This window comes from Oncorhynchus masou, chromosome 23, assembly GCF_036934945.1.
Source record: "Oncorhynchus masou masou isolate Uvic2021 chromosome 23, UVic_Omas_1.1, whole genome shotgun sequence".
In the NCBI taxonomy this organism is placed as follows: Eukaryota; Metazoa; Chordata; class Actinopteri; order Salmoniformes; family Salmonidae; genus Oncorhynchus; species Oncorhynchus masou.
In genome coordinates, this window is record NC_088234.1 from 56,885,853 (window position 1) to 56,957,355 (window position 71,503).

The 71,503-nt window shown below is 41.4% G+C and overlaps 4 protein-coding genes, 1 long non-coding RNA gene and 1 pseudogene across 7 annotated transcripts; 3 read left to right on the forward strand and 3 right to left on the reverse strand.

Moving 5' to 3' along the window:
* Positions 1-268: 268 nt before the first annotated feature.
* LOC135511099 (2-aminoethanethiol dioxygenase-like) lies at positions 269-1,769 on the forward strand. Its single transcript, XM_064932633.1, has one exon. The coding sequence runs from the start codon at positions 579-581 to the stop codon at positions 1,326-1,328; it is 750 nt and encodes a 249-aa protein (XP_064788705.1). The 5' UTR covers positions 269-578; the 3' UTR covers positions 1,329-1,769.
* A 624-nt stretch (positions 1,770-2,393) lies between these two features.
* On the reverse strand, positions 2,394-4,874 carry LOC135511098 (early growth response protein 2b-like). Its single transcript, XM_064932632.1, has 2 exons — positions 4,558-4,874; positions 2,394-4,167 (listed from the first exon to the last, which is right to left on the reverse strand). Exons 1-2 carry the CDS (start codon positions 4,733-4,735, stop codon positions 3,182-3,184), a joined length of 1,164 nt encoding a protein of 387 aa, XP_064788704.1. The 5' UTR covers positions 4,736-4,874; the 3' UTR covers positions 2,394-3,181.
* Positions 4,875-11,446: 6,572 nt separating this feature from the next.
* Positions 11,447-19,601, forward strand: LOC135511100 (kinesin-like protein KIF11-B). Of its 2 annotated transcripts, none has more exons than XM_064932635.1 (23): positions 11,447-11,579; positions 11,793-11,901; positions 12,073-12,205; positions 12,314-12,411; positions 12,549-12,627; positions 12,715-12,900; positions 13,640-13,764; positions 13,872-13,962; positions 14,108-14,350; positions 14,449-14,544; positions 14,663-14,751; positions 14,859-14,946; positions 15,062-15,250; positions 15,376-15,583; positions 15,675-15,847; positions 15,961-16,086; positions 16,184-16,342; positions 16,887-17,026; positions 17,174-17,453; positions 17,677-17,899; positions 18,000-18,157; positions 18,374-18,478; positions 18,572-19,601. In XM_064932635.1, exons 2-23 carry the CDS (start codon positions 11,825-11,827, stop codon positions 18,680-18,682), a joined length of 3,177 nt encoding a protein of 1,058 aa, XP_064788707.1. In that variant the 5' UTR covers positions 11,447-11,579; positions 11,793-11,824; the 3' UTR covers positions 18,683-19,601. The 2 variants fall into 2 exon arrangements, with proteins under 2 accessions (XP_064788707.1, XP_064788706.1); XM_064932634.1 differs by having other exon boundaries at positions 11,447-11,561.
* Positions 19,602-23,226: 3,625 nt separating this feature from the next.
* On the forward strand, positions 23,227-28,110 carry LOC135510039 (uncharacterized). Of its 2 annotated transcripts, XR_010451053.1 has the most exons (8): positions 23,227-23,356; positions 23,537-23,647; positions 23,918-24,083; positions 24,440-24,676; positions 24,880-25,020; positions 25,407-25,462; positions 25,660-25,732; positions 26,528-28,110. It is a non-coding gene; the product is annotated as an uncharacterized LOC135510039 (long non-coding RNA). The 2 variants fall into 2 exon arrangements; XR_010451052.1 differs by having other exon boundaries at positions 24,880-25,462.
* A 12,492-nt stretch (positions 28,111-40,602) lies between these two features.
* LOC135510041 (cytochrome P450 26A1-like) lies at positions 40,603-47,155 on the reverse strand (annotated as a pseudogene).
* Positions 47,156-49,425: 2,270 nt separating this feature from the next.
* LOC135511101 (cytochrome P450 26B1-like) lies at positions 49,426-55,303 on the reverse strand. The gene is made up of 7 exons (XM_064932636.1): positions 55,078-55,303; positions 54,227-54,481; positions 53,567-53,791; positions 53,025-53,300; positions 52,479-52,634; positions 51,831-52,274; positions 49,426-50,962 (listed from the first exon to the last, which is right to left on the reverse strand). The coding sequence occupies exons 2-7, from the start codon at positions 54,428-54,430 to the stop codon at positions 50,627-50,629; spliced, it is 1,641 nt and encodes a 546-aa protein (XP_064788708.1). The 5' UTR covers positions 54,431-54,481; positions 55,078-55,303; the 3' UTR covers positions 49,426-50,626.
* Positions 55,304-71,503: the final 16,200 nt, after the last annotated feature.

Here is a 71,503-nt window from a genome sequence, read left to right on the forward strand (position 1 = left end):
TAGAAAGGTCAACAACCTCACAGCTGTTCCCCTTTAATGAGGCGAGGAATTGTATTTTGGTTATTGTAGTACATAATTAAGTAATAGTATTATCTCTCACAATTGTGTATTATTTAAGACGTGTAATTGAAAACAGTATCATAAAAAATAGCATACACATTTCATATGCATTATTTTTTTATCTAATAATTATGTGTTTTGGGGGAAGATAAATACTAATACAGTCCATTATTAAATAACATTTCCCATGATGCCCCGCGTTACGTACGAAGCGTTTTCTTTGCGGACGTGTGTGAAAGATATCCATGAATGGTGTGATGGGAGATACATTTGCGGTTGTGCCAGGCAGTGTACCCCTCACTTAAAATTGTATTAGACCTTCTGCTTTATTTATGTTTTATTTGAATGTGAAGTTGGAATATATATTTCACTGGGTTTAATCAGTCATTATCAAGGAGAGAGAGAGGCAGGCAGAATCATCGGCAGCTGTGCTTGGAGCCCTAGCCTGCTGCTAAAGCTAGCAAGCGCGAGACTTGTGTAGAATTACAGGACAGCGCTTCACGGGCTAGTTAGCGATCATGCTTCGAGACAACATGACCTCCATCGTACAGAAAATTGCTAGACAGGCGCTTGTAACTTTTAGAAACCCATCTTCATTTGGTGATAAAGCGTTTTTGGGTAATCAATGTAAACTCCAAAGCCTCATGACCGAAATCAGAGCTGCGGATCTGAAGATCGCTCCAAGGAAAGTTGACAGCGCTTCTACGCCTTTGCCACACAACCCCCCGGTCACATACATGCACATATGCGAGACAGACGAATTCAGCATGGGGGTGTTTCTGCTAAAAAGCGGTGCTTCCATCCCCTTGCACGACCATCCGGGAATGTACGGAATGTTGAAAGTTATGTATGGCAAGGTCAGGATCACCTGTTTTGACAGGTTGGACAAATCAACTAGCGTGGCCAGTGACACGCAATTCAGCCCTCCACTGCTCCCTTTTCAGAGAGGTGCGCTGAGGAGGTCGATTCTCGGGTCGGTCGGGGAGTTTACAGAAGAAAGCGGGCCGTGTATCTTGACCCCTGACCGAAACAACCTTCACCAAATCGATGCAGTCGATGGGCCCACCGCTTTCCTCGATATTTTGGCACCACCATATGATCCAGACGACGGGAGAGACTGTCATTATTATAAAGTTCTGCAGTCTGCCCCGGATTCTGAGGACAAAAAGGCTGACGGTCTAAAAGAAGTTTGGCTGATGGAAGTATCCCAACCTTCTGAATTCTGGTGTGGTGGTGAACCATACCCCGGCCCTGAAGTGAAGATCTGAAGCGCACTAGCTATGAACGCTGAATTGATTTGTGAACAATTGATTCTCAGGACCATGTCAAAACAATATGTAAATGTATGACGATCATGATTCCTACAATTATGGAATGGGATGTGTCACAGTGCTGTGTAATGGGAAAACATGTCTTGTGAACTAAAAGCACTTATCCTAAGTTGGACTATGCATTCTGCCTGTATTTTATTTTTTATTTTACCTTTATTTAACTAGGCAAGTCAGTTAAGAACAAATTCTTATTTTCAATGACGGCCTAGGAACAGTGGGTTATCTGCCTGCAATGAAAGTACTTAAGCAGTTGATAAATTGTGATCTTTGCACATCAGCTCTAATGTATTTGAATTTTTGATAAGCATTTCATGCCTTGAAATGAACTGAAACCATACACATTACTCAAAATAAAAACATAAAGGTGTATTAAAACTATATGGCTAATTGGTGGTGTTCAAGCACTTTAAAATGTCAAAATCCATGATTTGCTCAGCATGTTTTGATTTGGTCAAACTACATTATTTGAGTTAATCCCATGGGACATGGATTACTGAATGACCATTTTATAAATTGCTTCATTAATTGAGCTTCCCTAATTAAACTTAAATCCCATAATAACCTTGCTTGCTTCATCATTTTGGGAGCTTGGCTCAATGTGCTGTGCTTTTAGGAGAGCACTATTGAATTCATTGCTTGTGACCTAGGGGCCTCTTGTGGACATACTGGGTATTACCTCATAAGGACAATGTGACTAGTAGCTCACTGTACAGTTGGAGTTTTTCAGCATAAACCTTGACCTATACAGTAGCCTATAGTCTACTTTCAAATTACCAAAATAAGACCGAAAAAAATAAACATTCTACAACAAAAAGTGGATTTCATTGTTGTTTAAATAAAAACCATGTCCTTTGCCCAGTTATTTAATTTGGATTAGGTTCACATTTACATTTAAGTCATTTGGCAGATGCTCTTATCCAGAGTGACTTACAAATTAGTGAAACAATGAACAAACACACAAACAAGCAGTTATCTATGTCACCAACGACAACATATTCTACATTTATTGCAAGAAGCATCAAGTCAGTTAAAGAACAATGCTCAGTGTGTAAAAACATGTCAAATGACGCATGTCAAATTAACGTATTTCTCCTAGTTACTTTCTGTAATGATCTTACACAGATTTTACTTTCATCTTCATCCAACAAGTAACAGGAGATTTAAAAAAAAAAAAAAAAAACTTGAGCAATTCAGTTCTTATTTGTCTCTCTTGACAGTACAGGGCTTCCAGTTTTTACACACATGGGACTCTAACCCCCCCACTCTCAAAACGGGATGTGAGGATAATATACAGGAACTACATGCCCCTGGCCAGACCACTCAGCTCTGTGATATTGGTCATGGCACTTCTTTCCCAGGTATAATGCAGGAATACCCATCATGGTCTCATCTATTGTGGGAAGTCTCTCAACACTGGCAAAAGTGAGGCTACTTGCTGGCTGATACCACTCAGTGTTGGAGCTGAGTCTTGCTCCTTGCTTGCTATTCAGCATCTCTGACTATTTCCCCACCTACTCTATTGAAACACTTTCTATACTGAGCACTTGTGTTTGTGCACTTTTACAGTTAAGTTATGAAAAAATGTATTCTATACCTAATATACATCTGATAGCTCTGTCCGTTTATGTTGTTATTCATTCAGCACCATATATCCAAATGCATTAGTCAACCTTAATTAACCCTAGTCTGCTAAATTCAGTGTGAATGTTTGATTTGGATATTATTTAATGAATTGGTGCTGCAGGGAAACATCATCTATCTGAATGTTTAAAACCATTCTGCCTGGGTCATTATGATGACTTTTTCTCTTTCTGTCTTAAGTGGATTTTCGTGTGTCTCCTTCTTTCATCACTCCTGGCAAACTTTCTTCCACAGTGGTCGCAGGAGAAGGGTTTTTCTCCAGTGTGTGTCCGGATGTGCGTAGTGAGGTGGTCGCTGCGACTGAAACTGCGCATGCAGATCCGACACTGGAAGGGTTTGTGCCCTGTGTGGATCCTAACGTGTCTGCTCAGCTCGTCCGACCGCGAGAACCTCCTATCGCAGCTCTCTGCTGGGCAAGGGTATGGTCGCTCATGGACAGGCGTTTTGCTTGGGAGGTTTGGATACTTTCTCGGTCTCAATATTGGCCTCAGGGGTAAGTTCGAAGTGTTGTAGGGATTTGGTGGACAAGAGCCCTCTATCGCAGGTCCCCCAAGCGTAAAATTCCTTATTGTGTTCAGAGGTGTCAGAGGTGGTGGAACCCTCAGAGAGTCCAGTGAATATGGTAACGCTTTCCTGTCAGGAAATGCGTGGATGTCTCGTTGGCAGTTTGGCTGGAAGAACCCGCTGTAGTCAGGCATGATGTTTAAGAGTGCGCTGTCCACTGTCGACTTTGGTGATGTATAGGATGAGTACGACGGCTGTGGATAAGACATGGGGCAGGTCGACGTTGCCAGGTAGGTTGATTGATCCTGGTACATTTCCCCGGTACAAGAGTAAGACGGCGTAGCATACATGTGGTTTATATCGTGTTGACTCTGCGCCATGGTGCAGCTCACAGTTCCTGCGTAAAGGTTTGGTGGTTCAGGCGAGGGCGAGGTAGACACCGGGGACGAAGCTGCCACCCTTATGTCAGCACTAGCTACGTTAATGGCACCCCCGGGATTCCAGTATTCTACACCTCTAGAATTGATCGAGACCTTCCCGGTGTATGCCACAGCCTGACTGCGCGGTGGCTGCGTAAAGTTGCCGTGGTAAATAAACTCGAGGGTGCCCCTTTCTTCACTAAAACAATCACCTGTGAAGCAAAGAAAAAATAAATGTTAGTTATGTCTCCAAAAAACGTTGATTATTGCTTTCACGCAAGGGTTTTTTACTTTAACGCTTTTTGTTTTTCGCGCGGTTGCGCAGCACTTTGTGGTTTTGTAATGGGTATGTAGGAGGTTTCAAGTCACAGAACGATTAAGAACAAATACATTAACTTACCATAGCAGACCATCTACTTGATTAATATTGACCAATAATATGGATTATCCTCAATTTAGGATGATCTCAAATATGACTAATAATGCATTTTAATCCTCAAATTTTTTGTAAAGTTGATGAGGACATATGACTTCTTTTCTATTGGCCATAACAGCAAAATAGAAATGAATATTTAACAAAAATATATTAAATGAATTCTTACCCCCCTTGGTTTCACCCAATTGGCCGTGCTGTTTCCAATATGACTCAACTTTTAACCCAGTTCCCGTCTCTGGCAATGATGCGGATATTTCCTCTTCCATTGAATAGATTACCTCTTGAATGTCTTGTATAAAACTACTGGTGGGTACCCAAACCTTGTCAATAGTTTTAGCTGTCATTTTTTTGACAAGACAGTGCGCTTCAAGCCTTTACGCGCCTTTACGCACACAATGTATAACCTTCAGATGTCATGGTAAAAACTCTCCAATGCTGTATTCTCTGCCATATCATATAGTGTTCCCTACGCATGGGAAATATCCTCTCATCTCGTTATATTATGGGGATGCAATATTGTAATATGCATTTAAAGGGAGTCTCTGAATGTCCCGGAACGTCACTGACCATACAAGGACTTGGTGGTTAAAAAAGGAAAAGGTTGGGCTAGGGTTGGGTCTCAGGCTTGATGACGACATCAATGAACACTTGTCAATGAATTTAAAAAATATATAACCAAAATTACTTTTATTTTTGCATCGTTGTTGTTAGCCTGTTTAAGTTGAGTAAATATTAACACATGTATGGCCTATTTTATTATCAATATAATAATCGGCATGCTGCCAAAAGCCTGCAGGAATTCCGGTAACACTTCAACAAAAATGGATTTATCCGGTTTAATAGACGACACCCTCTTTTTACATATATGGAATACATCCGCTAAATTGGTGTTCATTAAATATCGGGTCGTGCCAAGGAAGAAGCCCACACAGAAGCATACGAGAAGAACGACTTCCCGCACTGTGCTTTAGAGTGGAGCGTTCCTTAGGAAAGTTGGATCAGTTGGTTAAATTAAGTGTGTTTTTGTCGTTCTATATCCTTTTATAGTCTGGGCTAACATTTTGCAAAAATGGAAACTTGAATTGATCGAAGTGCTATATCTACGTACATATGTTTTTGTTGTTGAAAAATCTGTATAGGTAAACAACACATTTATGAAGCCTTCATAAACCCTACATTAGGCATGTGCTTCAGGATGCTTTAGAAGGAATATTCCTTAGCCTATAGCACCCTTTATGTAGTATGACTGTTTAGAAATGATTTGTGCACTATATATGTAGTGCCATGAGTTGTCCATTTAGTTGTCCATTTAAAGTTGGCCTGTTTGTAGCCTGGGTAAAGGAAGTTCATTAGATAAGCTATTAATCATTTGTGAATCGTGAGTTATGGGTTGCCCACATGTATAGACTGAAAATATGTATGACATATCTCTCCACCTACTCAAGACCCCACTGTATTGAAGGGATCATCTTGGGACAGCAACCCCTTCCGCTCTTCTCAGCAAGCTGCCCTCTGTTGGTGTAAATGACACCTGACTGATGTCTGTAGGCTTACATGTGACAGGGTTGTTGATCCAAGGGCTGTGGTAGATAGTGATAAAGCAAGGGGAAGCCCTTTAAACACTGTCTCAAGCCCTGCATGTCCACTATGACACTCAGGTAATGAGACTGCTCCTCACGCAAGTAGAGCTAATTGCTATTCTGTCACAGGGGACACTGTCTCCTGATAATGGAGATGAACTTTGGTCTAAATATGCAAAATGTGTCTGACATGTTCCTAATGACATCATACTCCCTAGGAGTTGTTGGCATATTTGTTTCCGAAGGTAGGAATCCTTAAAAGACTGGAAACTTTCCACATATGCCACTGTAGGCTAATGTATGTCATTTTCTATACCCAATATGACAATGTAGGAAACACAAAAAATGTCCATAGTCCTTTTTATATTGTCTATAACACCAGCAACAACTTTAACACTTGTCCAAATGAACATGATAGACCTACTTAAATAAGACGAGAAGAGAGAAGAGAGAGGAGAGAAGAGAGAGAAAAGAGAGGAGAGAGAGGAGAGAGAGAGGGGGGGGGGATGGGAGAGCAGAGGAGAGAAGAGAGGAGAGACAGAGAAGAGAGAAAGAGAGAAGAAAGAGAGGAGATAAAGAGAGAGGAGAGAAAAGAGAGAAGAGACAGACAAGAGAGAGGAGATAAAGAGAAGAGAGAGAGAGAAGAAAGAGTAGAGATAGTGGTGAGAAAGAGAGGAGAGGCAGAGAAGAGAAAGAGAAGAGAGAGGAATGAGATGGAAGAGAGAGAGGAGATAGAAGACAGAGAGAAGAGAGAGAAAGAAGAGAGAGAAGATAGAAGATAGATAGAGGAGAGATAATAGGAGAGAGAGAAGAGAGAGAGGAGAGATAATAGGAGAGAGAGAAGAGAGAGAGAGGAGAGACAGAAGAAAGAGAGAACAGAGAGAGGAGAGAAGAGAGAGCGAGGAGAGTGAAAGGAGAGACAGAATAGAGAGAACAGAGAGAGGAGAGAAGAGAAGAGAGAGAAGAAATAGAGAAGAGAGAGAAAGAGAAGAAAGGAGAGAGAGAGCATATATAGAGGAGAGAAGAGAGAGAGGAGATAGAAGATAGAGAGAAGAAAGAGAGAAGAGAGAGAGAGAGGAATGACTAGTGAGAAGTTTAGGAATGGTGTTCCCTCCCAATCCCCTCTCCCCTTGTTGGGGGGAAAAGGGATCCCTTTTTAAGTACTCTTTTTAACGCCCACAGTTCCAAAAATGTTAGTGTATTGTGTGAACGCCGCCTTCCTCAGGCAGATGGGTTTTTTCCAGGTCCAGTGTCCGGCCGATAGGCTGCACAGCGTGCCTCCGTGGGGAATGGTGCCCTCCTTGCACCCCTCGCCCACGCTCCGCCACATTGAGCGGGATTTAGAGGAGGGGGCATTTTGTGTTGCCTATGTCTCAGTGTCACCTAGGGGTCTGGAGAGCCCCGCATGACGATTAATCAAGTGTCATGTGTGGTTTTTGTTAATATGGATCTTTGTTTTCTATCACTAGGCTGATATAGGAGAATTTGCTTTGTTATTGTGTTGTGTTTTTTTTTGTCAAATAGTTAATACATTCCAAATATATCATGTTTGAGGTTTGCATTAAGCTATCTTATACATTAAAAACTGACCAGAGAATATCCATTCATAAATGCACGTATTGCAAATGGAATGAATGTATGTCTCGATGTGTTTAAATCACCCCTGACTTGAATCTTAGACATCTTTGAAATCACAAAAAAAACAGTTTTAAGAATGACTTTACACTACAGCATCAATAATTAATAGTACACTATTGTACATCACTTCCTTTTGTGCTTACTTTCAAAACCCTCTATTGTGAAAATGAGGCCTGCTTGCTTGTCTAGTATTTTGAGCAGCAATAAGATACAATGTCCAAATTATAGCCTAGTAGCAGCCTACCAATACACAGTGGCACTCGTTAGAAGTAGTGTGTGTGTATACAGTGACATACTGTACTTCATCAAGAGTGAGTTGTATTTGTAATGGATCCTACTCTTCTATTTCCAAAAATACATTGATTACACTACCTTCATTTCATACCTAACAGTTAACATATTGGGTATATATTGTAAAGGTTTAAATCATTTCATACCTAACAGTTAACATATTGGGTATATATTGTAAAGGTTTAAATCATTTCATACCTAACAGTTAACATATTGGGTATATATTGTAAAGGTTTAAATCATTTCTTACCTAACAGTTAACATATTGGGTATATATTGTAAAGGTTTAAATCATTTCATACCTAACAGTTAACATATTGGGTATATATTGTAAAGGTTTAAATCATTTCTTACCTAACAGTTAACATATTGGGTATATATTGTAAAGGTTTAAATAATTTCTTACCTAACAGTTAACATATTGGGTATATATTGTAAAGGTTTAAATCATTTCTTACCTAACAGTTAACATATTGGGTACATATTGTAAAGGTTTAGATCATTTCATACCTAACAGTTAACATATTGGGTATATATCGTTAACATGTGTATTTAGAAAGTAATCTATTCTACATATTTTTTACAAGCTTAAAACAACAACACTGTAACTTTGGTCCGTTTTCCTGGACACAGAATGAGCCTAGTCTTAGACTTAAAGGTATGCTGTGTTTGGGGAAACGGGCCCTAAGATTTCTGCATGTTCAAGAAAACTGCAGGGGACAAAGAAAACACACACACACACACACACACATGAAACAGCCCCTGGATTGCTTACCTGTAATATAACAAAGATACTGGTATGTCTCCTCGTTCAGGCCCCGAGGCAGTGATAGCAGGGCCTCAGATAGAGACAAATGCTTCTGCGGTGGCAGTCCCCTAACATCTGAGCAACCACAGTTACCCGCTAGATTCTTACTCCTCCAATGGAGTGGGTCATATAATGTTTCTTTTTCTGAGCGACTGATGGAAAAAGAAACAATAGGATTGTTCCCACTTCACTTTGCTTCCACCCTCACAGTTAAAATTGTTATGATAATGAAGTAGATTTGTGAGACCCAGCAGATTGGAATAGAAAAGCTCTCTTTGATCGGAGGAATCTGAGGTGTTTGGGTCACTCAAACCCCATGCCTGGGGCGTGGCCTGGGTGACAGCTGCTCTCATGACGATGGAACTCCAGGAGAGGGTCATCTCAGAGACCCAACAACCATCTATGAAGAATTAATATCCAAAGAACATGTAGTTTTAGATTCCTCCAAATATGGATGAGCTACATTGTAGCCTATGAGTTAACCCTCATTTGCTTCATATCCTCCATCAGATGTCTCATGTGATTTTGGAAATGGAAAACACAGAAGATGCATGCAATGTGCAGTTATTTGTTTAGACTTTTTGATTACCTCGATAAGTTGTTTATTCTTGTTCTAAAAGTGAGGGAATCGATGGACTGCGTGTGTCCATTGAGAACCACCGTTCAAAAACACAGGTTCAGATTATTTTTTTAAGTGCTTTATAATTGCTGAATAATCACACTTGGGTAGGGAAATTGTGTGTGTCTGTGTGTGTGCGTTTGTGTGTGTGTGTGTGTGTTTGTTTGTGTGTATGTGTGTGTGAGACAGAGAGAGAGAGAGAGAGAGAGAGAGAGAGAGAGAGAGAGAGAGAGAGAGGCACACAAGGGAATAACCCCCTCCCCACTAGGATGAGTGGGTAGATGCCCACGAGGAGATGGATGACTGTGCTCTGGAAGGTTGATGGGTGGTGTCATGTCTTAAAATATGAGACAAAGAGAAAAGGTCTTACTTGGCAAATAACTCACTGCTAGTTGTTTTACTTTATCTTGGGAAAACGTGATGAAATACTGGAACAATTGATTATCAGAAACAATTATATCAACATGCCATATATATATAATGTCCCCTGTTCTTTAATTTGGGTGTTACAATCTCCGTTATTTATTATTCAGAATCATATTATATTTCAATAGTCATACATGACCAACTTAAGAAAAACTCAGTTGAAAGTAAATTATTGTGCAAGCACAGAAGGATGTGTTATGTTCTTGCTGCTGTTTGATGTATTAATTAATCACAGAGAGTAGGCTATTGTATTCACCAGTGGGTTTACCAGTCCAGTGCAATCTCAAACACAAATGCAAATCTCAAACACAAACCGTTGTTCATCTACAACAATCTGATATCTGAATGTTGGCGCTGGATGGAAAAGTGTGCTCCTCAAATGGCTCATACTGTGTATCTATGAGGGCCCACAATATTGGCATAATGAGCTGCGTGTCAAAATGACATGGGCATTTCACCCACCTGTCAATCAAGTAGTGGTCAGAAGCCACGCAGTTAAACATAAATGGATTCTGTGCTGTTTGTTCAGCTTCAAGTATGTAGGGTGATTGATTAACTGATGAATAGATAATGTAGACTACATTATTAGCCGACACAAGATACATTTGTTAAATTTGACTTTTAGGCTAGATTGGGAAATAGTATAAAGCATGCATGCTACTCCCATAGGCTATTAGGCCCAGGAAGTTATGTATTTAAAGGCCCAGTGCAGTCAAAAATTTGGATTTTTTGTGTTTTATATATATTGCCAAACTATGAGGTTGGAATAATACTGTGAACTTGTGAAAATTAGGATAATGCCCTTTAAGTGTAAGAGCTGTTTGAAAAGACTGCCTGAAATTTCAGCCTGTTTTGGTGGGATGGAGTTTTCACCAGGTCGTGAATTAGTTAAGAAAGAGAGTTCCTAACCTCTCTGCCAATTACAGCTAGTTTTCAGTTCCCCCCTCCCCACTCGGACCACCCTCAGACAGTCCTAGCAACATGTTTGCTTTAGAAATTGTTCTTTGCTTGGAATATATATACTTCCCCCCCCCTCCAATAAGGGTCCTGTGTGGCTCAGTCGGAAGCATGGCGCTTGCAACGCCAATTGGGTTCAGCTGGGGCCACCCATATGTAAAAGTAGTGGCCCCAGCCGACTTGTAAGTCGCTTTGGACAAAAGCGTCTGCTAAATGGGATATATTATTAATGGAAAACAATTACAGTAAGGTACTTAATTGTTACCCAGAAATTATTTGATATTGAGACAAAAATGGTTGCATTGGACCTTTAATAGATGTTGGCATTTTCCACATGATTAATTCCACAAAATGAACAGCCATATAACTGACTATAAAGAACTGACGATGGTGTTTTTATTTTATTAATATGACTATTCCTGTATTCCGGATTATGTGAATGCAAAATGAACAACATGTGGGGAGACAATTAAAATGACAGGATCCAATAACTTTCCATTTGGTGTTTGTCATGTAAATGTATTTACCTTGAATCACACATGAAGCTAAAACGGGATTATTTTTTGGGGCATACCAAAAAGAGCACATTAGCGCCATCAAGTGGATATGTGTTCCAATATAAAACTCAGTTCCCGTGATGCATCACACCTCCATTTTTCATGTGACCCCAGACTGCCAATAAAATCGCGTTTAAGAAATTTCGCTTAAGCCATTGGCTGTACATCTCGGATGAAGAACATTTAAATTTGTGTTTGAAAAAATTCCGCACGATAGAGCGCCAGCGGTGACGGAAGTCATATTTGTTTAAAATTACTTACCTACAAGATAATTGTTCAAAATAAACAATAGAGGTAAGACTTCATCACTTGGTAAGGACAATTTTGGGTCTCGTTTCCAGGAGTTTGCGTTTTTTTTGTATATCACAATATTTGCTAACGGTAGCTAACTTTTTAAAGTAGGCAGTTATCTTGGTTAACGCTAGCTGGCTCACGTTAATGTTAGTTGACTAGTCAGAGTAGGGGCTATGTTAGCTAGCTAATACATTTGTTTTTTTAATGGGGAAAACTCTTTGTGTGTTACAGTTGACGTTTACAGTATTGAGAGTTCTGCAAACATGTCTACGCACAACTCGTTCAGTGTCGCAAAAAAGGATGAGAAGGGGAGAAATATTCAAGTCGTTGTGAGATGCAGGTAAACTAAACTTGACTTGTATGAAACCAGTGGGAGTTGGGACTAAAAGCAACTTGATCAAAGCTAATTAACTTGCTAGCTAAATGGACAAGAACATCAGTCTTTATCACAGCAACATTATCTAGTTAGCCTAATGTTTTCTTGCTAAATTCTCTGTCCATGCCTCTTCAGACCCTTCAACAACGCGGAACGCAAGTCTGCCGCCCATGGAGTCATTGACACAGTAGAAAATCGAAAAGAGATCAATGTGCGAACGGGGGGGATTGGCGACAAGGCAGCTAGGAAGACGTACACTTTTGATATGGTAACTAATGTAATGTTCTTTGTCTAAACTGGACAAACCACTATACTTGGGTTGCAGGGTCATTTGTTCCTAATGTGCAAATTACATGTTATCAAACCCTCGCCTCAGGTGTTTGGTCCATCTGCCAAGCAAATTGATGTCTACAAGAGTGTTGTCTGCCCTATTTTGGATGAAGTGATAGGTGGATACAATTGTACAGTTTTTGCGTAAGTACTACCTAAGCAGGGATTAAGTGGCATGTCCACAAGGTTACATTTAGCCATTTGAAGCTGACACCTGCCACTGAAGGTATTTGTCAATTTTGTACATGTTTTTGACTAAATATTTTCTTTCTGTCATTTAGATATGGCCAAACGGGAACAGGAAAGACTTTTACAATGGAAGGAGAAAGATCTCCAAATGAAGAATTTACATGGGAAGAGGTATAACATAACTTGTATCAGATCTGTCAATTAACTTGTTTAAAAAAAATAGTTTTCAGTATTTGTGATTTGAATGGACTCTTTCAGGATCCTCTTGCTGGTATCATTCCCCGGACACTTCATCAGATATTTGAGAAGCTGTCTGAAAGTGGGACAGAGTTTTCTGTCAAGGTTTCCTTGCTGGAGATCTACAATGAAGAGTTGTTTGACCTGCTGAGCCCTTTTCCTGACGTCACTGAACGTCTTCAGTTGTTTGATGATCCACGTAACAAGGTACTAACAGTCTCTTATGTACGTACCTAATGGGTTGAGTAACGTGTCTGTCAACATGTCACTGCTGCCCCCCCCCCAGGGTGATTTTCTTAATCTAATGGTCATATTAAAACCTGCATTTGAAGATTAAATACCATTTCTGGGCCTCCCGGGTGGTGCAGTGGTTAAGGGCACTGTGCTGCAGCGCTGGCTGTGCCACCAGAGACTCTGGATTCGCGCCCAGGCTCTGTCGTAACCGGCCGCTACCGGGAGGTCCGTGGGGCGACGCACAATTGGCCTAGCGTCGTCCCGGTTAGGGAGGGTTTAGCCGGTAGGGAAATCCTTGTCTCATCGTGCACCAGCGACTCCTGTGGCGGGCCGGGCACAATGCGCGCTAACCAAGGTTGCCAGGTGCATGGTGTTTCCTCCGACACATTGGTGCGGCTGGCTTCCGGGTTGGATTTCGCTGTGTTAAGCAGTGCGGTTTGGTTGGGTTGTGTATCGGAGGACACATGGCTTTCAACCTTCGTCTCTCCTGCTAATTGTAGCGATGAGACAAGATAGTAGCTACTAAACAATTGGATACCACGAAATTGGGGAGGAAAAGGGGTAAAAAATAAATATATGTATTTTTTTTAAATTTTTTAAAATTTTACCCCTTTTCCTTCCTAATTTTGTGTTATCCAATTGTTTAGTAGCTATTATCTTGTCTCATCGCTACAACTCCCGGATATCTATATAATTAATTTCTGTCCTTCAGAGAGGTGTTATCATCAAGGGCCTGGAAGAAATCACAGTACACAACAAAAATGAGGTTTACCAGATTTTGGAGCGTGGATCTGCCAAGAGGAAAACTGCCTCCACTCTCATGAATGCCTATTCCAGGTAAACCTGCATGTCTGACCAAGTAAACTTGTCTCATACTAAACCACAAGGTGTAAATGTTTAGTTGAGTGTTTGTTTGTATTTATCTGCCCCTTTGTGTTTTTCAGCCGCTCTCACTCAGTGTTCTCCGTCACGATTCATATGAAGGAGATAACTGTTGATGGAGAGGAACTGGTCAAGATTGGAAAACTGAACTTGGTATTGTTACCTGGTATTACCTACAAATGCATTGTCATGCACGCTTTACCAGTGACATACAAAGATGGATAGCACATTTGACCTGTATGTTCACCTGCTTGTGTTGCCATCAGAAATTCTAGCTAACCTGACCCTCACCTTGTAGGTTGACCTTGCTGGCAGTGAGAACATTGGTCGGTCCGGGGCTGTGGACAAGCGGGCGCGTGAGGCTGGCAACATCAACCAGTCTCTGCTGACACTGGGCAGGGTGATCACTGCACTGGTGGAGAAGAGGCCCCATGTGCCCTACAGGGAGTCCAAACTCACCCGCATCCTCCAGGACTCATTGGGAGGCCGCACTAAGACTTCCATCATTGCCACAGTTTCACCAGCCTCCATCAACTTGGAGGTGTGTTTGTCTGGCTTTGTTATGTTCTCTTGGCTTCAATGTCTAGATTGATATCTAATTTGATTAATGCTCAACTTGTCGTTTCATGAAATCCCCAGGAAACTCTGAGCACACTGGATTATGCCAACAGGGCCAAGAACATCATGAACAAGCCTGAGGTGAACCAGAAGTTGACAAAGAGAACTCTCATCAAGGTATATAAGCACTGAACAAAACCTCTCAATTTGAGTATGCATGCTCTGTTTACTTTAAGCATGTGTATTTTATTTGTGGTAAAACATCTGGACTGAAAATATTGAATTTCATCATCAGGAATACACAGAGGAAATTGAGCGTCTAAAACGGGATTTGGCTGCCACTCGTGACAAGAATGGAGTGTATCTGTCATCTGAGAACTATGAGTAAATGCCCATTATACAACACACAAATGTTGTGTATGAATCAAATGTTTATTTCTAAAGTCTGAATCGCTTCAAAAGGAGAAAGTATATTTCATTAATCCCCTTAGGAGCATGGCAGCTACGATATCTTCCCAAGAGGATCACATAACTGAATACACAGAGAAGATTGCTGCAGTGGAGGAGGAACTGAAGAGCGTAAGCTTATTTAGAAAGTACTCTCATATTTTACTTCCTTTTTTTGGATGAGCAGCACCATGGTTACCGGCTCCACTTGACTCATCAAACATGTGTAACCATCCCTCCTCCCCAGGTTACAGAGCTGTTTGAGGATCGCAAGGAGAAGCTGGACAAGTGCACCAATGACCTAGAGGAGAAGAACCAGAAGCTGCAGGAGACTCACAGGGACCTGCAGAAGACCAAGCAGAAGCTCACTGAGGAGGAGTTTATAGTGTCTGAGCTGTCCACCACCGAGGAGAAATTGTACACCACTGCAGACAAGGTTAGGGTGACATCATTACGACCAGTTAGGACAATGTATAAGGGCTTCTACTAAATGACTAAAATTACACTTTTGAGATATTCAAAACTGTTTTAGTCTAACGTTATGAGTTAATGTTATCCCAGTTGCTGACAACTGTTGACGAAAGCACCAAAGACGTGTCTGGCCTGCATGCGAAGCTGGAGAGGAAGAAAAAGGTTGAGGAGCACAACTCTGAGATCCAGATGAGTTTCGCAGACTGCATGGATGCTATGTTCAGCCAGATGCAGAAATCTGTAGAAGACCAGCACAGCAAGCACCAGGGCATGCTGGACTCCTACAAAACCTCAGTTGGTGAGAAGCTTGAAATGGTTCAGTACTTTGAGTGATATGAGCGCATCATAGAATTTGATATCCAATTTAGTCTTTTACTCTCCCCCCTCAGAGGGTCTTCTCCCAGTCAACAACAAAGCTTTCAAAGGAGCCATGGCTACTGTAGCCACGTCCTTCTGCAGCATCAAAGACCTGGTTGCTGATGGCATGACCAAGTGTCAGGCTAAGATGATGGAGCAGGAGACGCTGTGTGTGGAGGCTAAAAACAGTCTGCACCAGGTTTTGGTAAGAAATGAGGCTCTCTATTGTCTGATCTTTTCTATTTTTTTTGTTGCATGAATCTGTATGAATAGAGAGGTGGGAGAGGTTTCATGATAAATGCAATCCTGGGTTAACAGGAGGAGCATAAGCTGGAGCTTGAGGAGGTCCTGGTGGCCCAGGTGTTGCCTGGTCTGAGTGCTGTCATGGCCATGAATGACAGCCTGAGGAAGACACTGGAGACCCACCGTGCCCTGGCTGCTAAGGTAAGGGAAGCTGGCTGAAATAATGCACAATACTGTTCTCAAAATACTTTTGAGTATACATGATGGACAACTTTGTGAATGTATTCCTTTTCTCCAGATGGAGTCCATGAAGGTGGAGACGGCGTCGTTCTTCAGTGGCCATGCCCAGGACCTGGCTACCCTGAGGGAGACTGCAACAGAAGGTCTCGGCTCCCTAAAGACTGAGCACGACAACCTGAAGGAACAGATCAGCAGAGCAGACAAGGAGCACCAGACGGTACGGCCTGGAATCTGCTTGGTTGTGTAGTCTAAAGCAGGGGTGTCAAACCTATGGCTTGTAGGCCATGGGAAAATATCGATATACTTTAAAATGACTAAAATGTAATCGAAACTGTCAAAATAATGGACCAACGTTCAGTTTCTTCACTGTATCCAGTTCGCTAATCATCACAAATGAAACCTAGACTGAAAGAGCATGAAATTACAAAAACGATGGACTATTGTTTTGGGCAAATGTTGAGTGTTTCAATGTGGCCCCCGGGACTAAATTTGTATGACACCCCTAGTTTAAAGTGTTCTCTTATCACCCTCTTACTTGTTTTCTTTTTCAGATCATTGCAAAGTAATACTACACCTTGAGATTCACAATGGTGTTGCTCTTGCAGTGGTGTCTACTTTGCTTTGATGCCATTGATCAAGTCCCTGTTCAACATCTAAATGTTGATGAAAACCCCTGTCATTCTCACCATCAAGGCTGTATGGTCAACAAGTGTGCTTTTCTATCTGACCTTGTGACAACCCTTCTGTTTCTGATCGTACAGGGCATGACCCAGGTGATCCAGTGTCTGCAGAACCAGCTAAACCTCCTGGCCATGGAGACCCAGAATAACTATGCCGGCCTGATGAATGCCTCTGACGCCCTGCAGGTCCCTGTTCAGTCCCTTCAGCAGACCCTTCAAACGTAAGTGCAACTGGGCTGTCTTAACTGGGCCATTGACCTGTCTAATGATTTCTGTCCATAGTGTGGGCTTTGTTCATTTGAATCTGCATATTTTTCACCTGATATGTTTGCCAGGGCAAAGCCACTAACTTTGCTGCCCTTCTCCAGGAGATGCAGTGTGTCTGAGAACCAGACCGCCACCCAAAAGGAACGTCTAGAGTCTACCACTGCCAGCTTGATCTCTGAGGTCCAACAGACTGCCCAGGAGGCCATGCGCACAGTGGACGAGTCTTCTGGCTACTGCAGCCACCTGCACAGCTCTCTGACCCAGCTAGGTGAGAAGAGTCTGCAGTGGTGTGTCTCTACCGAAGATGGCATTGACTCCCAGGCCCAGGCTCAGCTCACCCTGATCAGAGACCAAACCGCCTCTGCTCAGACCCTGCTAACGGTAAACTATACACTCAGATTGTTAGGCAGTTTTACCTCAAACGGATACTTGTTGGTGTATGAAATGGAGTACTAAGTATTTTTTTAGCCCTCGACAGTTTTTCTTGCACTGCAATTTTTGTTTTGCAAAATTGGTTAGCTTTGAAATCCCTGCGCAGCTTCTTACATGTCTGTAATCATTATGACTGAAATCTCAACCTTTGTTTCTCTGTGGTGTGATTCAGAGAGTGGAGCAGAGCTGTGAGGAGAGAGTCCAGGAAGGGAGTGGGCAGCTGAAGCAGCAGCAGGAGATGGTGAAGGAGGGTCTGGGGTCCATGAAGGAGCAGATGTCACTGGACCAGAACACCCTGGAACACCACCAGACTGAACTCAAGGCCCACTTGGAGGATGGCCTGGCCCGTGTCCACAGCTTCCTCAGCGATGAACTCCTACAGGATGTCCCAACTGGTGAGCCTAACATGGATGTAATGTTAATCTGGGTTTTTTCTTTTCTACGTATTTGTCTGAGTCACTGACCTGTCATGTTTACTTCAATTTGTTCTGGTAGGTGCAACTCCTCGGAGAAGGGACTTTGTGTACCCTCGTCTCTTGGCCAAGTCGAAGAGCAGAGCAGAACTGCTGGAGAACCTCTGCCACAAGCAGGAGGAGCTGCAGACGGCCCTTTTCCAGTGTGACGCATTGGAGGAGGAGAAGCAGGTTGATCAGGTACACTTCAGAAAATTAGAGCCCAGTATTTCCTGGTTGGGTCATGTGGGTTTGGGGGCTGTATGGCAGATTACATTGACATGATTACATGACGTCAACTGTACAGACTATGAACTTTAACTGATCTTGACTGTTCAGCATGTATGACATGTAATGACAATGAAAAGGGTGAATTTCAGAGAGTACAGAGTAGCTTTAACCTGACTGTTGCCATAGGACTCTCTGGAGGATGAGGTGAGCGGCTATGGCTACGTCACTGAGCTGCCTTACATAGACGAAAACCTCATGTGCTACGAGAGCGGGAGAGTGCCGTTCTTCAAGGTAAGATTACTTTGGTGTTTCTGTTTGGTTAAGTACTGTCATCTCCCAGCTATAGATGGCATTGTTTGATTGTAATGTTCTCTTTCCTTTCAGCAAAAGAAGGCCGGCAAGAAAGAAAAATCTGTTAATCGCTCCAAGATGGTAGATAATGATACTCAGGCAACGCCGGTCAGGTCAAAGTTACCACTCAGGTGTCAGAACTAGTAGAACTAGTTCTAGATTTTCAACATTTCTAGCCCCTCTGAGTTTCACGGTTGATGTTATGCTCCATCCGCTCCGTTATCCACCACAAATCAGTCAATGTCCAAAAAGGTAGAACCAGCTAACCTGCTTTTACGCCATGATTTAACCATTATATGTTCAGTGTTTTAGAGATTTTTTTTTTTTAGGCTGCAATATGGACCTGACTCAAGTCCAATAGAAATGTTATAGATCTGTCATTCAAAATGAAAGCAAGTCAAAAGTGCTTGATCTGTTCTATGCTACCTGTTTTTTGGGGGGGTGTTTTGATTTTGTACACCAGCTTCAAACTGAAAATATAATGTTTTTGGTTATTGAAATATATTTTAGTGGTTTAGATGGTACAATGATTCTGTACACTATACATTGCTTGTTTTGTCAAACTGAAATGAGGGAAACTATGAATTTTAGCAACCAGGAAATGGCAGATTTCTGCATACTTCACCTTTTTTAAAGGAGTAGTTTCACCATATTAAAACAAGTGATTCATGTAAAAGGGTTGACCTTCAAATCAGGGACTTTTTTTTTAATACCTTAATGTAAAAGTAATTACATATTCAGAAATGACTTTCAAAGCAACAATAAATAAGGCTTTCTAAAGGTGGTAAACAGATGTTGGTTAAAATGTCCTTTGTTTACTCTGACTTCTAGTGAGATGCTAAAGTGCCAATCAGCATTATTGATATTTATTCATATAAAATCGTTTGTGTTCTATATTAAAGGCACTTCATTCTAATATAACATGCTTTTAAAATGAGGATTTGTGCACAATTTCTACTTAAAACAAAGGGGTGCAAAGTTATTTGTGGAACTGCCCTTTTCTGTCATTTTAATATTCATTGGTTCAAACCTTCGATTTTATTAAAGTTTTGACAAATGTAAACGTGTCATTTTCTCACTCACGGGGTTGGCGTAAAAACATGTTCAATTACTTAAACATATTGGCTCGACTCTAGGTTGTGCCTTTAGATTTCGAGAAAATCCGCAAATAAGGAAGAATGTTTCACTTCTCTTTGACTATTCTAAACCCAAACATCGGCCAGGTCTGCTTCGTAAGCGTCCCCGGAAGTATCAAGATGTTGCGCCTTTGGGTTTAGAAACTGGTGTAACCACCCAGATAGTAAGGCGGACATTTCTGAGTTTACTAGTTCCGACTAAAATAGCTACGTTTTTCAGACAAATGTGCTTTGATTTGGCGCGTTTGTTTAGCATCGCCTGTATAGGCGGAATTAGCTTATTTTAGACAATGACGCTCCAACCTTGTTCCTGGAGTTACCCTCCTGTAGGTTTTCGCTCCAACCCCAGTTGTAACTAACCTGATTTTGTTTATCAACCAGCTAATTATTAGAAGAATGTGTTAGATTAGGATTGGAATGAATATACAGAACGGTAGCTCTCCAGGAACAAGGTTGGAGAAACCTGTTTTAGACCAATTTTGTCCTGAAGTTAAATCTCCAGCCAACCCGTATGCGCTGTTTTTTTTCCTGTTTTGGTTCCCCGGTCTCCTTGAACAATAAGCTTTCCTAGATAAATTCGATAGCAATCCACGTCTGCGAAAAGTTTGCCTAGTTCGCGCCTCCGTTTGATCGTATCATTAGCCGATGGTGTTGATTCTTGTGTTGCTACAGGTTTGTTTTATGAACGTCCCTTGCTTTGGAGGACACGTTGCTTTGGATAAAAGCATCTGCTAAATGGCATTATTACTAGTTATGTATTATAACATAATGCCACCCTAACCCTATATATGACGCTGCGCCATCATATAGAAAAAGCCACTCCAGCTAGGTAATTTATTACCAACACCTTGCTTTATAACTAGCTAGCTATATGAGCTAGCTATCTTTAGTTTCTTTGAACAATTTACATATACTAAGTAGGGAAAGCCAGATAGTAGTATATTCGTCGCTGCTAATGTTATTCTGCCAGAGATACTTCAAAGCTTCTGGGATTTCATTATCTTGTTGAATCTAAGCTAACTAGTTATCTCTCCAGTCATTTGCATAAGCATTAAAGCTACAGCACAGTCTGCACGATTTCCCGCAAAACCTGGACCTGTACAAATCAGCTGCGCTTGACAATCTGGACCCACTATTTCTGAAACTATTACCAGCCTGTTCAACCTGTCTTTCATATCGTCTGAGATCCCCAAGGACTGGAAATGCGCCACTACAGACCCTGGTTCGATCCTGGTCTGTATCACAACCAGCCGTGATTGGGAGTCCCATAGGGCAGCGCACAATTGGCCAAGTGTCGTCTGTTTTAGGGTTTTGCTGGGGTAGGCCGTCATTGTAAATAAGAATTTGTTCTTAACTGACTTGCCTAGTTAAATAAAGGTCAAATAAATAAAAATGTTTATGTAATTGCTAAAATATACTCAAGCACTATTTAATTGTTAATTTAAAAACATCTATTTACAGATAGCCAGGGGTACACTTCAAAACTCATACATAATTATCAAAGAAGTCATGTGTTTAGTGAGTCCACCAGATCAGAGGCAGTAGAGATGACCAAGGAATTTATCTTGATAAGCATTCAAAATGTAAGTATTTTTGGGTGTCAGGGAAATTGTATGTAGTGAGAAGTACATTATTTTCTTTCTGAATGTATTGAAGTAAAAGTAGTCAAAATATAAATACTAAAGTACAGAAAACGAATTGAGTAGTACTTTAAAGTATTAAAGTACTTTTATTTACTAAGTACTTTACACCCTTTACATCCTTTCTAACTCAGTTGCTGGAGAGGAAGAAACTGCTCAGGGATTTCACCATGAGGCCAATGGTGATTTTAAAACAGTTAAAGAGTTTAATGGTTGTGATATGAGAGAACTGAGGATGGATCAACAACATTATAGTTACTTCACAATACTAACCTACAAAGAAAGAAGCTTGTACAGAGTTTTTAATCCTGTTTGCAAAGGCACTTTGTTAATACTGCAAAAAAAAAAGGACATTAACTTTTTGTCCTGAATCCAAAAAAAACACATCCCTGAGTACCACTCTTCATATTTTGGTTGTGGCTGCATCATGTTATGGGTATTCTTGTCATCGGCAAGGTCTAGGGAGTTTTAAAAAAATTAAAAAATACACGGAATACAGCTATACGCACATGCGCAATCCTAGAGGAAAACCTGGTACAGTCTGCTTTCCAACAGACACAGGCAGATGAATTCACCTTTCAACAGGACAATAACCTAAAACCCATGCCAAATCTACACTGGAGTTGCTTACCAATATGACACTGAATGTTCCCGAGTGGTCAAGTTACAGTTGACTTAAATTGGCTTAAATCTATGACAAGGCTTCAAAATGGCAGTCTTCCAATGATCAAAAATTAACTTGACAGTGCTTGAAGAATTTTTTTGTATAATAATGGGCAAATATTATACAATCCAAGTGTGCAAGGCTCTAAGACTTACCCCCAAAAGACTCACAGCTGTAATCGCCGCCAAAGGTGCTTCTACAAAGTATTGATTCGGGTGTGAATAGTTTTGTAAATTAGACTTCTATATTTAATTTTACAATAAATTTGTACAAACTTCTAAAAACAACAAAATGTGTAATAAGTCAAGGGGTAGGAATACTTTCTAAAGCATTGTATGTTATTTTCAGGTATACTGGCTCTGGCAGCCAAAACAGCGAAGGACTCCATCTAAACGAATCAACTCTCAATTGCAACAGATTCATAAAGCCCTTTACTTTCATATCCCATCAAAATAATTTCACAAATGCAAAATACACACTTACAGTCCACTGTTTCAACCGGCTTCATCACAGTTACAGCCGACAGTTTTCAGTGACAACACGTTTCTGGCGGCTTTATTCCGTTACACGCAGGTGTTCGGCGCATTCTATATGGCTAATTAGCACAAGTGGTTCCTCTGTCTTCAGTCTGTCTTCTGTAAGCATGCACTGTAACATGGAGATATGGCCGCGAGGGAACACTAACCCTATAAAGGTGTGTATCAGTTGAACCGTATGTATTAAAAAAAGATTTCTCGCTGATATGAAAGACAAGGTCTTTATGTTTCCAAAACCGTGCTGCAAGTGATGCATGTCAATGTTCAGGCCGAGCCTATGGGGCTCTTAACAAAACTCCCCCGTACAGAAGACGCCTTTGTCCAATGACTCTTATGTGTGATGTAATGGAATTGCGAGTCATGACTCATGATCAAGGGCTGATCCTATCATAACCCAAACTCTAAGATTGTAGTTTGTTTTTGTTGTCAATCTAAGTGTTTGTAAACCAACAATGTGTGCTGAGGATCTAAAATGTTTTTAAAACCACCATGCCAAATTCATAGACTGTCAGTCTGTTCAGAGGATTTGAGCCCATCTCTTAGTTAACCCCACAAAGTGGCAGCTCAAGCGGTTGAATTGCTGAATATGTGAAAGGTAAATGCAAGCACCAGATAACTAAATACCAGTGATGGATAGATCACTTGGCTAGCTAGGCCTGTATTACTTGCTTGACACTCAGCTTGGTTTTGTTTTCCAGGTGTGTATGGCATGCCAGTGCATGCTCATTGCTTGTGATGGAGCTGTACCAGAATACCACGTTGAACAAGGTGACTACACCAACCATGAGGAGCTCATCAAACACGTTACATTTACAGAGGACGTCAACTCTATCGCGACGGAGGTGAGAAAGGCCACTGTTCATGATTCAATGGGTACTGTGCTGTGCTTGAGAATGTAGTGTCATTCACACTTGTATGGAATTGAACATATTTCCAAATACTCTAGATGCTGGAAAATATATGAATGACATCTTCCAGTCTCTGTCCTTCCTTTCTCTTCGTGGTTCCTTATAAACCAACAGGCTTACAAGGTCAGTTTGGCAGGCTCTTTGTTCTTCGCTGGGGTCTTGGTTGGTAATGTTTGTTTGGACCCCCCTCTGACAAGATTGAAAGGAAACCAGTCTTCCTAACAGGTGAGGAGAATGAAGATCACAACTTTACATATTATGATCATAATCCATATCCTATGAAGTAGTTGACAGGCTAATATGATGTAGTCTGCTTTTCAGCCCAGCTAATAGTAAAAATCTCAGAGATATGGTTAGGCCTCATCATTCATCATAAAAAACAACAACAATTGGCCGTAGACTGCTAGTGCATTGATAATATGCTCTTCTACTGACTTTCTGTTTGTTTGACCCACTGTTTCTCTCTCTGCTTCTCTCTCGGCCTCTCTCTCCCAGCTCTGTTCTTCGATGTTTTGTTTTGGTTATGCCACAGCCTTTGCTCCCAGCTATGAGGCGTTTGCATTGTCCTGCCTGCTAATGGGTCGAATGAATGGGGGAATGTCCCTCGTCTGTTTCGTGCTTACTCAGGAGTATGTGGGCAAGGCCTACTGGGCCATGACAGGTACAAATAATCATCATGACACTGACAGATGTTTGTCAGACACAGCTACAGTAACCGAGGAGGGTGGGACTAGGATTCGACAAAGGGTAAATTGTAGTCAGTGGGAACAAAGTGAAATAAGATGGGGGTCTGGCACTATTGGAGAGTGTTTTGTCCCAACTATTTCAATTTAGTTTTTGGTGTTTGTGTTTTTCAGGGACCTTGCTAATATGACCTTTGCATTAAAGGCTTGACTGACACCTTTCCCAATACATTTGACCCCATATGTGAGACTACAGTTTGCTGATAGAACAAATGGCAAGATGCCCTTTTTGTCACCTGTCTTTGTCTTATTCCTGTTTTTCGGGCTGAGGCAGGACTCTCCCGGAGTCTCCATGCTGGCTGTATTCCGGTGATTACACGGAGCAGGCGGAGGAGGTTCTGCAGTACATGGCCATGCGGAATGGGAACGGCAACGCCACAGCCAAAGTGAAGCTCCGCAGGTGTCCTGGCTTCGTCAAGATGTAACTAGGACAATGATGGCCCTGGTCTCCTCGGTCTCGTCACCCACCTAGTGCTCCGCTGGAGGACCGTGGTGGTGTCATGTATGTCTGGTGAGCATACAGACCATAACCTGAACCACTGGGAAACCACAAAGGGACTCGCTTTTTACCATGTCATTAACATGCACATGGACAGTGTCAACAGCTCACAATGATGCTTTTCAGTTCAGTATACATCGTTTTAAAGACCTTTCACACTGAAGACGGCAAACATGAATGATCATAAATTGACGCTGTCTCTGGATGTGCTCTAGGTATTCCTGCTGCCTGGTGTACAATGGGCTCATCATGAATGCCAGTGAGGACGATGGGAACCGCTACTTCAGTGTTGCCATGTATGGATTGGTGGAGCTCCCGGCCTACCCTCTCTGTATCTATTTCATAAACAAGCAGTGGTAAGATTCTCACCACCTGTCATGATATCCTATGAATTGAAGTGTGCCAGTGGTGCACTGAATAAATGTCTTGTTTTGTGGTTAAAAATAAAAAGTTTAATTGTAATAGTTTCACAATACTGTTATTCTCATCACACCTGTGCTAGACAGTTAGAATGTATGCTTGTTTTTAGGTCTGGGAGAAGGAAAACATGGCTAGCTTTCTGGGGTTATATCTATGCACTATGTTAATCCCAGAAAACACTGGCAAGGGCATCCCATCTACAGTCTGACAGAATATATTAGATACATTTTTATTCATAATGTGTTTTTTTAAAGCTTTGTTACCCTGTCTTTATTATTTAGGGACTGTGTTCAATGCTACCTCTTTAGATTGTTTTTTTTAGGAAAGCTGTTGGTCAGTGTGCGTCTATACGACTGAACTGTAACCCACTATTATAAGGTGAGTGCAGTGCAGACAGCCCACTAACAGATCCCACAAAATTACTTTTATATAGTACAGTAGAGGGCGCTGTTTTTTAAATTATGGCTTCAATGAACTTCTGCATTTCAATTGAAGTTCTCGAAATGCAAAATGTTTTTGTACAGTATGTTGAAGAGGTACTTAAGAAAACGTTCTGTGCTTTTTCTTGATGTCAGGAACGCTGGTCTTGGGGTCTGCTCAATGTCCTGCTGAGTCGGAGGGATCCTGGAACCTTTTTTGCCCTCTACGGTACGGCAGAATAGAATTAATATGATGATGGACAAAGAAATCATCAGGATTGTAGTTTATCAAGTACAAAGTCCACTTTGGGCTTTCTGTAAGTGTTGAAATTGTGTTATATAGAAGTTTTGTTTTGCCTTCTGTCAGATTGTATGGTATTCACTTGAGCCCCTGAAGTTCGTGCTGCACTTGGTTTGCGGGCAGTAGATAGCCTAGCGGTTAAGAGCGTAGGGAGAGTAACCGAAAGGTCTCCGGTTCGAATCCCCGAACCATATTGGGTTAGTTACGCCCTATCCTCGGATGCCAGGCTTCTCACGTAGTTTGAAGACCTGGGGAAGTTCCCGTCAGGAAGAAGATAAAAAGGAGTGGACTATGGCAGGGTTTGCCACACAAAACCAATCACATATTTTGTATCGGTGGAGTGCCGAACAGGGTTTGTGTTTCTGAAATGTTTTCTGATTTTCAACAGGCTAGCAGGCATAAGATACAAAACTAATGTCTACAAAAACGTTGGCTGATACGGTAGGAAAAGAGACACCGGCAAAATCAAGAGAAAAACAAAGATGGAAAAAAAGGAAATGCCTCTCCTGAGGGGGAATGTAATTTCTACTCAGAGCCAATCAAATATAAGCGCTGAAAACAATACTGAAGTTCTCCAGAATTCCAATAGTCGAGACGGGACGAGAAGGATGGTCATGCATGACTAGTTACGCCCTGTCCAAATGTACATTTACAATGCTCTTAAAAAGGACAATGCTTAACATTCTGTATCTTGGGGGGGTTGGTTTGTGTTCCCTTTTACAGACACTTTGTTTGAAGAGGACCAATTGAAAACGAGCCACAAACTAAATCAGTGACTATGAACGAGAAAACAATCTGACGAGAGGGACTATCGAAGCCTGTTCACACACGAGTGCTTTCTCACATCAAATCAGATGTCCTCTTGTTTCCATGGTGAAGCAAGGACAGGGCTAGCTACATGCCCGTGATGGATGGTGGACCATTTTACAGGGAACAGCACACATGTTTTGAATCTTTTCATGTTATTTTGTTTCTGTGTGGGGGTTGTGTGATACGTTTTGTACTGTACAATGAAATGTGAAGTGCCTTCTAAAATCGCTGTTTAGCAATGTAGATAATGTCAAATGGGATTATAAAGTAACAATTAATCATGTGATATCAAATGGAAGAGAATTACAATTACTGTCAAAGGTTCTCTGTTTCTAACAATTTGAAGCATGTAGTTTAAATGGGTGGTTTCATGATGTTGGGTGATTAGGCCTGGCTCGCAGTCAGAGTTTCAATTCATCCCAAAGGTGTTCGATGGGGTTGAGGTCAGGGCTCTGTGCAGGTCAGTCAAGTTCTTCCACACCGATCTGTGTATATATATTTTCACACAGGCAGCCCAATTCTGGTCTTTTGAACAATCACATCAGATCTTTTTGATCTGATTGGTCAAAACGACAATTAGTGGGAAAAAAATATTGGAATTGGGCTGCCTGTCTAAACACAGCGAAAATGTGAATGGTTTGTGCAGTATTCTAATTTGTACAGTATTCTAGTACCCCCCCCCCCCCCAAGTCATTGGTTTACGTTGTGCTCCAAGGTGATGCCAGAGCTATAATTGTGATTGTTAACATGACAGCAAGTAGTACAGTGGTGTGTAATACAGGTAACTGACAAAATATAAGGAACACCAACATAAAATGTCTTCATGGGACATGGGCCACCAAGAGCCAGAACATCTTCAAAACACCAGTACAAGTGTCTGGAACTCAATTAGAGGGATGCGACATCGTTCTTCCATGAGAAATTCTATCATTTAGTGTTTTGTTAATGATGGTGGAAAACACTGTCTCAGGTGCTGCTCTAGAATCTCCCATTGGGATGGCATATGGTTTACATCGTTTTCATGCTCATCTGACCACTCGCGCCCTGTGGATGGGGTTATTGCTATCCTATTGGAGCCTAGCCATGGTAGCCAAAATAATGGCCTGCCCAGTGTTTATATACAGTACATGACCGTAAGCATGATGGGATGATAATTGGTTAATTAACTCAGGAACCACACCTGTGTGGAAGCACCTGCTTTCTATATACTTTGTATCCTTCATGTACTCATGTTTCCATTCATTTGGAAGTTACCTATATATTTATGAGAATGACTTGAACATGATCATAAATTACACAAACCTGCACAGTGTTTATGCCCTTCAAAATTACGCGCTGAAATTTCTCTTCTATTAAAGCAAAATGTGTTAGACTGTAACAGGGTGTATTGTAATGTTAATGGTCACTAATGTATTCTTTTTTTATTTTGAGGGGGGGCATTGTAATGTTTTATATCTATATAAATGATGTTGAATAAAAGTGATATATTGATACCAGAGGGCGCTCTAGTAACAGTCACTGCTATTGTCAGGGGTTTGTGTCACCATTGACGCAGACAGGAGAGGCCCAGTTCAACCATATCGCCCAGAAGCTGTCTCATCAAAGACTGAGAAGAAACCGCATAATGCGTTTCCCCATCATTTATAATTATGCCTTATGGCAGAGTTGGCCCATACCACCGGTTCAACAAGTAGTTGGAGCGAGTTGAAGAGTTTAAACTGTAATCATTGTTTTCATTATATACCTCTGACACTGTGCTTGCCAGCACAGAAATCCCCTTTTGAAGTAAATAAACAGTCTTCAACAAAAGTTTGTTGAAAATGTCTTGAATATACTGTATATAGAATGATTATAAATGACGTGAGGTCAGCTTAATATCAAGCTCACAACCACAAAGGTTGGATTCACTTCAATTTTAAGAGTGTACATCCTAATGCAAGCTCAAGTGCTTATTCTACTTACATAAAGTAACTTGTGGTCTGCTACCATCATTATTTTATGACTGAGCTTGAGGTTACTGCCCACCACTGATTTGAGGTCATGGAATTGCTGCACCTCACACTGAACAGCATATTGTGTGACAAATCGATTTGTCACACAATTGCTCTTGCTACAGCATATTTTTGTGGATGGGTGAAAGAACGCAAAGCAGAGAGGTAGATAGCACACACGATGTGGCTGGGTGAGGTTACTTCCAATCCCTGTCTAATTAGAAGCCAATTTAAAGGCATGTCAGATGATTCAGCTGAATGGTTGTATAAACTAAATAACAAACAGGAAAGTCTGCAGCCGCAAGGTGATTTCATTATTCAAACTGGCACTGGAGACTCGGTAAACACACAAAATATTGTTCACACACTTGCCCACATACACACTCAAATAAAAAGTTAAGGAACTGGTCAGATAACTAACCCAAACCCCAATTTGTCACTTAACACTCAAAAATAAGCATTTTCCAACAGTACAAATACTGTATCTTGATATTTATAGTTACAGTGCATTCGGAAAGTATTCAGACCCCTTAACTTTTTCCATACATTACAGCCTTATTCTAAAATGGATTAAAATGGGTTTTTTCCCCTCATCAATCAACACACAATAGCCCATAACAACAAAGCTATAACAGGTTTTTAAAAAGTTTTGAAAATGTATTAACAATACAAAACTGAAATATCACATGTACATAACTATTCAGACCAATTACTCAGTACTTTGTTGAAGCACCTTTGGCAGCGATTACAGCCTTGAGTCTTCTTGGGTATGACGCTACAAGCTTGGAACACCTGTATTTGTGGAGTTTCTCCCATTCTTCTTAGCAGATCCTCTCCTCTCAAGCGTCGCTACACAGCTATTTTCAGGTCTCTTCAGAGATGTTAGATCGGGGTCAAGTTCGGGCTCTGGCTGGGCCACTCAAGGACATTCAGAGACTTGCCCCGAAGCCCTTCCTGCATTGTCTTGGCTGTATGCTTAGGGTCGTTGTCCTTTTGGAAGGTGAAGCTTGGCCCCAGTCTGAGGTTCTAAACTGGTTATCAGTGCTCTGGTGCAGGTTTTCATCAAGGATCTCTGTGTGCTTTGCTCCGTTCATCTTTGCCTCGATCCTGACCAGTCTCACAGTCCCTGGCGCTGAAAAACATCCCCACAGCATGATGCTGCCACCACCATGCTTCACCGTATGGATGGCACCAAGTTTCCTTTGGATGTGAAGCTTGGCATTCAGGCCAAAGAGTTCAATCTTGGTTTCAACAGACCAGAGAATATTGTTTCTCATGGTCTGAGAGTCTTTTAAGTGCCTTTTGGCAAACTCCAAGTGGGCTGTCATGTGTCTTTTACTGAGGAGTGGGTTCTGTCTGGCCACTCTATCATAAAGGCCTGATTGGTGGAGTGCTGCAGAGATGGTTGTCATTCTGGAATGTTCTCCCATCTCCACAGAGGAACTCTGAAGTTCTGTCAGAGTCGGCATCGGGTTTTGGTGACTTCCCTGACCTAGACCCTTCAATTTTGATTCTCATAGTAAAGGGTCTGAATACTTATGTAAATAAGGTATTTACGTTTCTTATTTTTTGATACATTTGCAAACATTTCTAAAAACCTGTTTTCTCTTTGTCATTATGGAGTATTAGAATAAGGCTGTAACGTAACAGTCAAGGGTTCGGAATACTGCCTCCAGTCATCTCCATTAAGTTGATGAGGCATAAGGAGGGTAATGGAAGTGTGGTTATGGGTTTGAGTGGGTGTGGGTGTGGGAGCACTGAGCTTGTGGCCAGGTGAGTAACGTCGACACTGACCCACTGCTGAACTTTCCAGGAACAACGCTGTCAGATCTCTAGAGAGAGTGTGTGTGGGGGTGGGACTGCAGGGGTTGGAGTGTGTGGTGTTCTTGAGAGCATGCAGGAGAGTGTGTATTTGTTCTTGTGGTAGCCTATTGTGTGGGTTGCTAACAGTAAATGTGCTTTCACTAGTCCATATTTATGTGTTTATTTAAGCAATAAGGCACGCAGGGGTGTGGTATATGGCCAATATACCACGGCTAAGGGCTGTTCTTATCCACGACGCAACACAGAGTGCTTGGATACAGCCCTTAGCAATGGTATAGTGGCCATATACCACAAACCCCCAAGGTGCCTTATTGCTATTATAAGCTGGTTATCAACGTAATTAGAGCAGTTCAAATAAATGTTTTGTCATACCAGTCGTATACGGTCTGATATACCACGGCTGTCAGCCAATCAGCATTCAGGGCTCGAACCACCCAGTGTATAATTAAGATTTTATCAGTGTTACATTTTTTATTAATGTTAATAGTCTTTTACCCACAAAATTATCCAAGTAAAATGCTAATAGTAGCTCACTGATTTTTTTTTGTGTGCTTTATGGTCAACTCAAGAACAATCTAACAGCCAGTATAAGCCAGTATAGTATTTTCTGCTGGTTCCTTGCTATCTTTTTTTCAGACAATAAGTTAAAGGGCAAATAAATGATTCTGAAGTTCTTCAGAGAGGAGTCAAATCATTACTAGTATATTCCTTTTCTTTTGTCTAACATGGGTATAACAGCTCTGACTCTGAATTGTTGTGATTGTCAGTGAGCTTGTGTCAGAAGTGGACATTTTGAAAGATTTGTGGTGGCGAAAAAAAAACAGTTCCTCTACACAGTGAGAGGATGGGCCATATTCCCAGCAGTCTAACAGGGAAAAATGCAGAGTCACTGCTCTCCACAGTGAGAGGATGGGCCATATACCCAGCAGTCTAACAGGGAACAATGCAGGGTCACTGCACTCCACAGTGAGAGGATGGGCCATATACCCAGCAGTCTAACAGGGAACAATGCAGGGTCACTGCTCTCCACAGTGAGAGGATGGGCCATAAACCCAGCATTCTAACAGGGAACAATGCAGGGTCACTGCTCTCCACAGTGAGAGGATGGGCCATATACCCAGCAGTCTAACAGGCAACAATGCAGGGTCACTGCTCTCCACAGTGAGAGGATGGGTCATAAACCCAGCAGTCTAACAGGGAACAATGCAGGGTCACTGCTCTCCACAGTGAGAGGATGGGTCATAAACCCAGCAGTCTAACAGGGAACAATGCAGGGTCACTGCTCTCCACAGCCATCGCTCCTGCCAACCATTTTCAACCTAGGGGGACAGACGACAAGTGGGGTTGAGCACTACCAGAGGGGACAAGGTTAATCCTCCTGTTGTGTTTGTTTCATGTTAATTAGTTCTGTGTTCCTGGTCCAAAATGACTGGCCCATTATAGCTGATAGGAAATCCATAATAATACATACTGTATATTATTACCTAATGTTGTGTTAGATCTTTTTATCAACTCAAGTTCTTGTGAACATTACAAGTTTTGAACTTCTATTTGCTATTTATGGCCTGTAGGCCTCATTGACCTGATCTCATACAACTTGTTTTTGAGTTTTAAAAAAGTATTATGTATGGATTATTTTGACTATAACAACTATTCAGGTGAAACATATTGTGCTATATATCACAGACTACTTTGAGTCAAAGTTTATCAAGGACTCTCTTCTTCCTCATCAGTGTAACGATCAAAGATATGATCAAGAGCCTCACTTACAGTATATCGTTTGGTCATTGTACTGCCACAGAATGAATTGTGAGGAAGGCCTCAAAAAAGCTTTATATACCAGAGCTGCGAGAAAAGTTCTATATATTATTGAAACCATGTGTATGTGACAAATAACATTTGATTTGATTTGATTTGAAACAATGTTGAGATTGTTTGTGAGAATGCCAACAGGTGTGGTTCCTGTGGGGGAAAGATTATATTGGGGAAAGGTTCCCATGGGGGTTGCCATGGAAGCCAAGAAGAGAGTGAGGTGTGTGTGTGTGTCCTCAAACACACATGAATGTGGGGGTCTGGGAGAGGAAGTGTGTCCATCTGATGAATGGGAATGTGCCTGACCTCAATTTTATACACCAATTGTAGTCTCACCAATTCATTTCTAATGACCGGTCATTTTTGACCGGGAACACCACAGGTGTACAAAAGTTAAATAAAACACCCAAAATGTTATGAAAATCATCTAAATGTATTTTGTGTGTTCAGATGCCCTATGTGGACAAAGTCATGGAACCTTATGACAATCAGAATAAATGAACTACATTTTTCAGAGAGAAAACTTGTAAATCGGTCCAATTTGACCGGAACACAGCAGGAGGTTTAAGTTATATTTTTAATTTGTCAGAGTTCTGCATACAGATACACACCTGCTACACTCTAGACGTGTGTATATGTGATTGTATATTGTACGTGCGCGTCCGGGGTGTATTATTTTCTTAGAATCAACATAAATCCCTATCCCCAAATCCCTGAATATTTCCTCTGTCTTTATTACATTGTAATCTGCAACTGTAACCGTTCTAACCCTACTCCTGGCTGCTGCAGCACAGTGGGTGTGAGCAGTGAACGGGCATGTAGCATAGGGCTGGGCCAGGCTGAAGCAGTTCAAACATTGAGTCATAACTCAGCTGCTGCCACTCCACTGTGCTCCCCTCCACTGGGCTCTGTGTGAACTCCTGCACGCTGGATGACCTGATGTTATCTGCTGCTTTCACACTCGCTGCGGCTTCTGGTTGTAATTACACTGTGTATAAAGCCTCCTGCCGGTGAGTCTCTCAGAGACTGAGGCCTTTCCACTCTTTGAGAAAGAGCTGGAGGAATGGAGGGAGGGAGATGTGCAGGTGGGGGTTAGAGATGGAGGAAGGGGTTGGGGAACTTTCCACAGATGGAGATAACAAGGATGAGAGTAGGCCAAGGTGATGAGAGTAGGCCAAGGTAATGAGAGTAGGCCAAGGTGATGAGAGTAGGCCAAGGTGATGAGAGTAGGCCAAGGTGATGAGAGTAGGCCAAGGTGATGAGAGTAGGCCAAGGTGATGAGAGTAGGCCAAGGTGATGAGAGTAGGCCAAGGTGATGAGAGTAGGCCAAGGTGATGAGAGTAGGCCAAGGTGATGAGAGTAGGCCAAGGTGATGAGAGTAGGCCAAGGTGATGAGAGTAGGCCAAGGTAATGAGAGTAGGCCAAGGTGATGAGAGTAGGCCAAGTCTGACCTATGAGGAAATGGGACACATGCATCATTCATATTCTTAAATACCATATTTCTCTGTTTCAGTTTTATTATGTGTGGGGAACATATTGCCTCTCGCATAGACTCCAAGAAACTTCTTGGACTTGACTCTGTTTTTAGTGATCAATCAACTTACCCCGTTTCAGCTCACACCACCCTGCTTGCAAACATACTGTACCATCCTGAAATTGCTGATAAAATGTTTAATTAAAGGTATAATTGTCTATCTGATTTAGTAAAGATAAGAAACTCCAGTAGTACACTGACTGTTGATTCATGCCAACATGAGATCTGTACTGACAAGGCCAAAGCCAAGTGCCTTACTTGCTGTAACATGACCTGTTTAACTGAGTGCATTCTCCTGATTTTTGGCAAGAGCCTCAAAAGGGTCTGGAACGTGGTACTACTCCGCCTGACAGTTGAAGATGGAAGGTAGCGCAATATTCAAATAAAATAAAATCAACGTTTATTGGTCGCGTACACAGTTGAGCCGATGTTATAGCCTAGTTAAATAAAGGTTAAACTTTTATTTTTATTTGTATAATTAGCGGGTGCAGTGAAATGCTTATGTTACTAGCACCCAACAATACAGTCAAATGTCAAACAAGTACAAAAATAATACTTGAAAAAAAAATATTGAAATGTTAGAACGAATTCAATTAACCCAAATAGCAAGTATTCACTATTCACTGAGCTGCTGATTTCTCTTTATCTCACAGATGTAGAGGAGGCTAGACATGTTGTCTGGGGGTGACAAAAAGATGGATGACTTGCTGCTCAGCCTTGGGAAAAGTGAAATCAGATGATGAATGTGTGGCCAGAATCTGGAGGAGACGGCTGTTCCCTCTAATGACTTGTGATGATACGTATTAACCTGGAATTAGGTGCAATGAGACGAACTTGAGAAGCTGGAAAACACAGTGCAGTGGATTTACCCAAACCTGTGGAGTGACTGCTTTTAAAGTCTCCAGCCTTTTGGAACGTCAATGTATGAGTAAAAAAAGAAACTGAAAGTAGTGACTTATAAATCCTATAAATATAAATAACCCACAACAAACCCTACAAAACGTATGTGTACATGGCTGCTCATGTTTGTCCCCTGTGCATTAAAGTGTGTAGTATGTGCATCAGAGATTGTCTGTCTGTATTTATGTGAATGAAGTGTCGCTGCAGTGTCCCGGGCGTATCCCCACGCCCGCTGTGTGACCTGGTCACCCTCCCTCCTTGTGCAGAGCTGCCACAGTTCAATTCCCACCATGGGAGCAGACTGAGGGAAGCAGACTGTTTAAAATACTCCTCTTGATGTTATATCAGGCTGCCTGCGACTGCTATGAAAAGTAAATGTACCTATTCACAGAGTGGAATTTGGGGAAGCACTCTTCCTACACACAGATTCACATACCACAACGGCTAAAAATAACTGTGTCCGTTGTATTGTGCCCTGATGGATGGGGAAGGGTTCTTAAAGAGCCTACCTGCCAGTCAAGCGCACCGCCTTTTCTTAAAAGCTCTGAGGGGAGATCTCCCCAGAAGGCAACGCAGCTTTCAAGGCACTTGTTCCTTATAGAGGGATATTTATCCTAACAGCAAACACGCAGGGGCACTTTCAGGTCAATGCTAAAGGATTTCAAAGGCAAGCAGTCTGGGCTTTCTTTCCAAATACATTAAACAACTTCTTGACTAAGGCTTCTGGTAAATAGCAGACCAAAGCCTGAACAAGTAAGAATAGTCAACTTCATTTATGTGACTCCTCCTCTCTCTCTAAAGCTTATTGGAAAGGCAATAAACCATGAGCCCTCTTAAAAACAATAATCATTTTAAGCAAATGAAAAGGCCTATTATATGACAGAGTCAGCAATGAACAACATGGTATGTGAGGAACAGTAGGCTACACTGATCAAGTTAAACACTCTGTATTCTTTGATAAGTCGGTGAAAACATGAGGAAATTACCTGCAACCAGAGCTAAGGTTTTGTTTTCATTCCAGAACCAGTTATGCCTGCTGCTGGTTTGCACTGCTAGGCTGTGTTTTGGATGAGGAGGTGACACAAAACGTATCTTTAAACAAATACACGCAGGTCATAACCCTCTGTATTTATTCCCTGGTCCATCCCAGACAGACACACACCACACAGACGTACATATGAACACAAAGCCTAGGAGAGGATGCCTCTCACCACAGTGATGTCCTAGACCCTCTTCATTTGAGCACTGGGCAGGGCAGCCCAAAGCACACACAACTGAAAGGACTGATCAATCAGCCATGCTTGTATAAAATAAAATTGTCAAGTCTAGGACCAAAAGGCTCAACAGCTTCAACCCCCAAGCCATAAGATTGCTGAACAATTAATAACATTTTCCACCGGACAATTTACATTGACCCCCTGCCCCCTCCCTTTTGTACACTGCTGCTACTCACTGTTTATTATCTATGCACAGTCACTTCACCCCTACATGTACAAATGACCTCAACTAACCTGTACCCCCGCACACTGACTCGGTACCGGTGCCCCCTGTATATAGTCTCGTTATTCTTATTGCGTTACTTTTTAGTATTACTTTTTATTTTAGTCTACTTGGTAAATATTTTCTTAACTCTTCTTGAACTGCACTGATGGTTAAGGGCTTGTAAATAAACATTTCACAGTAAAGTCAACACTTGTTGTATTCGGCGCATGTGACAAATAAAGTTTGATTTGATTTGAGTTTCATTCACAGCAACTGTATTTGTGCGCCTAAAAGGGGGCGTGGGGGTCGTCAGGGGGTCATAAAGTGAATCCAGCAGGGGGGAAGTACAGATCAGGAAGGAGGAAGGAAGGGGGGCAGGAGTTGTGACACCTCTCACCTGTCATTGCCCTTGAAGGTAGTGTGCAGCACTTTCCGGGTTGTTTTATGCTGCTCTGAGCCTCTCTCTCTCTTTATTTGACGCATGGGTGGAACTTCCTGCTGTGCCCTGACAGAGTTCATGGATCAGATGAACTTTTGAACTTCTGCTGACATGTGGCACACGGTAGTACAGTGTATATCAACCCCACACAGGATTTTATAGCATAAACAACTCTGTCCCGAGACTCAAGGGCTCTTGCAGTTCATCCTCCCCCTCTGCTTCTGCTCTGTCAAAGAGGGTTCACAGCTCTTATTTTGTCCGCCATGTGCAAAACTTTAGGAAACTAAAACAGTTAACCTCAGATACTTTATTTAGCTTGGATTGCTTTAACTTTTCTACGAACTCTGCCTGACCTTGAGGCACAGGTTGCCACGAAACAAGCTTTTGCAGTTATTTGGCGATGAAACACATGCTTCCTATCTCATTTTATCATGCTTCAGGGCTGGGAGTTCACTCGAACTGTATGCAACAAACCCAAACGTTTACAAGGTGAGCCTTCAATAGGTAAACGTGAAAAATGTGAAAACTGTAGCTTTATAAGTTTAGCAATTTCACAAGTAAACAACATATACTCCTTCCAAATACGTACAAGAGCATAAGACTACTTACGCTAACAAACACACACCCACACACACCCCTACAGATGTAGAATTTTAACTTGATCACCCTGTTAAAGGAACATTTTCTTTCAAAGCAGGACATGTTTAACTTGTAATGTGTTTGAGGTTCAAAAATGCTTCTGAAATTACTATTTTCCCCTAACAAAAAATGTATCAACCCCTACACAAATGTCCATTAATTACCCTCTGCATAATAATTCACATTTCCTGTTGCTGCAGGATTATTTTCCTGCTGTAGAAAACTGGCTCAAATTAAGATCCTACATCTGTATACAAACCCCTATATGAACCCCCTACACACCTGTCTGATACACCATCACACACAAATAAAAATGTGTGTCGTATCATCTCTTAATCTCTTCTCTCACCACTATCATGCTAGATGCACTTTATTGTGATGGAAATGGAGGAGGGTGAACTCCAAAGGGAACAGCCAGAGGGCTTTGTCAGTCATGAACTCTGGAGGAGGTTTCAGCTTGTCCTCAGAGAAGCTGACTGCTGGAATGTCACAATAACAGATGTTGTCTGACAAAGCCAATAATTAGCGCTCACCTTGGCAGATCCCAGTTTAATTTGCGCCGTATTCCTCCTGTGTGAACAGTTTGTGTCCTTTTCTGGATAAGGTCACAGCAGAAGGATGCTGTTTCTCTCTCTCTCTCTTACTGTCTCTCTGTTTCTCTCTCTCTTACTGTCTCTGTTTCTCTCTCTCTCTGTTCCTCTCATTCTCTTACTGTCTCCCTGTTTCTCTCTCTTACTTTCTCTCTTTCCCTCTTCAATTCAATCTCTGTTTCTGTCTCTCTCTTACTTTCTCTCTCTGTGTCTCTTTCTCTTACTGCCCCTCTGTTTCCCTGTCTCTCTTACTCTCTCTCTTTCTCTCTCTCTTACTGTCTCTCTGTTTCTCTCTCTGTTTCTCTCCCTTTTACTGAGTCACATGATTAGAGCATTGTTTGTGGCTTCGATCATGTACTGCGTTTGTGTGTATGCGTGCGGGTGCGCCTGTGTGTTAGTGAGTAAGACAATGGTTTTGCCATTAAATAGGTATTAGACTAGGTCATATCCACTTTTGTCTTCACCAGGTTATGACTGATGGACACTGATGGACACTGTGATAATAAACAGTGCTGGTTTCTGCAGTGGGCAGTGTAGTGCAGTGGGGTTGCTACAGGGACCATAGAAAAGGGGATGTCAAATCTGTTTTTCATTGAGACATAATGTACTATCGGTACATGGATATCACCTCATCATTTGAGACGGGTAGTTTTTATGGATATGAAACAACATGGTCTTTATAACATTTTGAAATCTAAATGGATATTTCCTTATGTTCTTAAGATGTTTGTCTTCTGAAGGTATTTCCTGGCAGCTTCTTGTAAATTTCAGTAAACGTTGTTACAGTAATGTTTCTCTTTCCTTGTTGGTACTTTTTAATTTGATTTGCCTTTGTCTCTGGAATGCTGTAAAAGAAAGTCTCAAACAAAGTCTATTGCCTAGCCCTGACTTCACCGAAAGAGTCAACATGGTTTCTGGATTTTGTTTTCTTTCTATGAAGTCTAATGTGTCTGGGCTGGTATAGTTTTCTCTAAAGACCGCTCCTTTACCTCTTTATTGTAATGAACTGTTCTCTCAATGACCTGGAAAAGCTATTTAAAGAAATCATTATTGATGTATATCTTTTGTACCATACTAGAATACAAGTCACATGATTCCAGAAGGAAGTTAGGGGGTCAGTTATCATTTACATTTCATTTGGCACTAAAGGTGGCATTACCTAAATTTGGGCTTGATGTTTTAGGAGCCCAATCGTACCCTCCATCTGCCCTGGTTACCTCTCATTTCACAAATTGTTGTCCCTTATCGCTTTTAATGTGACTTTGAACCAAAGCTCACACAAGTGGAGAGCAAGAGTTCTAAGAGTGCATGAACGAACATACTTGTTCAAATGTGAAATGCACTTTGATTATGAAATATCCCTATTAAACTTCTTGCCGACAATTTTTTTCATTTTCTTTACTCATTAGCGAACTATTTGAACAGGCAGATGAAAAGCCACCACCAACCACAACACTGTAATTTCAGGGTCCTTTTAATTATCACTGAACTCTTCTTGAACCCCAGGGTGCCCTCTGAAAAGCCTCTCCTCTCGATTATAAATAATACCAATGGGTTCCTAATAGGTAACCCGATTGAGAGTTAGGGGGATTGATATGGTTCAACTAGAGGGCAAGAGTGCACCAGACATGCAAATGACATTAGAAGTTCTTTCATCCACCCTGCTGCGAAGTGAAAAGTCCCATTTTCACTCACATGAGGAGGAGCAAGGTGGGAAAGGATCTGTTTAAGTGATCATTATCTTGCCCTTGTCATGTCCTCTGTTTTGCCACACTTGCCCTCTATAAAGCCTGGTTCAGCCTACTGGCTGTCGTGTGTGTGTGTGTGTGTGTGTGTGTGTGTGTGTGTGTGTGTGTGTGTGTGTGTGTGTGTGTGTGTGTGTGTGTGTGTGTGTGTGTGTGTGTGTGTGTGTGTGTGTGTGTGTGTGTGTGTGTGTGTGTGTGCGTGTGTAAATAAATGAAGTCTGTGCAATGTAACTTAAAGAACATTTTGAGAGCACAAAAATACTTTAAATAAACATTGAGGGGATAAGGTTTTACCATTATTTTAAGCGTTGGCTTCCCATGAAGTCACATGCCACCCCTCTCCCCACTGATCTTGGGGGTCTTTGGGTCCAAATTCATCACGGTTGACATTGTCTAATGCAATTTGGGGTCTTATGATGCCTTACGTGTAATAGTTATTGTAGTATAAAGTGAATGTCATTAAGAGTAGGCTATGTAAACTGCCATTCTACGTTGGTTCAAAGTAATTGAAATAACGTAGGAACAATGTTGATTCAACCAGTGTGTGCCAAGTGGGTAGGTCCATAGAGTGTGATACAATAATAGGAACTGGTACCAATAACTGTACATTTATATTTCTTCAAGAAATTGAACCCCCAAAGAATATTTGGGGATAGAGGGACATCTGACATGAAAAGATTTCCCACTGGACAAAAACTGGTTCAATCAATGTTGTTTCGACTTCATTTCAACAACTATATATGATGACATTGAATCAACATGAAAAACTGATTGGATTTGCAAAAAGTCAACAACGTAAGGGATTTCCATTTTTTTTCCACCCAACTTTTAATATAAATTCAATGGCATGGTGAAATTTGTTGATGATTTCACATTGAATTCACATCAACCAAATGTGCACAGTGGGTGGGCTCTATCAATGCCAAGTCAGAATATTTGGGAAATGGAAATGGTTTTGTTCAAAATAATAGTTTTCCATGTTTTTATTGAAAACATTCCACATGCAACAACAGAGTTAAGTTGCATGAAAATGATAAAGTACAGCTTTAAAACAATTGTATTTCAAAATATCCATAAAATGATTTGTCTCAGAACTATTGGAGTGCAACATGAAGTGCTTTTAAAAATGTTGCTTTTACAATGCTACTGGGGTTGACATAAATATCTGTTGTACAAAAGATATGTAATATAAAAAATACATAATATGTATATCCTAAATATTTAGTGTATTTACATAAATGCCAATATTTCACTATCAGTAGGTCTGGATACATTTGGTGAATTTTGTGGGCAGATTGTCCACTGGATAAATGGTTGGGCCTGTTTTCATCGTCGGTGGTCCATTCAACAATGTCCAGTCGCATCTGGTGACCACCTCGACCAGGAACACCTTAAGTAAAACTTTTGCAAACTCTTTACCCACACATGTCCTCGCACCACCCCCAAATGGGATGTAACCGAACCGGGAGGGGTCATCTAGTGACTTGTCCATAAACCTCTCTGGCTGAAACTCCTCCTTATTAATAAGTGTGTCCAGCACGTCGTGAGTGTCGCAGATGCTGTAGATGACTTTCCAACCCTTGGGAATCTGGTAGCCCTGAGGAGACACAATATAGGATGTTAGGTTGGGGTGAGGATGGCAATGATTTCAAATAATTTTATTCCAATCATTAAACAGTTTCTGAAGGCATTGATGTATATCACAGGAGGTTGGTGGCACCTTAATTTGGGAGGACGCTCTTGTGGTAATGACTAGAGCAGAATCAGTAAAATGGTATCAAATACATCAAACACATGGTTTCCAGGTGTTTGATGCCATTCCATCCGCTCCGTTCTGGACATTATTATGAGCCGTTCTCCCCTCAGCAGCCTCCTGTTATATATACCACGAGCTCTATATTAATACATATAGTAGAGCTTCTGCCATATTGTGTGTGAGACATTTGTAGAAAAACTCATATGCTATAACAGGACATGGTTTCCATTTTGTGTTTCTCAAAAGACAATCAATTATGCCTCCTTTAAACTTTTAGCTTAAAATCTTGTGTAAATGTTATTTCAGGACCTTCAAATCAAATCAAATTTAATTTGTCACATACACATGGTTAGCAGATGTTAATGCGAGTGTAGCGAAATGCTTGTGCTTCTAGCTCCGACAATGCAGTAGCAACCAACGAGTAATCTAACCTAACAATTCCACAACTGCTACCTTATACACACAAGTGTAAAGGGATAAAGAATATGTACATAAAGATATATGAATGAGTGATGGTACAGAACAGAATAGGCAAGATGCAGTAGATGGTATCGGGTACAGTATATACATGTGAGGTGAGTAATGTAGGGTATGTAAACATAAAAGTGACATAGTTTAAAGTGGCTAGTGATACATGTATTACATAAAGATGGCAAAATGCAGTAGATGGTATAGAGTACAGTATATACATAGGAGATGAGTAATGTAGGGTATGTAAACATTATATACAGTGGCATTGTTTAAAGTGGCTAGTGATACATTTTTTACATCAATTTCCCTTAGCAAAGTGGCTGGAGTTGAGTCCGTGTAGGACCTTTTAAGGACCTACACGGAAGTATACTTACATTAAGCTCAAAAGTCTTCAGTACTACACGGAAGCCACCAGGGACAGGAGGATCCGGAGAGTTTCCTTAATGACACAGCCGGTGTACTTCAACTGCTCCAACAACTCAGTACTCAGGGGTTTGTCCTCTGATTGGGCTCCCAACAAATGCTGTAAATATATTACTATTTAATTACACAGAGATAGGGGGACATGCTTCTTGCATGGAGAGTATTCTTATTAAAACCACTGTCTGGGTGAGGTGTGCAGCAAATATAGCCCTAGATTTGGAAGAATATGATTTATAAATACCTTAAAGAGATTTGTGTCTGATCTTAATCTCATCGTAACCAAAAAACTACGGGCCTCTATTGATTATACTTTTCTTGTCATAGAAAACGTTGTAAATTAATGATTTACGGTTTCAAATCATGTTTAAATAATATTATGCCATGTATTGGCACTACAAAAATAAAGTGATTTTAATGCTAGCCTATTGTGCATAGTGTTGCTTGAATGCATAATACAAGTAACTGCCAAAATAAAGGAAAAAACAACACAAAGTGTCTTATGTTGGGCCAGCACGAGCCAGAACAGCTTCAATGCACCATGGCATAGATTCTACAATTGTCTAGAACTCTTTTGGAGGGACATGACACCATTCTTACATGAGAAATTCCTTTATTTGGTGTTACATTGATGGTGGTGGAAAACGCCGTCTCGGGCACACTTCAGAATCTCCCATAAGTGTTCAATTGGGTTGAGATCTGGTGACTGGGAAGACCATGACATATGGTTTACATTGTTTTTATGATCATCAATCCATTCAGTAACCACTTGTGCACTGTGGATGGGGGCATTATCATCCTATGGGGGCATAGCCATGGTAGCCAAAATAATGGCCTGCCCAGCATTTTTATACATGACCCTAAGCATGATGGGATGTTAATTGTTTAATTAATTCAGGAGCCACACATGTGTAGAAGCAACTGCTTTCAATATATTATGTCCCTCATTTACTCAATTGTTTCCTTTATTTTGGCAGTTACCTGTCGCCTTGGTTTCATGCATGTTAACATTAGAAGCCTCCTCCCTAAGTTTGTTTTATTCACTGCTTTAGCACACTCTGCCAACCCGGATGTCCGAGCCGTGTCTGAATCGTGGCTTAGGAAGACCACCAAAAACCCTGAAATTTCCATCCCTAACTACAACATCTTCTGACAAGGTAGAACTGCTAAAGGGGACAGTGTTGCAATCTACTGCAGAGATAGCCTGCAGAATTCTGTCTAACTATCCAGGTCTATACCCAAACAATTCGAGCTTCTACTTTTAAAAATCCACCTTTCCAGAAACAAGTCTCTCACCGTTGCCGCTTGTTATAGACCACCCTCTGCCCCCAGCTGTGCCCTGGACACCATATGTGAATTGATTGCCCCCCCATCTATCTTCAGAGCTTGTGCTGCTAGGTGACCTAAACTGGGACATGCTTAACACCCCGGCCATCCTACAATCTAAGCTTGATGTCCCCAATCTCACACAAATTACCAATGAACCCACCAGGTACAACCCCAAATCCGTAAACACAGGCACCCTCATAGATATCATCATAACCAACTTGCCCTCCAAATACACCTCTGCTGTTCTCAACCAAGATCTCAGCGATCACTGCCTCATTGCCTGCATCCGTAATAGGTCTGCGGTCAAACGACCACTCCTCATCACTGTCAAACGCTCCCTAAAACACTTCAGCGAGCAGGCCTTTCTAATCGACCTGGCCCGGGTATCCTGGAAGGGGATATTGACCTCATTCCATCAGTAGAGGATGCCTGGTTATTCTTTAAAAGTGCCTTCCTCACCATCTTAAATAAGCATGTCACGTTCAAAAAATGTTGAACCAGGAACAGATATATCCCTTGGTTCTCTCCAGACCTGACTGCCCTTGACCAGCACAAAAAACTCCTGTGGCATTCTGTATTAGCATTGAATAGCCCCTGTGATATGCAACTTTTCAGGGAAGCACAAACTCAAAAAAGTTCTGGGACACTGTAAAGTCCATGGAGAATAAGAGCACCTCCTCCCAGCTGCCCACTGCACTGAGGCTAGCTGCCCACTATAATTGAGAATTTCAATAAGCATTTTTCTACGGCTGGCCATGCTTTCTACCTGGCTACCCCTACCCCGATCAACAGCCCTGCACCCCCCACAGCAACTCGCCTAAGCCTCCCCCATTTCTCTTTCACCCAAATCCAGATAGCTGATGTTCTGAAAGAGCTGAACAATTTGGACCCCTACAAATCAGCCGGGCTAGACAATCTGGACCTTCTCATTCTAAAATTATCTGCTGAAATTGTTGCAACCCCTATTACTAGCCTGTTCAATCTCTCTGAGATTGCTGCCACGGTCATCCCCCTATTCAAAGGGGGTGACACTCTAGACCCAAACTGCTATAGACCTATATCTATCCTACCCTGCCTTTCTAAGGTCTTCGAAAGCCAAGTTAACAAACAGATTACCAACCATTTCAAATCCCACCGTACCTTCTCCGCTATGCAATCTGGTTTCAGAGCTGGTCATGGTCATCAGCCATGCTCAAGGTTCTAAACAATATCATAACTGCCATTTATAAGAGACATTACTGTGCAGCCATATACACCAACTTGGCCAAGGCTTTCGACTCTGTCAATCACCACATTCTTATCAGCAGACTCAACAGCCTTGGTTTCTCTAATGACTGCCTTGCCTGGTTCACCAACTACTTCTCTGATAGAGTTCAGTGTGTCAAATCGGAGGGCCTGGTGTCCGGACCTCTGGCAGTCTCTATGGAGGTGCCACAGGGTTCAATTTTTGGGCCGACTCTCTTCTCTGTATACATCAATGATGTCGCTCTTGCTGCTGGTGATTCTCTGATCCACCTCTATGCAGACGACACCATTCTGTATACCTCTGGTCCTTCTTTGGACACTGTGTTAACTAACCTCCAGACGAGCTTCAATGCCATACAACTCTCCTTCCGTGGCCTCCAACTGCTCTTAAATGCAAGTAAAACTAAATGCATGCTATTCAACCGATCGCTGCCCGCACCTGCCCGCCCGTCCAGCATCACTACTCTGGACGGTTCTGACTTAGAATATGTAGACAACTACAAATACCTAGGTGTCTGGTTAGACTGTAAACTCTCCTTCCAGACTCACATCAAGCATCTCCAATCCAAAATTAAATCTAGAATTGGCTTCCTATTTTGCAACAAAGCATCCTTCACTCATGCTGCCAAACATACCCTCGTAAAACTGAACATCCTACCGATCCTTGGCTTTGGCGATGTCATTTACAAAATATCCTCCAACACTCTACTCAACAAATTGGATGCAGTCTATCAAAGTGCCATCCGTTTAGTCACCAAAACCCCATATACTACCCACCACTGCGACCTGTATGCACTCGTTGGCTGGCCCTCGCTTCATACTCGCCACCAAACCCACTGGCTCCAGGTCATCTACAAGTCTCTGCTAGGTAAAGCCCCACCTTATCTCAGCTCACTGGTCACCAAAGCAGCACCCACCTGTAACATGCGCTCCAGCAGGTATATCTCACTGGTCATCCCCAAAGCCAATTCTTCCTTTGGCCGCCTTTCCTTCCAGTTCTCTGCTGCCAATGACTGGATCGAACTGCAAAAATCACTGAAGCTGGAGACTCATATCTCCCTCACCAGCTGTCAGAGCAGCTCACATATCACTGCACCTGTACATAGCCCATCTGTAAATAGCCCATCCAACTACCTCATCCCCATACTGTATTTATTTATCTTGCTCTTTTGCGCCCAAGTATCTCTACTTGCACATTCATATTCTGCACATGTACCATTCCAGTGTTTAATTTGTATATTGAAATTACACAACAGCACAGAGTTACACATGGAATAAACAAACATACAGTCAAAAATACCTCATCCCCATACTGTATTTACGATTATTTGATTTAATTCACCTTTATTTAATCAGGTAGGCTGGAATGGTAGATGTGCAGAAGATGAATGTGCAAGTAGAGATACTGGGGAGCAAAAGAGCAAGATAAATAAATATAGCCACCATGGCCTATTTATTGCCTTAGTTCCCTTATCCTACCTCATTTGCACACACTGTATATAGGCTTTTTCTACTGTATTTTTGACTGTATGTTTGTTTATTCCATGTGTAACTCTGTGTTGTTGTGTGTCGAACTGCTTTGCTTTATCTTGGCCAGGTCGCAGTTGTAAATGAGAACATGTTCTCAACTAGCCTACCTGGTTAAATAAAGGTGAATTACATCAAATAAATAAAAGATACATAGCGATACCACAGATTATCCAGCCAGCATCCATTATATTGACCAGGGCCCAGTTTCCTGAGAGCGATGGAATTTAGGTTTAGGAGTGTTTTAACGATGCATCTTTCCTACAGCGGCCGAAGATGTAACATGTTTCCCAAAAAATCATGCAGAAAGAACGGACCCTATAAACGGACCCTATAAACGGAATGGTGAAAAATATCGGTCAATAATGTTGTGCGCACACTGTAGCCCCATGTGACGCATTCCAGGACTGCTTCAATCAATCAATCCTACCATTTCACAGGCAACTTACCCGATACAAGCCGCTGAAAGGAACATCGATTGGTAGGGAGAAAGGGTTCTTTATCATTTCTTCGAACACTTCCACTAATTCCAGCTCGTCGGTCTTTGATTGCTCGGGCTCGAAGCCAAGCAGGATCCTCATTGCGATGCGGAACATGAGGCGCTTCATCTCTGGGTACATTAGCACGCAAGAGTCGCTCTGCAGCCAGTTATCCACGGCGCATCTCACCTCCTCCCGGATCACAGGAATATACTGTTCCATGGCTTCCCGGGAAAAGGCTTTTATGATCGCCTGCAGGCAAACAGGAGAGAGCGCTTTAAGTGTATGCTATAAGGAAAAGGCGTGGTAAATTACAATGTTTTTCATTATAAGTATAAACCATGAGGTGCCTACACAGATTTGTAGGCTACTCAACATTGCCTACCTTTTTCTTGCTCTTATGGAGCGCGCCGTGCGCATTGGAGAGGGCGTGCGACCCGAGGATGAGTCGCACTGATGCTGGCCACTGAGCAGCGACCTATTTGTGTTCTGACATCAGAATCTGTTTCACATGTTCTGAACCCATTATCCTCACGGTTGGACTCCCAAAGAGATGCGTCGTATAAATATATACATATTTCTGACGTTTCATTTTTAGAAATATTCTTCTCTGAAAATAAATCGTGTAGAAAAGGTGCACACTATTAATTGCATATTTAAATTGCTTGAATTAGGCTACTAAACAACCTTTCAGCTTGTTTTTTCAATAGCATACTCTTCTGTGAGGACATTTCAGCCTGATGCATAACCCCAACTAATCGACAGCAGCCTGCGGCACACTGTAAATATAGGCAGGATCCGAGTTTGCAATTGATGTTTCCATCATCAGTTACCTGCAGGACCATCTGAAGCGTCTCTCCAAGGAAGGGCAGTCCCATGGTACCCGGAGGAAGAGGACTCTGACAGGTTGGATCACTTCCACTAATGACGTACATTTCCCACAGTTTCATCGCCGCCACGATCAAAAGGAGTGGGAGCACGAGAGTGCAAAAACATGTTAAGAATAAAGCGCCGAACCCCATCTCTAGGAGAATCTTGTGAAACAAGTGCAAGATGGACGGCGGGGAGTGGAAGTAGCCAAGTGTTGCACTTGACTGTTGTGTCTCACCCTCCATTCTGCGCTTTTATTCTCCCGTTTCCCCCAACCATGCCTCATTTTACCTTGGGCCAGACAAATTAGTTCACTCAGAGTTTATGTTTAATTGTGTTGCTTTTGCTCGCGCCCCGTGCTCCGCCCACAGTGGACTGGTACGAATGTTTAACCATTTATTGGTGTGCGGCCCCACAATAGAATATAAGCATTTTACTTTGGAAAAGACCTCATCGGTTATCCAATATATCGTGTTCTTCGTTTACAAGCTAAACCCCCTAGTCTGAGACTGATCGGGCTTGATTATGTAAATAGAACATTTGGCCTATTATACTTCCGAGAGACACTCGTGTCCATGAAGAGGACATCCAGGCTTGACACATGTGTCAATAGGCTAGGACAAGCGCTGCATCTGTGTTCACTTTGCATTCATATCAATGTATTGTCCTATATTCTTCTAGCGGTAACGGATTCATGCTTTGTATTTGGTTTACTCTACGGGGTGTACTGTTAATGAATAGATTACTTTGAAATGGAGATGCCATCTAACACTCTCCAAATCACCGTTCTCTGTGCACCCTGTGTTAAAAACCCATTACCGCAGCGCGATTCCAACAGATTTGGGGGCAGGGACGCTCTGTCCCATTTCTATGCGTTGCCCTGCCTGTGACCTATAACACGGACCGTGACATCCGTTTGAACTCTGGTGCCAAAACGTCGCCAAGTTCACTGCTCACCAAATGACGAGTTACAGGGCCCTTTACCACTCATAATTAGGATCGCGCCATCATCTTCACAGTCGTCGATTCTGTCAATCATGACAATCAAATTGAGTGCATAATCATACATTATCTCAATCTATAGGCCTATTGTTTTTCAATGTCTCAATTGACCTATAGGGTATAGCCTACAATTTAGAATCATTTCAACCTTTTTGGAGGTAATTTGAGAAGGGTCATTTTACACTGTCGGTTTTAACTTGGTAAGAGAGAGCGAGAGAGAGAGGAAGATAGAGGGTGTGTGTGTGTGTGTGGTTGGGTGGGTGGAAGGGAGGGGGGGTAGTTCTGTTAAACGTGGGTGGTCTGAGGGTTTAAATCAAGTGTCTTACCTACAATTAATAATTTCAGTCGTCTATGGAGGAAAGTCAGATAGTGACCTATAGGTCTAGAATTCTTTGGTGTGGAAATTATGTTGTGAGATATCATTGGTGTTGTGGTCACTGCTCGTGAATGCACAGTTAACAAAGCGTCACCTAAACTGAGGGTCAATAGGGCAGAGTTAAATGGTTCACTAGAGGGTCACACTGCAATCCGAGTTCACTCTGAAGGTGTAACCTTTCAGGTTCCATTTATCTTCGGGGGCGGAGCCTGTCAAATGATATGCAAATCGTTCTTGTGGTTATGGAATTCAATGATATGAGTTGGCGAACGAAAACAGACCCAACAAACCACTAAGTCTATACACTACGCTTACAATTGACTATATTTTGGCATCTCATATTAAAAACAACACATTTCATAATATATTGTATAGGCGTATACAGTGATAATACTGGCACACTTATCAAATGTCATATTATCAAAACCTTAACAATTTTATCTATAAACAAGCTCATATTGCTCTTTTTATAGAACGGGAATCTATACATTGTGGTTAACATGATGGCAGCAAATGCACATTTTGTATGGTAAAATGTCCTATGGCAGAAATACACTTTTTTTTGTAATTTACCCTTTACATCGTTCTATAGATAATACGAGCAACATCTACACAACAATACACACATTCAATCAATAGAACAAATACTGTATATACACACTCCGTAAAGGAGAAAAAGTGCTATCTCCTTCCATGAATCCATCTTAACCGGGTCTTTTCACAGCGCTTCCATCATGCTTTAAAATCAACAAACGATTATTCATAATGATGGAACATGTAATAATAATAATAATACAAATAATAATTGGTTATTTTCTCTAGCTAAGTTTATATAATTGCATTTTGATGTATATACTTTATAATCAAATAATTAGCGATACTCTAGGCCTATAGTTTGTTTTAACGGTCTATGCTTTACATTGATTATAAATAACTAGGCCTATTCATTATTATTCCATATGTACACAGACTTAACCGAAGTGTTCTATAAATAAAGCTTATTTGTAATACTACTTCATTTCATACACACATACACTTATTTAGCCTAGAAATGTAGGCCTATATCTCATTTCAATCTAATTACATACTGGACATAAACACATACATTTGGAATGTATTTCTGAAAGTCTTTCGTGGAGACCAAGTGCAAGATCTGAAAGACAATTTCGTATTATAGACGGATATTTATAATCAGTCCTGAGCACAAATAATGTTTGTTCTGAGAGGAAAGCCCTACTCGTCCATTGTATATTGAATTATGGTGCTGAAATATAGGCTATCATTTTTCGATTTGCTATGTTATGGAAGTGGGCGCCCGGATGTCCGTGAAGAATAGCAAATGTATGCAGTCACTTTTCCCAGTGCGTAAAAAGGCGATCTTGGCGATAAGCAGATCATCACAGGTCACTGGCACCATGCATTGGTTCCACTCTACAATGACCACCGTGTTTCTCACAGCATAGGGTTCTTGCTGATGAATTCAGATTGAATAACTTAATATTGCAATTGCGGAAAGTTAATGAGCTTAATGTTAATGTTTTTAATAATAACACAATGACATCTCTAAACTATCGGAGTAGGCTATGCGTAATTGAAATGCACATGCAGTCCATTGACGGGGTGGACTATTGGCACCGTCTGCATCTTGGGGAATGTTTCCGTGGCGAGTGTCCATTTGCACGTGCCAATCACCTCAACTGCCAGGGTTTTTAGTATCATTTGGGCAAGTTCCTTTCCGACGCAACTTCTTATTCCGCCACCAAATGGAATGTAATTGAAGCGCCCAGTCTTGCTCTCGTCACGCTCCGGCCCGAAGCGGTCTGGGTCGAAGATCTCCGGTCTCTGGAACACTGCAGCTGTCTCATGGGTGTCCCGGATACTATACATTACACTCCATCCTTTGGGAATCTGGTAGCCCTTGGAAGTATAGAGACAAAACAAAAATTAAACGTCAATACAATATTTACAAGGACAAGATTGCTATTGGCAAGTGACAACGGCATTACAGTTAGATTGAATGCTCTTTGACTTCCGGAAATGTTAAGGCATATTCAGCATAATCTGTATCTCACAACATATCACATGGACCCTAAACATCAATATGAATCTTATCAACTGTAAGTCAATTATTAATCAGTATGAATAAAGTTTTTATAATCCGACTATAATATATCTAATCGTATCCACCATCGGGCATAGGATATCCAGACGGTTTCAAAGTTATTTATACTTTTACCCTAGGGTCCTCAGTTCACCATATCCCTCATTTAAAATAAAAGCTTATGTGAATCACTTTATATGGAGCAATGATTGGGAGATGCACTTGAGCGCTGCACACATTATGGTGTATTGAAAACTCGCTCAATTACTTAAAAAGAATACTGACATCGCATTGTATCTGCTTTCGAATAATGGTTCATGTTCTAGCCAGTTGAGGGACTAATTGCCTGACATCACAGTAAATCTAAAGTATGATGCGGTGTGGCCTGGTCATGGGGTTGATCTAAGGTCAGATTCAATACACTCTTAGAGAAAAAGCTTCTGGATAGAACTAAAAAGTGTTCAATGCTTCATATATAACACTACTAAAGGTTGTATATAGAACCGACATTTATTCCAAATATAACCCTGTATGCAACCCAATGGTTCAGTGAAGAATAAACCCTGGGGTTCTGATCAAATAACACTACAAAAGGGAACCTTTTTGGTTCTTTCCAGAACCCTTTTTTAAAGAGTGTAGTGCGCTTCCGTAGTGTGTAAAAAGCGCGCGTAATTTTATACTTACGTTCAATTCGAATGTTTGTAGCACCGTCCTGTATCCTCCAGACACTGGCGGGAGAAACCGCAGGACCTCCTTGACGACACATTCAATGTAACGTAGCTGACTCAGTTTCTCCAAAGTTAAACAAGGAATATGAGACCGAGAACACCGTGCTTCTTCGTCTTCATCCAGTGCGCAATTAACAGTCCCGTTCCCATTCATCAACAGGGTGTCCTCTGCGTCCAGAGGCCGATGTTCCTCATGTTCCGCCGCAAGAGGACCTTTCAGACCATTTTCTTTGCCGGAGCATCTGTGGGCGCTATGTGCTTCGTAGCCGAGACCCTCGGACTCCAGCTCCATCTGGGCTTTCTCCACCACAGCGGGGTGCCGCAGGAGTTGAAGAATAAGCGAAGTGGAGGCACTGGCTGTAGTTGAGTGAGCAGCAAATATTAACTCCACCGCGGTTTCCTAGACACCAGAAGCAGAACACAATGAACATTTAATTTAAGCTATAACATTGGACATTTGTTTTGGTCGTCCAAAGTAAATAAATGGTCAATTCACCTTAGTAGGCTATAAACCTCCAAATAAGTCTGACTATATTGCAAATGTGGGATTGTATATGCATATGACCAAAGCAGAATGCTTAAACAGAAAAATACAATAATTTACCTTCAACTCCTGCATGCTGAGTTCATTTCCATTTTCCTTGGCACTGATCAACATGTAATCGAAAGCATCATAGTACTCATCAGACTGTTGTTTCTGCATTTTCTCCTCTATGATTTTCTCCATGCACGCATGTAGGATTTCCCGGGCTTCTATTCCCTGAGAAGAAAATATACATCAGCGTGGCGTCTCATGGACTTTTAGCTGCCTTGATGGGATATTTCCATTCAGTGCTTGAAAATATATTATATTTAGTCTTTTCTATTCTAATAACATATTGGGAGTTAATGTGTTAATGTGATGTGCACGTTTTTTGTTACCAATGCAAGTTAGCAAAATAGTTTTGTTATCATGCCACACCATACAATATGAATTAGGCTACAATTGTTTTGTTTTTTAATCATGTAAATATATTAATCATAAATTAACGTATTATAATTTCAGGGTTATCATTTCTCATGACTATCATTTCTACAATGATTAAAACATAAAATAAAGATGCGAATAATTTTACAGCATTATAACATTGTTGGCTGTAGGCTTACTCACTTTGCGGAGGCCACTCATAGGTGCGTCAATTGGTAGTGAGAAGAGGTTGTTCATGAGTTGTTCAAAGATCTTAGACAGGTAAACTATGCGTTTTTCCTCCATTTTCAGTCCCAACAAGACTCTGACAGCAATGCGAAATGTGAGAGACTTGGCTGAGACGTAAACATTCACTGGGCCAGGCTCTGAGCACCACTTTGCAATTTCAGACTTGACAACATCTTGCAAGCGAGGTAGGTAAGTCTCCAAGGCCCCGCGGCTAAAGACTTTTGCCAAGATCTTAAAGGAAAGGAAAGCATAATAAAAAGGTATCACCTGGTAGGCTACAAGGTACTCCAGAAAACTATTGAATAATACTTGAGACAAAATTAATCATCCCGATACTTCTCTAGTTATTACCTATAATAACTTAATAACAGCAGGGAATGATGTGCATATGTTATTGCCTTGATTTGCCTCCCTGGCGAGTAACAGGCCTAGAAGATGATCATGCCTCACCAAGTTATGTCCCCTGCGGGTTTTTCTCATCTTTATTTCATCCTTACTTTTCTCTTCTTCTTGTGCAAATCTCCGATAGAGTTGACCAGGGTGTCGGGTCCCAGGATAATACGGGTGCTCTGAGGCCACTGCGTGCAAACCAAGTTGTGTTCCCCAAGCAAGATTTTACGGATGTTTTCGGCACCAGTCACCCGGATAACAGGCTTTCCTAAAAGGTGAGTTTTAAAAACGTTGCCATGCTTCTCTCTCCTGGAGATGTGGAAGTTGGACCCCTGTCGTAAAACACAAACACACACAAAAGCGGTAAAGGAGGTGTTCAGTTCATGTGTATAAAGAGGGCGCGTTCTACCCATGGCCTTAAGGCTCTACCCCGTGCCTCCTAGTTTACGCCCAGTCTGGAAGCGGGATGCATTCCTACAGGAGCGCGGTGTGGAATTGAAGTGAAAGCGTCTGTTTTTCACCGCAAGAATGAATTACACACGCTCATCAAGTCCACACAAGTATAGTACCATGGACGCATTATATTCAGTATACAGTATACTGAACTGAGATGTAATGTTTTCATAAGTTGTGTGCTGTATCTTTGCACATTTTAACACAAATAAACTCTTTAGCTCATCACATGCATGGTGACATACGTCGCGTAAACGGCACATATAGTCTATCTTGGAACGCTTGTAAAAAAAACTAAACAATACTCCTCATACCTGAAAGAGCCAGTGGAACGTTTCTCCCACCAGCGGCCAGCCCATGGACCCATTGGGTAGCGGCAACTTGCTCTCTGTGTCCCGCGTAATGGTCCACCGGAAGGTCCACAGTTGCCTGGAGACAGCAATCAAGATCAGGGCGGAGAGCACTGATGTGAGCGCAGTGACCAGCGCTGACAAGTGATTGAGCTCCAGAAGGAACATCTTCAAAAATCCACGTGCTACTGTGTGAAGTCTGACTCGTGCTTCTTTTCTCTGTCCAGAGTAGAGAGAAATAATTTCCCAAAACGTTAATGGCGCTTTTATGTTGCAATTGTTATTCATGCAACTTACTTTCCAATCTTAACAGACACATATTGGTATGACAAGCATGATAATTATGCAGAAGAGACGGTTTAAGTAGGCGAAACGAAAGAAAAAGATGATCCTGATTTATCTCTACTGGAAGTCTCCTTCATTCCGCCTCAATTTACTTCCCCTTGAATGACGACAAACTCACAAGTATTCCAAATAGTTGTACAGGTTACATACGTCGGCTTGTCTATTTATGTGCATTTATACAGGTCAGGGGGTTCAATATTTCCAAGGCGTCCCGCGTTTTATAGTGCATTGTAATAAATCAAGAAAAAGCGGGGGATACACTCACATTGATTGAAATACAGTAGCCTACAGTTGGCCAACGTTTGAGACGTGTAAGGCGGATGCTGACTAATAATCGTATAGTATCTTCCTTTAAGAAAGTAACACTGAAAAAAGTTGCCTATTTTAAAAGTGTTTGTAGCTTGAGAAAAACACAAAAACATCAAAGAAAACAACTGGAATATTGAAATAGTAGGTGTAGAGAGCCTTACCTTGTCTTAAACGTGGATCCAAGTCGCTGACAGCAGCGAGAAACTCGTCCTTAAAGGTCTCTTTCCTCCTCCACAATGTATTGTTCGCACGGAGCTTTATAAATATTGGAACACTACATGATCCACCTTCGCAGATGACGTATAACTTTTTTTTCAATATATCTAAAGAGCTCGTTAAATCGCCAGGATTGGAGAAAAGTTTGTGATAGCACTCGGAGATTGAGTGAGCGCGAGCGATGCGGCTTTGAAAGTGCGTGTAGGGTATGGGGATCGAATGGCAGCTGATTGAGGAGACAGGTAACCAACCAATCACTGAAACCCTTCAGTTTGACGGACTCTGTTCACATAGACCAGTTCTCAATTGGCATGGACATGGCGCAGGCCTTTGTATTGCATGCCCTGTCGACCTGCGTGAATAATAATACATATAGGCCAACAAATTAACAATAATCTGAACAAGTTTTCATGATTTCAAGATTAATTCAACCTGCAAAATTATAGGTAATATTTATTTTCTCGGATAAATAGCACTATTTACATTTTCTAGAACTTAATCTAACGTGACTAAATTATAACAAATCTAGGTTTCCGAATGATTTGTCCTGTAATTTTACGCAGTTGAATGTCTTCATATTTAATGTTGAAATCACAGGTTGAACGTGTTAGATTAAAACCACAATACAGCATTTTAGAAACTGGTACACAAATGTCAAAAGAAATGTAAATATAACATTATCTTCAATTCAAAACTTCGGGAAATGCTTTACGCGTGGTTGTGTTAACATTCCTCTGGTTAGAATTGGGTTTCCTCTCATATTTAGTGTTGATGAGTGATGGCCAGTGGAAGCGTGCCCCAGAGATGCCGGTACCTGGTGTCCTCAGTTCTTCCAGGTGGGTTCCTTTTTCGATCAGGGAACAGACGGAACACCTGTTGCACACATTTTGGATTGTTGGCCAAATTCGTAAAATGAATGTTTAAACAAATAATTTCAATTCAAGAGTGTAACCTACAGTCTCGTTTTTAAAAATAAAAATATTTGTATCTAATGAAATAACATGTGAAAAAAATAGATACAGTAGATCAATGTGGTCCAAAATTGTCTACCTCTTTTTTTTATTGTGAGATGAAAAGGGTACTTTTATCTTCAGTTTGATTTCAAATAAAATGTTAGACTGCGGCCTCACATTGTAATCATGTCATTAACCAACCGTGTCACTCTATATGACAAATGGGTGTGTAATGACCCTTTATGGCTAAATCCAAACATTTGGTGAAAAGTTTGAAAACTTTTTTGTATAGCCAGTTAACAAGGGTCACGTAATTTTCACCATTAGGACATGTTATCTACCACAAAACTGTTAACAGGTAATAACATAGGCCGATGTTATAACAGCTATATCAACCATATCAAATTTACCAACATTTCTCATAAGCCTGTTAGGCTATGTGGATGGCATCAGTTATAGAAGTATGCACTATGTTAACTAATCTTATTTGAGCCTCCTATGGCAAGCCATTTTATAGTGAATATGTTCCTCTTAATTGTGAGATTGCTAATGTTACTGTCCGATTGAGTGACAGTGTATGTGTTGGCTTCTTCCATTACATAGTCACTATATGAGCTGACCTTGGTCTTTGCATGTTCTATGTCTGCTGTGCTGTTCCCACTGTTACATAACTCAGCCAGGCCAAACTTTAGTGCAGGGTCCATCACAAATGTCCTAGGTGGCAAAGGTCCAGATGGATAATGTAATTTGTCGGCGTAGTTACAAACCCCCACCTCACAACCCATGCGACCTCAACGCCAGTTGAGTATGGAGGCTCTAGTGGATTACTGTCAAATTATTTAAAATTATGAAATTATGGCCTTGATTTCCGTAGGCATTATCCTACCGACCATTAGGGGCAACGTGAGCACCTATCGCCTATCCCTATCCTAAAAGCACACCATCACAAATGATCGTGAAATAGTTACAAATTACTAATTAGGTATTCGTGACAGTCACATTATTTTTTCATGTCCACCACACAATTTTCTAAGTAATTTTATTTTTAAAATTCAAATTTATTGTAGCTAAAATTAGCTAGGTTAGAAAGGTGGCTAATCTTAGTTTAGCTCATTGAAGACAAATGAAGCAGGTTAAAATGGAGATATAACAGGCATAGTTTGAATTACTCCAGGAAGTAACGTTGCAGTTTAGCTCAGTGCTGCCCCCTCTCATTGAGTAATTCAAGTCGAAGGCCGACCGGGGCCCCATTAGCCACTCAATTATCCTTTATTATTCTTCTGTGTGCGATGGAAATATTATCGGTTCAAGGACATACATCTGGTGTATTAGAAGCAATTATTGATACATTATTGTCCTCAAAAAAACATTATACTCACGCTAAGATTGACCACAAAGATCAACAATTTTCCATTCACTATAATGGAGGATCCTGTTTTCGTCTAATAATACCTGCAGTATTGTGGTTAACCTTGAACTTCCGTGGCTTCAATGAGAGGGGGCAGTCGTTCTCCCCTGGGTTAGGGTTAGGTTTAGCTAACATGCTAGCTACGTAGTTACAAAGTATAGACGGGTTGGCTGACAACGTCATGGTAGTGATGCGCGCACATCGATGTGGCCGGAAGCCGTGCTTTGTTATGATTCTGAACAGTCAGTCAACTAGCAACAATAAGAAGCTGACATGTGGGGAATCTTGGTGGCTCGTTTCATCTCGTTGTATCTTGTTATTGATACCATGTCTTGTTTGGAGGTGTTTTGACTTGTTTCATGTCAATGCTAATATGACTCAAATTCGCTAGCTAGCTAACCAACAACTGTAATGATGTATTTGATTGAAAACATGCTCATTGTGCAAATGTATTACTGTTTTCAATAAATATTTGAAGACAACATTTACAATTTGTCAACAATCTAAGCATTTGCCCCGGTGTCTCGGTTTTGTTGCTAAACAACCAACCCATCTATTTTGCAGTCGCTAATTAGCTCAAATGTTAAAGTTCTCCATCATGTGATTTAATCACGCAACATTTGGGTTGCTAGACCTTCGGTTATTTTACTACCAGTGCTTCATACAAGTCATCGAGAAACCCTCTCAGCCCACAATGTTTAGTCATGGATCAGCTTGTGATTGAAATGCTTCAGTGATGACAAACACATAGTATAGCCCTCCGTGCCATGTTGGGTTATAATGATAACCTGCCCATAACCTGGCCCACTCCCTCTTCCTGCTCTGATGTTGATGAAATTCAGCATTTTATATATGATTCATACTTCCAGCCTAATGCCACTCCTAGATGCCAAGTCCCCATGTGATTGAGAGGCAAGTCCCATCTCTGTGCCCCTTGGTTCCCTGTGGGCTGCTGCTCTAGAGAGATATATGGAGGAACCCACCCCCCCCCCCCAGCAGGTAAACAGACAGGGATTGCAGTAGTTATTTGGATTTAGACTAATCTCTCCCATGGGGCAGAATACTTGCCTGAGACCCAGCAGCTCCCCGCCTGTCCTCTTCTCTCACTGCCACCGTGCTGTCATTCGACTCCCCTACTAAAGCCAGGTCAGAGGTCTGTTCACTGATTGATTAGATAACTAAGTCAATATTTACATAATTATGGCATCACATAACAACTTATTACAATGGAAACCACTTCCCATGACTGACTTAGTTATCAAATCAATCAGGGAACAGACGTCTGCCCTGGCTTCAGTAGGAGGCAAAATGATGAAGAAAACCAAATGGTTAGGCAATGTCTTGAGAGAAATCTGTAACAGCATTCAAGGTGTAGTCACTGTGACCCAGTCTCACTTTGAAGTGTGAGAGGCAACAACTCAGGTACCTTTCCACTCAACCTTTTACGGGGGGCAGGGGGAGAATGTGTGTGTGTGTGTGTGTGTGGGGGGGGGGGGGATATTCTCTTGTCTAGATATTTAGGAAATGCCATTATTAATTTTAACAGCCGGGAAACCGAATACCAAAGAAGAAGCTATCAGCTATGGCTGTGGGAGACAAGTAGGGGCTTGTCAGACATGTGGAGGGAGCTTTTCATCCAGACAAGAACACAACACTCAATGTTAGGATGATAAATGAATGTGTAAAATTCACTAACAACATCATCTCAAGAGGGTATTTTTAATTTGTTTCCCAACTGTAGTTTATAAGGCTATTACAATGATTAATAACTCTTAATGCTCGTATAAAAAAATATATATAGTTAATTTTCATCTAATGATGATTATGCCCCAACACAAAATTATGTCTAGAATAAATGACTACTATATATTATTTGTACCAACATAACATTGAATTAAGTATGGATACTAAATTACTTGAGGTGTGTTATGGAAAAGACTTGAAGAAGCAGCTGAATGAAAAGTTATGCAAGGGCTGTCCACAGAGAAGAAGACAGTGTCAACACTGGGCGAAAGAAAGTGAACTATGCCACCTACTACCCTAGAGGCATTGCAATGGCATGTGTCTGGAACCTTTACTGACATGACTACAGCTAATGTACCTCTTACTGGAGTGCTGTGTACTTTACTGTCATGGATAGAGATCATCAGATTTTTTTGGGGACAACCGTAAAACACATTTTTGATCCATGGGATAGCAAAGTACTTTTAAAACGCTTTGAATGAATTTGGTAAACACTGTGCTGGAAAAGGTGTCAAGAGGGGGGATATTTTGATAGATACTTTATTTGGAAGAACGTGTTCTGACACCAATCCTTTGGTCAATTAGTCAAGGAATTAAGGGCGTTGAGGTACATTTCCCATTTCCTCTGAGCATTACAACATTTGAGGTTATGATTCTAGGTGTTAACGTTAACAGACAATATTGGTGAATAAATGAATGGCAGCTATTTCTGTCAATAATATAATTAACAGTGAAAAATAAAACGGTTGATCCCATCCTTTTTTATTTCTTTATTCTTCTGTTGCTATATTAAACATTCTGTAGGGTCACTCAAATGTACATTTAAAGCCAGCTCCACTGCTTTTTTTTCATTCTTCCCTTCTAATCAGGGACAGATTTAGAATGGGGACACCAGGTGGGTGCAATTAGTTATCAAGTAGAACAGAAAACCAGCAGTACTCCGGACCTCATAGGGTAAGAATTGAATACCTTTGCTCTAGGATATTTAATTTACATTTTCATGCTTATTACCACAACGTCTTTGATCGGTAATTACACCACACATGCGGTTTAATTCAAGGACAACTTTGAAATCCCCTGCCGTTCTATCAAGGCCTGTTCTCTCAAATGGAGCTTTCAAATTTTTATTTGTCCATCAAGTTAGACAGAGTGAGAATAAGTTCAAAGGGGGTGAGATATCCCGTGATCTCACAGTGAGGTAGAATAAAGAGAATGTGCTTTAATTTGGAGAATTGTCGCTGTCTGTCACGTCACATAAATTCACACAGTGAGCACTGGCCTGATCTGGTTTATATAATAATATAATAAATGCCATTTAGCAGCTGCTTTTTTCCCAAAGTGACTTAGTCATGCGTGCATCCATTTTTCATATTGGTGGCTCCAGCAGGAATTGAACCCACAACACTTGGGGTGGCAAGCACCATGCTCGACTGACTGAGACAAGAGGACACTGACAGATATGGTCGCCCTTTTTCTAGCTCCTAGCCAACTTTGCAGTATTATTATAATTATTTTGTTATTTCTTACATTATCTGCTCACAACGTTTCTTGATTTGTTACCTACAGCCGAGAATTACGTTTGGAGTTTAGATTGGCAGTTACTCACCAGAAATTCTAGCAGAAATTTGATTGTGCACCCCAATACATGTCAAACATGCTTTTAAGTTATTTACCCAGTAGGTCCCAAAGGTCCTCTGGCACTGGCATTTTAACTATCCCAAAGGCTAGGATGAAGAGGCATGGAGAAGCAGCCTTTAGATATTATACCCCCGGCCTCTGGAATAGCTTGCAAGAGAACCCGAGGGGGGGCGAAACTGTGGACATATTTAAAAGAGATCTTAAAACACACCTTTTTAGTTTAGCTCTTCAGTCGTTCAATTTTTATTGTTATTCATAAGATTTTTATTCTCTTATGTTTCTGTAGTAAATATTTCAGTTTTTATTTGTTTTTTTCCTGTGAAGCACAATTCCATGTCTGAAATGTGCTGTGTAAATACAGTTTGATTTGATTTGAATTCCCTGACCTGGATCCTTTGTTTGAACTTCGCGAGCCAGCTGTATTCACCCCGGGGGCTGCACCAAAATGCTGATGTCGGAGAAGAGGAAGAAGAAGTGGGGCCCTAGTCAGACTCAGGTGGCTTGCATACCATCCACCGCTTCTGAGTACATTACTCGCTAATATTCAGTCACTGGACAATAAAGTACACTAGCTCAGGGTGAGGATCACCTTCCAGAGAGACATCAGGGACTCTAATACACTCTGTTTTACAGAATCATGTCTCTTTCCGGATATATTGTCCATTCAGCCAGCGGGGTTCTCTGTCCATCGCACGGACAGGAAGAAAGAACTCTCCAGGAAAAAGAAAGGTGGAGGGGTTTGTTTCATAATGTGATTGTGGTAACGTACAGGAACTCAAGTCCTTTTGTTCTTCCGATCTGGAATAACATTTAACATTTACATTTAAGTCATTTGGCAGACGCTCTTATCCAGAGCGACTTACAAATTGGTGAATTCACCTTATGACATCCAGTGGAACAGCCACTTTACAATAATGCATCTAAATCATTTAAGGGGGGGGGGGGGTGAGAAGGATTACTTTATCTCACCTTCAAATGCCAACCGAGAAAATGTTCTGCAGTCATCATCACTGCTGTGTATATTCCCCTCCAAGCCGACACCACAACATCTCTCAAGGAACTACACTGGACTATGTGCAAACTGGAAACTGCTTATCCTGAGGCAACATTTATTGTAGCTGGGGACTTTAATAAAGGAAATCTGAGGAAAATGCTACCGAAATTCGATCAACATATTTCATGTGCTACATGCGCATGACATACTCTGGATAATTGCTCATCTCCCTTCCGGGATGGCTACAAGGCCCTCCCCCACCCTCCCTTCAGATTACGCCTTCATTTTACTCCTCCCCACCTATAGGGAGAAACATAATTAGGAAGCACTCTTGTTAAGGACTGTTCAATGTTGGTCTGACCAATTGGTTCTATGCTTCAAGATTGTTTTGATCACGCGGACTGGGAAATGTTCCGGGTCGCCACTGAGAATAGTATTGAATAGTATCGATGTACAGTATACATAGACTGGGCTCATCAGGAAGTGCATAGAGGATGTTGTTCCCACTATGACGATTCCAAACCAAAAACCGTGGACAGATGGCTGCATATGCGCAAAACTGAAAGTGTGAACCATTACATTTAACAATGGCAAAGTGACTGGGAACATGTACAAACAGACCAGCTATGATCTCCGTAAGGTTTAAAAGAGGCAAAACGACAGTACAGGGCCAAAGTGGAGTCGCAATTCAAAGGTTCAGACACAAGCCGTATGTGGCAGGGACTCCAAACAATCATGGATTATAAAGGGAAAGCCAACCACGTTCCGGACACCTTCTTCGCCCGCTTTGAGGAAAACAACATTGAGCTGCCGATGCGGCCCCCTCCTCTTACGAGGACTGTGTGCTCTCGTTCTCCGTGGCCGTCATGAGTAAGTCATTTAAGTGTGTTAACCCTCGCAAGGCTGCCGGCCCAGACAGCATCACAAGCCGCATCCTCAGACCAATTCAAAATTGATTAAATATATTAAAATACACACAAGACCCACTAATTGCCTCTTCAACCTCAGGAGGCTGAATACATTTGGCTTAGCCCCTAAGACCCTCACATACTTCTACAGATGCACCATTGAGAACTTCCTGCCGGGCTGTATCACCGCCTAATACGGTAATTGCATCGTCCTCAAATGCAGGGCTCTCCAGAGGGTGGTGCGGTCAGCCCAGCGTATCTTCGGGGGCACACTGCCTGTCCTCCATGATATATACAGCATCCGGTGTCACAGGAAGGCCACCCATTCGGGGTCACAGCCATCCTAGTCACATCCTGTTCACCCCACTATCATCTAGAAGGCGGAGACAGTACAGGTGCATCAAAGCTGGAACAGGGAGACTGAAAAACAGCTTCTATCTCCAGGCTTTCAGACTGTTAAAAAGTCACCACTAGCAATCCTCCGCCCAGTACACTGCCCTGAACCTTAGCCACTTTTACTACCCTGCTACCACCATGTACTCTATCATGCACCTTAGAGACTGCTTTGCCCACTATGTACATAGGGTCCGTGAACACTGGTCCTTTAAATAATGTTTCTATACTTTTTTACCCACTTTATATGTATATACTGTATTCTAGCCATGGCTCATCCTATATAACTGCTGCTGTACACACCTTTTCTGTTCATATACTGCCCATACTGTCTATACACACCATTTTATATATATATACAGTATATAAGGTGTGTACAGCAGTAGTTTTATATGCTTTTGGAAAGTATTCATACCCCTTGACTTATTCCACATTTTGTTGTGTTACAGCCTGAATTCAAAATGGATTACATTTTTAAAAATTCACCCATCTAAACACAATACCCCTAATGAAAACAAGAAAATGTGTTTTTAGAAATTACATAAGTATTCACACCCCTTTGCTATGACACTCCAAATTGAGCTCAGGTGCATCCAATTTCCTTTGATCATATATTATATAATATTGGATGCCTGATGAAGACCTAAGTGTTGAAACGTTGAAACAAATGCAGCATTTTCCTTACATTTTTTCTTGATGATTAGTTGACAAGTTGAATCAATTGTGCTAGTCTGTACTATTAAGGGTACTCGAGGACTAGAGTTGGGAAACGTTGACGTAGGATATACAGGTAACTTCTAAAATAAAGGAAACACTTGAGTAAATGATGGATACAAAGTATATTGAAAGCAGGTGCTTCCACACACGTGTTTCCTGAGTCAGTTAAGCAATTCATATCCCATCATGCTTAGGTTCATGTATACAAATGCCCATTTGCCCATTACCTTGGCTACCATGGCTAGAAGAAGAGATCTCAGTGAATTTAAAAGAGGGGTCTCAATGGAGCATAGGGGGTTTAAAGGGTGTGTGTGTGTGTGTGTGTCTCAGTCATCAGATCTCAACCCAATTGAACACTTATGGGAGATTCTGGAGCGGCGTCCCAGACAGCGTTTTCCACCACCATCAACAAAACACCAAATTATGTTAGTTGTCGTGGAAAAACTTGTGCTGCATCTCACCAGTAGAGTTCCAGACAGTTGTAGAATCTATGCCAAAGCACATTGAAGCTGTTCTGGCGGCTCGTGCTGGTCCAACGTCCTATTAAGACATTTTTTTGTTTCCTTTATTTTGTCAGTTACCTTTAAGTTTGTCATGTTTGTGGTAACGCTAGATCGTGATGGAGAGTACATTTGTGTTATGAGATGCTTGTGTTCCCCATGGCAACCTTAGTGTTAGTGCAGTGTTACTACATACTGTAGGGGCTTGAGTTGGCAATCTGCTGACAATCTGTTTTCGGTGAATATGGTCTAAAAAGCAGGTACAATATGGCATAAATATGAGGTACAATATGGCATAAATATGAGGTACAATATGGTCTAAATATGAGGTACAATATGGTCCATATATGAGGTACAATATGGTCTAAATATGAGGTACAATAGGGTCTAAATATGAGGTACAATATGGTCTAAATATGAGGTACAATATGGTCTAAATATGAGGTACAATATGGCATAAATATGAGGTACAATATGGTCTAAATATGAGGTACAATATGGTCTAAATATGAGGTACAATATGGTCTAAATATGAGGTACAATATGGTCCATATATGAGGTACAATATGGCATAAATATGAGGTACAATATGGTCTAAATATGAGGTACAATATGGCATAAATATGAGGTACAATATGGTCTAAATATGAGGTACAATATGGCATAAATATGAGGTACAATATGGTCTAAATATGAGGTACAATATGGCATAAATATGAGGTACAATATGGCATAAATATGAGGTACAATATGGCATAAATATGAGGTACAATATGGCATAAATATGAGGTACAATATGGCATAAATATGAGGTACAATATTGGATAAATATGAGGTACAATATGGCATAAATATGAGGTACAATTTGGCATAAAAATGAGGTACAATATGGCATAAATATGAGGTACAATATTGGATAAATATGAGGTACAATATGGCATAAATATGAGGTACAATATGGCATAAATATGAGGTACAATATGGCATAAAAAGGACATTGGAGGATATCTCCTGTAGTCCAGTGTTAAAGGTGAGAACAGATTGTTTTGTAAATGCAAGTCCTAAAGTAACATATGAGATAATGAATTGCCTACTGCAGTTGTTAAAATAGTAGCCTAAGTGATAATCAAATTCTCCCGTTTTAAATAGAGGAGTCTGGTTTTCTGTGACCTTTGCTTTCCATGTTCTTTCCTGTTCTGAAAATGTAATAGAATTTGTTACTGAAATAATGAAGTATCCATTGAATCCAATCCAATTCAAATACATATTTTTGGTCTTACTATAAGATAATTTCAGCCTAGTGAACTCAGAGTATACTCTTTGGTCCTGCAGTCAGTTTGAAGAGGAAACAGTGGAGGTTATTCTATAGCACTCTGTCTCGAAATCTAACACTCCTCAATCAACATCCGCAAGCTATCAATCAGGGAAACTTCCAACTAGCGAAAGAGAAAGTTGTCCACGTCCCAAAAACAACCACCCCGAGAGTTGACAGGATACAATACATATCCTAACAAAGGTTAAAAGGCTTCCACATGTCAACATGGATTTAAATATCACTTCCAGAATTGCACATTTAAAGTAGCTATGAGTTTGCGATGAAGATTTACAATATGTTTCACAATGAGTTCTGCTTGTGGCTCATATTCTCAACACAAACTGAAAGAGAATTTTCAGCTTAACATGTTGACCAAAACAGAAAGGAATGCAACAATGTTAAACCTGAGACATTATTGACCAAATATCCTGGCTTCATTCGGCCGATTACGAGTAATAAAGGAAAGATCTCTGAGAATCTATTTGACAGATACGTGGTAGGGATCATTGGAAGGGGAGCCATATTGTAGATAAGCTAACGGTTGTAGAGATAAGCGGTCTCTGTTACTAACCAGGCTTAGGAATCAGGAGATTCTCTCGGTCTCACTGATCCTGTCTGTTGGGTACCGTCTCTCATCGCACACAGCGTTCCCCCTCCTTCCTCCCTGAGTCTCCCCACCATGTCTCTTTGATTTGCAGACCCTTTCCCCTCGTCTAAGCAGCTACCTGTCATCAGCTCGTCCCTGGGGGATGGGTGGGAAGGGAGGGGTGTGTTGGTGACCCCCAGGGCAAGGCCAGGGTGAGGGGGTAACGTCTGACTACCGGACCCCATTTCCTTATCTTTCATGGGCCCGCGTAGCGAGCAAGCCAGGGTATCGAATTTGGGCTGAGGTGCAGTGTCATGACCCCATCGGAGGTGCTCCTCGAACAAGGGCCACTGTTCCTCCTTTAGAAAGGGGGACTGTTTCTGACAAACTGTGGTAAAAGTTCAAAATGAAAGACCTTTCCTCCACTTTCCTCCCCTCGCTGAATACTTTGGAAAAGTTCAGTCCTGATGAACATATTTCATCAATGAGGACAGATGTGTGACAACATTAGAAAATATCAAGCTCAAGCTTCCAAAAAATATCACAATGTCTAATAATAGTTAGCTATAGCTATTGAAGTTAAACAAACAGGTTGCATTTGTATTTAACTCACATTCTCGCTTGACAACTGGAGTATTTCCGACGCACAGTTTCAACATTATATGCTCATTCCGTTACTAATCGTCACCTAAGAAGGCAGTTCAGAAAGAGTTGACAGTCAGTTGTCTAGGCTGTGTGAGGAATGTTCCATTGAATGTTCCACAGACAGGTCTCTTTGACACAGAGCAGGAAATACAGATGATATCTGTCAGACAGACCAGCTAACTACAGCATACCGTTTGAGACGCTGAAACCGGATCCCTTCCCCCGTGTCGGCCTGTTTATGACATGCCTCTTGACATGTTTTTGCACTTCTAATCAAGAGTTTTATATAACACATCAGACAGTGTCACAGAATGTGTCTGTTTGAGTTAGGATAATTATCTTCCAGACATGGTCTAGATCTACTATATGATATGCTATCAGATCTTAATAGCTCTAATGATGCTAGATTTGCTACCTGGATTGTTATATTAGTAATGAACAACTCTGGCATGTGAAATGTATTTTAATATTTGCAATTGTGCATATATTTCGTTTGAGTTTCACAGTCAACATTCTGCATTGCCTTGGATGACAATGGTGTCTGATAACGACTGAACACAAGGAGGAGGAGGGTGGCGTTTTAAGTGTGATGCAACGGAAGGCTTTCTTTCCTGAGGGTTCAAAGGCTCAGGGGGGGAAACAGTTCCTAACCTTGGTGACAATGAGTATTGGAAAAGGTGTAGTGTTTATGTTTTGAGTGAATCAACAATAAGAAGGAAGTCCTTTTATTAAAAGGAAGAGTGGGCATTAGGCTCAGAAGCTGCTGTCTGTGAAACCCATTACCTGTGAAAAGCCCACCTGAGGCAGCGATTAAGAGGTCAGCAGTGGTTCAGCACCAAACAGACACGCACATAGGAGGGGAAAGAGGAGGACAATGGCAGAAAAGGCTTCTTCAGTTGCGGAGTCTCTTTCAAAGGGGAAAGCCATAATCCATTAAGTCCCCTACCACCCTGGTCTCTGTCACACACACGGATAAAGGACAGAGACTGGTGGGAGTGACAGGATCTGGAGAGTGGCCTGCAGTGTGTCAAGTTGTGGTGAATTGATCCTTGCCACAGGCCCTATTCTTGTCGATCAGTACAATCACTTCTACAAAGAAAGGGAAGAGAGAGATATGAAGGAATGAGACACTGTTGGCTGGGACCTCAGCAAGTAATCACATACAGGGCCTATCATCAGGGCCAGTCCTAGACTTTTGGGGGCCCTAAGTGAGTTTTGGTTGCCATCTGTGTTAGGTAGATTTACATTTTTGTCATTTAGCAGACACTCATCCAGAGCGATTTACAGAAGCATTTAGGGTTAAGTGCCCTGCTCAACAGTTGTTTCTCCTCGTCGGCTCAAGGATTTGATCTTATCCACAATATAGTTAGCCTTACAGCAAAACAACTCCTTGCTCTTCCAGAGGACCCCTTTTGGATGACGGAACACTTCGCCACAAATAATCATTCTTGAGTGAAGATAAAAAAACAAACGTTCAAGTGTTGGTCCCCGCTTCACTGGTTTAATTGCCCTAAGGTATATGTGTAAATACAGGTCTAATTGACCAAATTAACCTGCATTTCCTCTGAACAGACGGGCTATAATGCGGTTTATTGTGTTTTTACATAGCTTATGCTGTGTTTAAATCCAACGGACTCAAATACTATAACAAAATTGACTAGGCCCCCTTAGAGGTCAGGGCCCCTTGGCATATGCCCAGTTGGTAATCCAGCCATTATCACTGTAAGGTTTAGATAGCTCGGTTGCCTAATTTACCTAGTTAGCTAGCAAGAACTTTAGCTGTCAATTGGAAAACTGCTGATGCAAATTTTGCAATTGGACCTTGTGTATTCTACTATTCAAACTCTCAACAGTTTGGTCAGGGGCCCCTTAGCGGCCACAGGCCACATGCAGTCTATACTGTCGCTTTGTGGGCTGGTCGGCTCTACCTATCATGGTATCATTGCCAGTCTTCCAACTGACACAGAGAGACGGAGCGCCAATCTCAGAACAGTGCAATGAGAATGTCTACTCATTTTTTCACCCACACCCTCTGCCACAAACATCTCTGAAATCCCCAGATGAATTACACACAATCTTCATTATACAACCTTGGTGGAGTTTACCTCTATAAAAATCACAATCTGGGAGACATGACGTTCATAGGGACCAGGAGGGAGTTTTGACTGTGGTTTGTGTGTTTATGTATGTGTTTTTATGTGTGTATGTGTGTTTACAGTGTGGGTGTGTGTGAGAGAGAGAGAGAGAGAGAGAGAGAGAGAAAGTTGTGTGTATGTGTGTTCACAGTGTTTCTGTGCGGGTTTTTCTAGCCCGGGGGTAGGATGATTACAGGAGCATTCAGAGTGCAGGACACAGGTTCCATCTCTGCCAGTGTGCTTCAAACATCTGCTTTTGTTCCAGCATCTGCTCAATAAAACCCCTTTAACGTTACCTCCAGCCAAACAGCAATTACAGGCGGACCGCAGGGCAGAGGGGAAAGAGGGCGGTGGGCCAGGAACTCTGCAAACTTGCAGACGAGGAGCGGAATGCTCGGAGTAGCCCCGTCATCGCTGGACTGGAATGTCTGCCTCCCCTGCCTCCTGCCCTCTTTCATAGAGAATTTCTCCTCTCTGGAAGAAAAACACTCCTGACAACAAGTGAGGGCACAGGTATGAAAAAAGGCCCTGCTCATCATGTCAGCGGATTTCTCGAAACCGAGGACCTTCTTTGTGGATCTGAGTGTACAGGTGTAATTTGATTGCAATATTGCTGAAAATAGCTGTTAAACTTAAGTCATTCAAATCACTGGTTCAAGCTCCTCTCTGTCATTTCTGTCGCAATCGCTTGACCACTGCTTTACCACTGCTTTACCACTGCTTGACCACTCTACATTAGTCAAGTGAAGTCACACTTTATTTAATGCTCATCTCAGAGTTGATGTCCACGCTTCAATCTAATTAACATAATAAAACATCCTCATAAAAAATCTTTGTTTTGTATGGGCTGAGCCTCAAATATCTCCCTATGTTGGCCTTCCACATCTACGGTCTAAGGTGGCAGGAGCACAGCCAGGAGGCATCCAAAAATCAGTCTTCTCATAAAAACGTATGTAGCATGGAAACAGCTTGGGTTATAAACGAATAAACTCTACGGAAAGATAAGACTCTCACAAACACGATGGTGTCCTCTGTTTTGCTCTACAACCCCCACAAGCCCCACCAGACGTGTCTGAATTTGGTCCTGCCGATGTGCCAAAGTCAAAATGGTTTGGGCTACAAACTAATATGACCCCATCGTCTGAAGGTAACCCAGTACTGGTTAAAAAAATTCATGGAAGTAGTTTTGTGCCCAACAGGGGTTAAATATATATATAAACAGTACCAGTCAAAAGTTTGCACACACCTACTCATTCATGGGTCTTTTTAAAAACTATTTTCTGCATTGTAGAATAATAGTGAAGACATCAAAACTATGAAATATCACATATGGAATCATGTAGTAACCAAAAAAATGTTAAACAAATAAACTTTTATTTTATTTTTGAGATTCTTCAAAGTAGACACCCTTCACCTTGATGATAGCTTTGCACACTCTTGGCATTCTCTCAACCAGCTTCATGAGGTAGTCACCTGGAATGCATTTGAAGTAGGTACCTGGAATGCATTGTTAAAAGTTAATTAGTGGAATTTCTTTCCTTCTTAATGTGTTTGAGCCAATCAGTTGTGTTGTGACAAGGTAGGGGTGGAATATAGAAGATAGCCCTATTTGGTGAAAGACCAAGTCCATATTATGGCAAGAACAGCTCAAATAAGCAAAAAGAAACAACAGTCCATTTTTACTTTAAGACATGAAGGTCAGTCAATGCAGAACAGTTCAAGAACTTAGAAAGGTTCTTCAAGTACAGTCACAAAAACCATCAAGCGATATGATGAAACTAACTCTTAAGAGGACCACCACAGGAAAGGAAGACCTTATCATCTGCTGCCGAGGATAAGTTAACTGCATCTCAGATTGCATCCCAAATGAATGCTTCACGGAGTTCAAGTAACAGACACATTTCAGCATCAACTGTTCAGAGGAAACTGCATGAATCAGGCCTTCATGATCGAATTGCTGCAAAGAAACCACTATTAAAGGATACCAATAATAAGAAGAGTCTTGCTTGGGCCAAGAAACACGAGCAATGCACATTAGACCGGTAGAAATCTGTCCTTTGGTCTGAGTCCAAATTTGAGATTTTTGGATCCAACCGCCATGTCTTTGTGAGATGCAGAGTAGGTAAACGGATGATCTCTGCATGTGTGGTTCCCACCGTGAAGCATACAGGAGGAGTTTTGATGGTGTGGGGATGCTTTACTGGTGACACTGTCTGTGATTTTTTTTTAATTCAAGGCACACTTAACCAGCATGGCTACCACAGCATTCTGTAGCGATATACCATCCCATCTGGTTTCTGCTTAGTGGGACTATCATTTATTTTTCAACAGGATAATGACCTTAAACACACATCCAGGCTGTGTAAGGGCTATTTGACCAAGAAGGAGAGTGATGGGAGTGCTTCATCAGATGACCTGGCCTCCGCAATCACCCGA

What these genes read in the sequence shown, in the direction of transcription:
- LOC135511101 (XM_064932636.1), bottom strand. Translation starts at nt 54,430, where the DNA reads ATGTTCCTTCTGGAGCTCAATCACTTGTCAGCGCTGGTCACTGCGCTC. An exon ending in CGTTCCACTGGCTCTTTCAG is followed by an intron (nt 53,792 to 54,226) that starts GTATGAGGAGTA and finishes GTTTTACGACAG; the next exon opens with GGGTCCAACTTCCACATCTC. An exon ending in TCAGCATGCAGGAGTTGAAG is followed by an intron (nt 52,275 to 52,478) that starts GTAAATTATTGT and finishes TCTGGTGTCTAG; the next exon opens with GAAACCGCGGTGGAGTTAAT.
- LOC135511098 (XM_064932632.1), bottom strand. Translation starts at nt 4,735, where the DNA reads ATGACAGCTAAAACTATTGACAAGGTTTGGGTACCCACCAGTAGTTTT. An exon ending in ATTGGGTGAAACCAAGGGGG is followed by an intron (nt 4,168 to 4,557) that starts GTAAGAATTCAT and finishes TTTGCTTCACAG; the next exon opens with GTGATTGTTTTAGTGAAGAA.
- LOC135511100 (XM_064932635.1), top strand. Translation starts at nt 11,825, where the DNA reads ATGTCTACGCACAACTCGTTCAGTGTCGCAAAAAAGGATGAGAAGGGG. An exon ending in CAAGTCGTTGTGAGATGCAG is followed by an intron (nt 11,902 to 12,072) that starts GTAAACTAAACT and finishes ATGCCTCTTCAG; the next exon opens with ACCCTTCAACAACGCGGAAC. An exon ending in CAAAGAGAACTCTCATCAAG is followed by an intron (nt 14,545 to 14,662) that starts GTATATAAGCAC and finishes TTTCATCATCAG; the next exon opens with GAATACACAGAGGAAATTGA.
- LOC135511099 (XM_064932633.1), top strand. Translation starts at nt 579, where the DNA reads ATGCTTCGAGACAACATGACCTCCATCGTACAGAAAATTGCTAGACAG.